This window comes from Papaver somniferum, unplaced genomic scaffold, assembly GCF_003573695.1.
Source record: "Papaver somniferum cultivar HN1 unplaced genomic scaffold, ASM357369v1 unplaced-scaffold_21, whole genome shotgun sequence".
Taxonomy (NCBI): domain Eukaryota; kingdom Viridiplantae; phylum Streptophyta; class Magnoliopsida; order Ranunculales; family Papaveraceae; genus Papaver; species Papaver somniferum.
Genome location: NW_020631041.1, coordinates 10,889,804 through 10,960,597, shown reverse-complemented (window position 1 = coordinate 10,960,597; position 70,794 = coordinate 10,889,804). Strand labels below are relative to the sequence as shown.

At 37.8% G+C, this 70,794-nt stretch overlaps 6 protein-coding genes and 1 long non-coding RNA gene across 8 annotated transcripts in view; 4 read left to right on the top strand and 3 right to left on the bottom strand.

The window, feature by feature from the left end:
• The first annotated feature begins 11,946 nt into the window (after positions 1-11,946).
• On the top strand, positions 11,947-14,795 carry LOC113340256. Its single transcript, XM_026585465.1, has 5 exons — positions 11,947-12,448; positions 12,778-13,070; positions 13,390-13,423; positions 13,531-14,240; positions 14,357-14,795. Exons 1-5 carry the CDS (start codon positions 12,049-12,051, stop codon positions 14,624-14,626), a joined length of 1,707 nt encoding a protein of 568 aa, XP_026441250.1. The 5' UTR covers positions 11,947-12,048; the 3' UTR covers positions 14,627-14,795.
• A 3,688-nt stretch (positions 14,796-18,483) lies between these two features.
• LOC113339307 (ATPase 10, plasma membrane-type-like) lies at positions 18,484-30,541 on the bottom strand. 2 transcript variants are annotated; one of them, XM_026584602.1, is made up of 17 exons: positions 30,318-30,541; positions 30,113-30,232; positions 29,932-30,030; positions 29,712-29,849; positions 29,517-29,651; positions 29,240-29,419; positions 28,944-29,150; positions 28,733-28,852; positions 28,524-28,643; positions 28,313-28,435; positions 28,132-28,236; positions 27,736-28,042; positions 27,414-27,652; positions 27,054-27,329; positions 26,614-26,970; positions 19,162-19,325; positions 18,484-19,066 (listed from the first exon to the last, which is right to left on the bottom strand). In XM_026584602.1, exons 1-17 carry the CDS (start codon positions 30,384-30,386, stop codon positions 19,009-19,011), a joined length of 2,817 nt encoding a protein of 938 aa, XP_026440387.1. In that variant the 5' UTR covers positions 30,387-30,541; the 3' UTR covers positions 18,484-19,008. The 2 variants fall into 2 exon arrangements, with proteins under 2 accessions (XP_026440387.1, XP_026440386.1); XM_026584601.1 differs by lacking the exons at positions 18,484-19,066; positions 19,162-19,325 and adding exons at positions 26,011-26,281; positions 26,366-26,529 and having other exon boundaries at positions 30,318-30,539.
• On the bottom strand, positions 19,332-25,724 carry LOC113339308. Its single transcript, XR_003355031.1, has 10 exons — positions 25,522-25,724; positions 24,934-25,201; positions 23,656-24,056; positions 22,029-22,615; positions 21,796-21,956; positions 21,243-21,709; positions 21,060-21,138; positions 20,063-20,524; positions 19,817-19,973; positions 19,332-19,729 (listed from the first exon to the last, which is right to left on the bottom strand). It is a non-coding gene; the product is annotated as an uncharacterized LOC113339308 (long non-coding RNA).
• Positions 30,542-30,850: 309 nt separating the features above from the next.
• Positions 30,851-32,604, bottom strand: LOC113339856 (glucan endo-1,3-beta-glucosidase 5-like). Its single transcript, XM_026585081.1, has 2 exons — positions 31,657-32,604; positions 30,851-31,560 (listed from the first exon to the last, which is right to left on the bottom strand). Exons 1-2 carry the CDS (start codon positions 32,576-32,578, stop codon positions 30,941-30,943), a joined length of 1,542 nt encoding a protein of 513 aa, XP_026440866.1. The 5' UTR covers positions 32,579-32,604; the 3' UTR covers positions 30,851-30,940.
• Positions 32,605-34,514: 1,910 nt separating this feature from the next.
• Positions 34,515-40,602, top strand: LOC113340075 (15-cis-phytoene desaturase, chloroplastic/chromoplastic-like). The gene is made up of 14 exons (XM_026585294.1): positions 34,515-35,023; positions 35,114-35,246; positions 35,468-35,556; positions 35,771-35,828; positions 36,019-36,174; positions 36,477-36,625; positions 37,145-37,264; positions 37,602-37,815; positions 37,907-38,009; positions 38,473-38,520; positions 38,687-38,732; positions 38,863-39,050; positions 39,618-39,780; positions 40,171-40,602. Exons 1-14 carry the CDS (start codon positions 34,550-34,552, stop codon positions 40,231-40,233), a joined length of 2,004 nt encoding a protein of 667 aa, XP_026441079.1. The 5' UTR covers positions 34,515-34,549; the 3' UTR covers positions 40,234-40,602.
• A 232-nt stretch (positions 40,603-40,834) lies between these two features.
• LOC113340076 (myb family transcription factor PHL6-like) lies at positions 40,835-46,113 on the top strand. Its single transcript, XM_026585295.1, has 10 exons — positions 40,835-42,128; positions 42,442-42,500; positions 43,183-43,411; positions 43,509-44,338; positions 44,420-44,618; positions 44,733-44,809; positions 44,898-44,937; positions 45,070-45,142; positions 45,513-45,582; positions 45,699-46,113. The coding sequence occupies exons 4-10, from the start codon at positions 43,712-43,714 to the stop codon at positions 46,017-46,019; spliced, it is 1,407 nt and encodes a 468-aa protein (XP_026441080.1). The 5' UTR covers positions 40,835-42,128; positions 42,442-42,500; positions 43,183-43,411; positions 43,509-43,711; the 3' UTR covers positions 46,020-46,113.
• Positions 46,114-66,415: 20,302 nt separating this feature from the next.
• Positions 66,416-70,794, top strand: part of LOC113339583 (subtilisin-like protease SBT1.4) — a 6,918-nt gene continuing 2,539 nt past the window's right edge. Inside the window, exons 1-2 of the mRNA XM_026584825.1 lie at positions 66,416-66,668; positions 69,868-70,750. Of these exons, the coding sequence (XP_026440610.1) occupies positions 66,416-66,668; positions 69,868-70,750 (1,136 nt within the window). The remainder of the gene's footprint in view (positions 66,669-69,867; positions 70,751-70,794) is intronic.

Genomic DNA, 70,794 nt, shown 5'->3' with positions numbered 1-70,794 from the left:
ATTCATTGCTTATCTTTTATCTCGAAATAGTGTGTTGGTAAATCGTTTCGCTTTGATCAAGTTTATCTTCACCTAGTGACGAAAGTCATGAAAAGTTTCAATCACTTTGAGAATTGCTCTCACGTGCGATCTGTGAATAACGGCTACATGGCATCCTCTGAGAATGTCTCAATGATTGAAATGAGAGTTTAGATTACATAACCATGTATTCCTTGAACCGAAGTTTTCGAACTTTGTTGATCAAGAGAAATCGAGAGGATTGTGGAATTGGCTTGCCAAGTCCGCGAACTGTCGGAAGTTCTCGACCGAGAATTTCTGCTGGGATTTTCCAAAACTCGTTTGTGTGCTAAGTCAGCGAACTGGCGGAAGTTCTCATCCCGAGAATTTCTGCTGAATTTGGAAAACTCAACCGATTAACTTAAGTCCGCGACTTGTTTGTGAACTTAAGAGGTTATGATCTAAAGATGTGCTCTGAACATGAAACATTAAATTACTAAGGAATGCTTGGTGGGCCCGAAAATGTGTAAAATTCAGCGCAATGAAAACGCGGGCCTACAGTAATACCGCAAGTGCACGGTCGTCAGTTGTAGCTCGTGCAAGTACGGGTCGATCCACAGAGACTGGGTGTGTTTGGAGTTTCTAGCTATTTTGGGTTCTAACTTGCTGTTGGGCTTTTGAGTGGTCAATGGGTTTTGAGTACCCTTCTGTTTTGGACTATGGGCTTAGTGAAGTGATCTGGGCCTTGAGCCTCTGAAGTTCACTGGGCTTGGATATGAACTTGGGTTCAATGGAGTGAACTGAACCTTGGGCTCAGTTGGATGAGCCTCAGGTTAAGCTAGGCTTTTCTTGTTCTGAACCTATTTCTTGGCCTTTGGTTGTGAACTAAACCTTGGGCTTTGTAGCTTATGACCTGGGCTTTGGTTAAGTTCAGTGGACTGATGGGCTTTTGTTCTTCGAACCTGGGCTTGGTTTGGACTGGTTTGAGCTTTGGGTTGAGCTTGGCTTTCACAGTGAACTTTCACAGTAAAAGTGAACTGGGCCTTAGCTTGAGCTGGGCTTCTGAATTGATTTGAATTGCACTGAGCCTTTGGTAACAGTGAGCAAGATAGTGAGAAGAAAGGAGCAAAACAGAAAAGAAACTAAAGACACAAAGAACAGGAACAAGAGTGATAAAGAAACAGTTGCATACCAAGGCCTAAGCCAAGGGCAGTGATGTGAAGAAAATAGCAAATGAAAGAAAGAAAACAGTAAACAATGGAATGAGTCTAAACATGAAAAAGAGCAAAATAAAAAAAAAAACAGTGAAGACAAGAGGATGAACTCAACTGATCATGCCAATTCTTCCTTAAAGCAGGTAAAGGTAAAGGTTCAAGCCTGCCTTTTACCTAAGGTGTTTCACCAATGGACAGTTGAATCACAACTAAAGTGTCAATCCTAAGCACTAAATGTCTGACTAAAGCACAATTAGTCAGAGAATTTGACAATGTCAATAAGGTATGAGTTGTGGTAATATCACATAGTTTTATCCTAACTACAAAGCATACATGATATGCACTGTGAGAGTAAAATGTGGTTTACCTTGATTCAATTCTATCCTAGAACATTTCACACATCTAAGAATGACATGAACAACATGAGAACATTACAAGACAGAACAGAACATACACATTAACAGAGAATATTGACAAATTCTATCCAGGGTATTAACATACACATTAACAGAGAACATACACAGAACAGAACATACACATCTAGGGTATTAACATAACACAGTTCTGGACGCTGGCTATTCCAGCATAACTTTTACATCACACCACAGTCCCTATTTATACCCACAGACCCAATTTCCGAAATTTACAAAATTAGGGTTCCTCCCCAAAAATCCCCAAAATCAAACAGTACATAATTAGGGTTTCTCACCTAATTCACTTAATTCAACCATACCCCTATCATCTCTGTTCTTCTCCATGCTTTTTCAATTGAAAATTGGGGACAATTTCCCAAATACCTAATTTGGCAGAGAAATTAGGGTTTCGGATTTTTACCTTCTTTGATGCGATTTCTCTTCAATCCACACTGACCCATCCTTCCTCTTGTTCTCCTACTTCATTCCCATGCGCTAACTGCTACTCTAGACTCACCTATTTGACTGATTTCTCACCTAGGGTTTCAGAGAAAAGAATGGTGAGAAATCAGTGAAATAGAGGGCTAGAGAGAGGGGTATTAGGTGGGATAAGTAATATAGGTGGTTGTGATGATGGTGGAGGTGGTGTTTAGGTGGCTATGGAGTAGGTGGTGGCGATGGCAGTGGAGAAGGTGGTTCTGCAGAGGTGAGGGAGAAGATGAGATCGATGGTTTTGGGAAGAAGGGGATGTTTGGTTAGGTCATAGGGTTCGATCGCTATGGTGTGTAGCGGGATCATCGAGTTCGATGTTTGGCGAATCTGACCGTGGGATATGGAGATGAAAGATCAATCTGACGGTGAGATGAAGTGGATCCTGCAGAGACCGTTGGATTATACAATACAACAAAATTAACGACGCCAGATGGAGTTAGGTGTTGTAGTGTTAGGCGGAAGTATCGAGATTTGATGCGCAGGCAAAGGAGCGACCGTAGGATCTAAATGTGATCTAATCTGAAGGCTTGGAATTTAGGCACTATGGTGTTTTGCAGGGACTTCAGATTTTGATGCACGATGAAGAAGCGACCATTGGATGATGAGATGGATCCAATCTAACGGCTGAGAATGGAGGCGGGTATGGATATATAAAATGGGTTTGGGTAAGGGTTTTGGGCCTTGGGTATGCCAAGCCCATATCTTCTTTAAGAACAATTCTTCCTTCTTGAGCCCATTCCTAGCTTTTTGGACTTGTGCGCACCATTCTTTGCGGCTTCCTTGCGTAATTTCTTCCGGCTTTTCACTACTCTTCAACTCTTTTCCGCTCCGCAAGTTATCCAAACTTTATTTATTACCTAAAAATGCAAAATTAAGTAAGAAAAATATTTATTCTTGAAAACAATGAAAATACAGAATATGGGATAAAATGTAGAATTAATGCACAAAAGATAAGTTAAAATGCAAACAAAAAGGGATAAATATATACAATATTTGGCACTCATCAATGCTTTATGAAAACCGTGGCTATAATGTTCATGAGCCGATTCAATCGAATCATCTTTGTTTCAATTCTGTCTTGTGTAGTTGCATAAGATCTCATAGCAATTGAACAACTCTTTAACTAGTTCATTTGAGTCAATTGAAATAGTTATGGTGAAGAAGAACAAGGTTAATATGAAATTCTCATATGGTTAACCTTTTGGGTTACTATGTTGAACCAAAATACACGTACACGTTTGGGCATAGTTTTCACGAACCCAATAAACGTCTACCAAGTGTGTGTGACAAGCTAAGTTTTCGATCTAACGGTTGAGAAATATTAGCTTGAATCTAAAGCAGGTTTTCATCTAAAGGTGAATATGGATTGCTTTGTAACTAAGGCAAAACCATAATTTGAAGGCTATTGTAGCTGCAGGAAATCCTACACTACACCCCTCACAAGATTTCATTAACATTCAAATCATTATAGATTAACAATCTTAATTTTATTGATCAATCTTTGTACAATCTTACAAGAAAAGATAAAGGAATCAAGAATAACCACTGCTCTAGATTTTCTCTCTCCTATTTACTTGTTTCTCACTCAAAAAAGATCTCTCTTCTTCCTTTACAACTGAGCGGCTATTCATAGGGAATTACATAGTGGATGACAGCTAATCTGTCCTTTATTTTCGGATATGGCTTGCGACATTCTCGCATCCTTACAAATGTTAATCTCGCAAACTCTCTAATTTTCGCAGGACCGTCACATTTTTCTCATGATTTAGCTGACGTCGTTTATTATGTCATTTCTGAAATTGTTCTGCGACGCTGTTGTGTTGTGTTGCTGATAATTTCGCTGAGGAATTATTGCTGCGAGATTCTGATCCTACAGCTATATAAAGGAGACATCTAGCATTGTGCAAAACTAATCCCCACACGTCTGTGTGCTACTAGTGCCCCCGCTAGAGTAGATCTCCATTAACCTTTGATTTTCTTCTCTAAAATCAGGTTAACGACTTAAAGACTGCATTGGGATTGTGAAGCCAGACCGATACTACTTTATCGTAGTTGTGTGATCTGATCTTGCATCTTCTATCATACGAGTACAATCGATTGATTTGCTTGAGATCGTGAGAGTTTTCCGATAGGCAAGATAAAGAAGCCACAACCATTTTCGTCTCACTGTTTGTGATTCCTCGACATTCCGCTTATGTAGTCAGGATGGCTTGTAGAGAGGTGATTGATTAATCTAGGCTGTTCTTCGGGAATATAAGACCGGATTATCAATTGGTTCATGTTACCTTGATTTTATATCTAAAGACAGAACAAAACCTAGGGTTTATCAGTGGGAGACAAATTTATCCTCTTATAGACTTTTCTGTGTGAGACAGATCTGTTTATTATCAAGTCTGTGATTTTGGGTTACAGCAACTCTTGGTTGTGGGTGAGATCAGCTCAGGGAATCAAGTGCGCAGTATCCTGCTGGGATCAGATGCGCAGGAGTACAACTGTATCTAGGATCGGTGGGAGACTGATTGGGTTTCAATTATAGTCCATTCCGAAGTTACTTTTCAGTAGGCTAGTGTCTGTAGCGGCTTAATACAGTGTGTATTCAATCTGGAATAGGTCCCGGGGTTTTTCTGCATTTGGGGTTTCCTCGTTAACAAATTTTTTGGTGTCAGTGTTATTTCTTTTCCACATTATATTTTATATAATTGAAATAATACAGGTTGTGCGTTCATGATCATCAACTTCTCTCATCCAACCTTTGGTAGTTGATTGATCCTTGGACATTGGTCTTTGGTACCGTCCAAGTTATCTCTTTTTGATAAAGACTCACAGATTTCTATTTTCTTGAGTAAAGATCAAATCGAGAGATTGAGATAATAACTCCTTGAGATACTTTCTATCTAGATTGAGTCTAACTGTCTAGTTGATTCTCTAGCAAAGTGTTTCGGAGTTAGTCATACAGATTGCTAATCGAAATATTGGGTGGTGTTGTTAGACCCCCGCTTTTTCAAGGATGATAGTTTCAATCGGTTGAAGCAGAAAGTCAATGTTCTTGTTGATATGGTAAATGAGCATGACTCTCTTCTAAAAGTCCTACGTGAGGAAAACGCCTCTGTCTGTCCTTCACAGACCTTGCATGAGGGAAAACTCAAAGTGGATTCTTTGGAAACTGAACTTCTTTTGAGTACACTCTCTATTCAAGAATATTCCACAGAGTCCACTATACCAACTGCTTCTGATTTAACTGGAAAAATTTCTGGTTCAGAAGCAAAATCGAAATCCCGTCATATTGACCAAGATGTGCTTGTGCCTTCCTCTAATCAAGGAATGTCCACATCACATGGAAGGAAGAATTCTCCCAACGATGGTGTTAATACTGTTCTGTCTAATCACTCAGGTGATCAGAAAGTGTGTCTCTTTTGTGATTCAAAAGGGATTGGTGAACAAAAGAGGAATTCTAGGTTGAGTGACAATTCTATTATTCGTCTTCAACACACCTTAGATTTAATTATCAAAGGTAGAACCCACATTCGTAAGTCTAAACCAATTGGTTTTAGTACTCACCATGTGTACCCCACCAGGAAAGTCAGTTCAATGTGTTCCTCAAATGTTCAATTGTGAAACAGTCTTCCTAAACCAATTCGTTCAAGAAGAACTCATGGTTTTTCTTCTATCAAAAAGGGAGATAACGTTGTTCAGGATGTGAAAAGGGTACCAGAAGAAGGAAGCAAAAATGGAAAGATGGAAGACAACCTGAAAATGATAATTGGAGGTTATAAAGAGATTAATAACAAGCTGTAAATTCCCTCTAGACAAAATTCTTCAGGTAAGAATACATACTATGCATCATATTTTGATGATAATAAATTTTATGATAACTTTTCGTATCATAACGGTTTTCCTCCAAAGATTAGGAGAAAGAGGTTTAACCGAAAACAATGTTCATTTGATGAGCTCAAGGCTCATACTTGTGCTAATTAATCACAAGGTTGAAAACTCACTCACAAAAATTCCTAGTTGAGTGAGATATAATCAGGTATACTTGATGGCAAAGTGTTTTTTGATTCTCTGGCTACTTACTTATCGTTCCTAGTCGAATTATCTTTCATAAACATGTTTGCATGAGTATTTGTGTTTTGGTTTGACAAATAGTTGTTGTTTTTTTTTTGTGTGTGTGTCAAAATTGCTACCCTTGCTCTAAAATTGTTCTCCTATAAGAATACAATTTTTATTGAGCTAAAATTTGTGAGTTTTCTCACATAGGAAAACATTATCACTGAATAGTCGTCTTAATTGAGTCTTTCTCTCTTTGAGTTGTTTATGAATAATGGGCCAAGTTTGTGTTCTTACGGGTATCCTTGTTACATGTCACGAACCAACTTTGGAAACCTTAACCTCTGGATATCTGTGAAACCATTTAAATACCAAATCCTACTTTTGAAAAGTACGCATACTCCAGGCTACGTTTTCTATCAAGAATGGCATCACCTTTGGGAACTTGTAATTTTCCAAGAGGTTTTCTTGAAAAGGGTTTTGGTCTCACACTCAAAGAGGAGGATAAAGGAACTCTCGTGTAAGTTAATGACACGTCTTCTCAATCTCCTGATAACTTCTCAGATATTGAGGATGATGAAGAGATTTCTAATGAAGTTGTTCAAAACTTTATCAATCAGTTTAATGATGCAAAGATGCTGCTTGTTAACACTCTAAAAGATCTAGATGTGTTAAGAACTGATTTGATAAATGTCAACTCCGATCTTACTCTAGTGAAGATACGACTTAAGGATCGTCTCAATGTTGTGTCTGAAGATACGGTTAATTCCGTCTGTCACAAGCTTGAAGGTCTTGGAACCAGTGAAGTTTCTGAACCGGAACTCTGATTATCGCATGTGGTATCTCTTTGTTTTTTTAGAGTTGTATTTGATTATGTCTAGGAAACTTCTGATGAGAATTTTATTCTTGTGTTTTTTAAGAAGGATAACTAGGATTTGGAATATCCATTATTGTGAATACACATAGCTATGTCCAATGTTTTCATCTTCAATATTTTTAGATTTATTTGTTTAAATTCTAACTTACTTGGAAGATGATTTTTGCAGTATTAATCTTAATGGTTTCATACATTGCAAATTATTATGGGATATGTTGTTTACGTCCGTGAACCTTGACTGTCCCATACTTTTTCAAAAGTTATCTCTATTATATGTCGGTATAAAAGTATTGATAAAAGATAGAATGAACTTTTGAATACAAAATTTAATCCTTTTACGTCATTATTTTGATGGAAGAAAGGATGAACTTTTGTTTACAAAGATTAAGTCTATTATATGTCATTGTGCAAATAGTGATGAAAAATAGAATGAATCTTTGTTTATTCTGCAGTATTGACCTTTCCCTGATCCACATCTTTGTGCATATATTGTGTTGCTCCGTAAGTTCTCTTATGTTGAGCATGGCCTATTGAATTGATCATTTTTGTGGCTAATTCAATTGTGATTTTTGGATAAAAATTCATGTTCTCATGTGATTTGATTATGTCCAAAGAAATCCTTCTTTTCTCGTCAAAGTAAGGTCGCTCTTCTTGTTCTTTCGGGAATGACATTTTATGGGGGAGAGTTCTTTTTGAACTTGTGCTTAATTGCCAAACCTTTGTGGGGAGTGCGGGTGTGGAATATTGTAGGGGTTATCTTGTATCTTTATAAACTCCTTGATGAATACATTTATCTTCAACTATATGATTGCATCTAAATAAGTTGGTATGTTATTCTCTTTTGGTCATGAAGTATCTCTATGCAAATTTCATGAGGATCCCACAGGTCTTCGTACCTTTGCTAATATATATGAACAAAAAGGGGGAGAATTAATGTGTAGTTTCATACTACAAATACATATAGTTACCGATCATTATGTAAGGGGGAGTGGTACATATCACCATATTATGTTTGTCAATGTTGATGAAGATTTCGAGTCGTGCTGAAGATGCCAAGGAGATCAAGCATTTGGATGAGAAGCTACAAAATTTTATCTATTTTGTAATCCATATGTATTGATAGTTTTGTCACTAAAATTGACAAAGGGGGAGATTGTTAGAGCACTGCTCGGTCGAACTCGCATGCGTTGCTATCTCAAGCATGTTTGTCAATGTTAATGATCAAAACTATAAGTCTTGATTTCTAGTCTACTAATAGATGTCTTGGAATAGGACATAGATTGTGTAGTTGAGCCTTAGACTTCACGGCGTTCATCATTTGAAGACGAAGAACTACTAAGGAAAGCTTGTGGAACTTCATCAACAAAAGGTATGTGGAGACTGAAACTCATCCATCACTTGGAAAGTCTATTTCTACTTTATCTCCTATATTGAGACATAAGTCGTATTAAGATATAGTTTTCTATTATACACATTTGAGATTTCGAGCTGAGTTTAAATCACTTACATATTTCTCGGAATATGTGTTGGCAAGCTTTCGCTTCGACCAAGTTCATCTTATATTCTTGACGCAAGTCAAAAGATGATCATGTGAAAATTGCCGAGTAACATCTTACATGGTTTGTGTGATACAATCATTTGGTGTAGACTAAGAATGTTTCGTTATGATTATTTCAATAACTTGAAAATTGCTTTGATGCTAATAGTGTGTAAAAACGGCTATTGTCATCCTTTAAGAAAGTTTCAATGATTGAAAATAAGAGTTCAGAACACTTAACCATTATTGGATATGACATGTTGTGTACTCTTGCACATATGTAATCCATGTCCGGGAACCATAGTATGCGTACCCATACGCGTACCTGTTGGCTTGAGAAATCCGGGAACTTAAGTATGTGCACTCGTTCGCGTACTGGCGTAAGGTTCATGTCCGAATATTTCTGCTGGGATTGGAAGTACGTGTACCCGTTTGCGTACTGACGAAACCCAATCTTGGTCCGGGTATTTCAAGTATGCGTACCCGTTTGTGAGGTGACGTGATTGATAGTACTAGGTTGTTCTTCGGGGATATAAGTCCGGTTTATTAATTGGTTCTTATTCACCTTGATTTTATCAAAATACGGAACAAAACTTGTAGGTTTATCTGTGGGAGACAGATTTATCTTTTATCGTAGACTTTCCTGTGTGATACAGATTTTTTTATTAAAGTCTTCTACTTTGGGTCGTAGCAACTCTTGGTTGTGGGTGAGATCAGCTAAGGGAATTAAGTGCATAGTATCCTGCTGGGATAGGAGACGTAAGGAACGCAACTATTCCTTGAATCAATGTGAGATTGATTAGGGTTCAACTACAGTCCAGTCTGAAGTTCATTGGTAGTGGGCTAGTGTCTGTAGCGGCTTAATACATTATGGTGTTCAAAGCTGGACTAGGTCCCGGGGTTTTTTTTGCATTTGCGGTTTTCCTCGTTAACAAAATTCTGGTGTTTGTGTTATTTATTTTCCGCATTATATTTTGTTATATAATTGAAATATCACAGGTTGTGCGTTGTATCAATCAATTAGGAAATCCAACCTTTGGTTGTTGATTGAAATTGATTGATCCTTGAACATTGGTCTTTGATACCGTTCAAGTTACTTCTCTTATATTCAATCGGGCTCGCAAATTTTTATTTGCTGATTGCAGATTGAATTAAGAGTTAGAAATATAAACTCTTGTGTATATTTTTCTCTAGATTGAGTCTGACTGTCTAGTTGATTCTCTAGAAAGTATATTGGAGTAAGTCTTCTTAGATTGCCAAACGAATTGTTGGGTGTGATTGTTATACCCCACATTTTCAATGAGAAAGCTTCAAAGTATCACCATTAATGGTGATTATTCAGCGGAAGAAAGGATTGAAGAGAAATAAGATAACATATTAGAAAGGTTTCATTTCATAAATTATATACACAGTGGAGTTGATCAATCAATTATCTCAATTATAATGAATAGAAACCACAATAATAATAACATGCAGACACAACCGACTTTAAACCGACTTTAACCTAAGTGAGTAACACAACAAACTAATAGAATAGTAACAGGGGCGGAGCCAAGAATTCTGAAATGGGGTATAAAATTTACATTGGGGTTGCAAATTTTTTTCAGGGGCGCAAATAAGCAAAATTAGTCATGTAAATAGCAGAAAAATTTCAATTGAACGTAAACTAGGCTTTGGAGCCAGGTGGACAGGGATGCAAGTGCACACCCTTGCAATGGGATGGCTTCACCCCGAATAATAGCACTGACACATTGTTGAAAGTAGGGATTAGATATATAGTGTGGTACAACTTATAATTACAGTGACACTAAACAATGTCACCGGAGTGTAAGAGCTATTAACTTGGACACACCAGCAATCAAGGATCAGTTCCAAATATGGCATACCAATAAATGCAAAAAACAAGCAAAGAAAATCTGGTATATTCTTCCTTTTACTATTTGTTGGGCATTGTGAGGAAAAAAACATAAAGAGTAATGGCAAAAAAAACGACACAGAGAGAGACGGTAATCATAGAAATCAAGAGATTAATATTTCAGTGGGCTCTATTCCTTCTTGGTTTAAGTTTATCCTCTTCAGAGATTTGATACACAACTGGAAGTTATATCTTGGTAACTGCTAGTCAAACTTAACCCTAGAAGGGCTTCTCTTCGGAGCCTGTAATAGATTGTATTGGGATGGGCTTTGTCTTAGAATATTTTCTTTTCTTTTGAAAGGGAATAAAAACAAACATATCTATTTTATTATCTTTTTCCTTTTTGAAAGGGAATAAATATATAACCTATGTTTAACCTGCGATTTATTATTTTTTTATATATTTTTTCATATCAAAACTTAAAAGAATAATAAAAACATCAAAATATAGGATAAACGAAATCCTAATACAAATAAAGATATCAATTATATATAAATGCGTGAAAAGCAAATAATACAAATAAATCCTAACACAAATAAACCAATTACAAGGAAATCCTAATACAAATAAAGACAAGATCCATAAACTTCAACGACATCCAACTTTTTATATATCTCATATGTTTAGAGTTTCATCATTTATTAATTATCACAGAGTCACAAAGCTAGGTATGATTCAACAAATTTCATTGAGTTTATATTAGCAACAAAAGTTCACGATTGCTAAACCAGCTTTGTTAGGACCGATACAAATCTAAAAATTTAATCTTTAGCAATCACGTAACAAAGTGAGCAAATAATGCGATCCACCTGTACAAATGAAGGAAATTTCATTTCACGCAAACAAAAGGAATTATGGGCTGAGTATGTTTGGAGTCCTTTTCAAAGTTGTAAAGCAGTCAAAAGCGGCTCTATTATTTATGGGCAGCATACTTGTTTTGTACTTGCTTGTAAGTTGCAATTATCTCAAAAAGGAAAAAGATGATATTCGCACTATTGATACAGTGTAAGGTACACTTACTAACTGATATGGAGAAATCCTTTTCTTTTTCTGGTTTTTGCGTATTTGAGGACCCTGCGGGGTAAACTTTGATAGCTAAAAGATCAATAAACCGCATATAATAAAGCCGGAGACTTGAATTTCTGATCTCAAACAATAAGAGGATCAGGCCATGGTCAATGTAATTATCTCTATCACCGGATATTTCACGTCATCGGAAACCCATGCAAAGACGAAAACAACAGGTTGATTGATAGCAAGTGGCGGACATAACGGCATGCAGTTTGCTGCTTTTGGTTGTTTCCTTTCCTTTCCTTATCTGGAGGATGGGATCATCTTCTTTTCCTCTTTGCACACGTGACGGCGGTTGGGGTGCCATCTGGACTGGATATTCTTGGACTATAAATGAGGCTTATGCCCCAAAACCACATTAATGACTCTTTCTGTCCTTCTCCTCCTCTTACACACTTCAATAATCCAATATATCTCTTGCTTCTACACTACTTTACTTGTATATCTTCTCTTAGGAGAATCCAATATTATTCTTTTGATCAATAATGGCAATAACCAATGATGTCGGAGAAGAAGAAATAGAGATGATGATGAAATACTTGATTGTTCGTCCGGAGAAAGGCGGCATATTCAATATGTCTAGATACTTGCTCAGATACGATGCTGCTAATCATGATTTCATTGAGACTAGTAACAATCATTATTCTAATGATGGATATGGTGATGAGTTGGTAACAGTGAGTCGAGGAATATCATCAGTATCTGATGGTGGCGGCGGACAAGATGATCATAGACTAGTGATAATAGTATCAATCATAGTGAGGAAAATCATAGGGGTTTTAGGTAAACCAATGGAATGGATGGGTTATCTGGTGGAGTTCTTACTCAATCTTCTGTCTCTCAATGGCGGATCTATCTTCTCTTTGCTCACCGCACTTCTCAACGGTATCATTCAATACTTAATCTGCATTTAATTTTGTTTAGATTCTCAATTAATGTCTAATTAATATCTGTATTTTTAAACTTTTAGCCAGCTAGTACAGTACTTGTTGTTCGTTTGTGTGTACACGTGCATTACTGCTTCATCTTGGTGTTTACACGTACATTCATTTATACTCCCAAGGAAAATTTGTTGCATCAAGGTTGACTGTGGCCTTATTGAATAATTTCAGCCCTCTTGTTTGTTGATGATTTGTTGATCAAATGGGTAGATTAGAATGTAGACGATTTTTTCGTTTGGATACCTTGTTAAGTATGGGTAACAATTGTTGCAGGGAAAGTAGTGAGGCCACAGAGGAATTCCGAAACATTTATAAGTGCCATTGGGCATTTGGATGGAAGAATTGATTTATACAACAAGCAGATGCCTTCATCTACTCATGATGATCCGTTATTATCTAGTACTGATGCTAATGGTAATGGAGAGATGATTGTGAATGATAAAAAAACCAGCAACATCTTTGACTTGGGAGATGACCGATGCCTTATGGATCTTTGCATGATGGCTTCCAAGTTAGCTTATGAAAATGCCAAAGTCGTTCGGAATATTGTTGTTCATCATTGGAAGGTATGCCCGTACTTGCTTAATTACATATTTGCTGCTTTGAGTTAAAGTTGTTTACATTGAACACACACCCCAACAGCTTATGATATTTTACCTTTTGTCTACTTGAATTTGCTGTTACACTGAGCTAAAGTTGTTTACATTGAACCCACACCCCTACAGCTTATGGTATTTTACCGTTTATGGCGGTGTAAATTTAAACGTACACTTGAATTTACTGTTGTTCCCCCATTTATCACCAAACTATGCTACATTTTCTTTTTTCAGTTAAATGTTTTTAACCAATTCGGTCTTGTAATTTGATTTCCGTCCAAACCTACAGATGCATTTTGTGGAATTCTTCAACGGTTGGAACGGTATGGAAATGAACATATTCAAGAATATAATGTTATGTTTGGAAATTGCTAGCTTGATTTATTTGTGAATCGTATGGAGTTGATTTGTTTTTCGTATCCATATATAGATTTCCAGAAAGAGAAATCTACCCAAGTTTTCATCCTTTGTGATAAGCCCGTAGATGCCAACTTAATATTGATAAGCTTCAGAGGTACCGAACCATTTGATGCGGATGACTGGAGCACTGATTTCGACTATTCCTGGTATGATATCCCAAAATTGGGTAAAGTCCACATGGGTTTCTTGGAGGCCTTGGGTTTGGGCAACAGAGATCAAGTTACCACCTTCCATAATCACCTTCAAGCCGTAGGAGGAAGAGATGGGTACAATTCAAAGACCAGTTTTCCTGATGAGGATGCGAAATCAGATGCCACGAGAAAGAAGAGATTGCTCCCGGAAATGGCTGAGTTGACTGCATATTACGCAGTAAGGACTAGGCTCAAGGAACTGCTAAATGAACACAAGAATGCAAAATTCTTAGTGACTGGTCATAGCTTAGGTGGTGCGCTTGCTATACTGTTCCCATCGGTGTTAGTGTTGCATGAAGAGATGGAGATGATGAATAGGCTATTGTGTGTCTACACATTCGGACAACCAAGGATTGGTGATAGACAGTTGGGAAGATACATGGAACCTCATCTCAACTATCCAACTCCGCGATACTTCAGGGTGGTCTACTGCAATGATCTTGTGCCGAGGTTGCCTTACGATAACAACACCTTCTTGTTCAAGCATTTTGGACCGTGCTTGTACTATAATAGCTTGTACATTGAAACGGTAATCAGTTTATTAATCAAATATGCATATTGATTTAACATAAGGTTTTGTTTAGCTCGTGCTTCTAAGTTCAGCTCTAGCTCTAGCTCTGATCTTAATTCTGTTTTATCTTGCAGGAATTGGAAGAAGAACCTAATCCGAACTTCTACGGGATCAAATTTCTGATTCCAGAGTATCTGAATGCAGCTTGGGAGTTCGCGAGGAGCTTAACAATGGGATACACTCATGGACCTGAGTACAAGGAAGGTTGGTTTTGCATCTTGCTAAGGCTTATGGGATTAGCACTTCCTGGCATTTCAGCTCACTGCCCCGCAGACTACGTTAACTCTGTCAGGCTCGGGAGAATGTCATCATCATCATCATCATCCTATTCTTCCTCCATCTAGATATCCCTCCAGAGGATCAAAATTTGTGCGTCTGTTATAACCCGAAATGATCAAAATAAATAGTGGACTTATTTCCAGTTGAAAAAATAGTATCTTTATGTGTATCACTTGGCTTGTGCACTACTTGAGTATCTTTGATAAATAATCTAGGACACTGAGCTTTCCAATGTCCTTTTTTCCCTGCAAAAAGTACAATCATCAGTTGGCACCCTATATTTCTGTTTTATTTTGAGAACCATGGTTTGTAGCTAAAACAGCTGCAGAAGGTAATGGAAGTTATCCGTTGTCCGTCTTTCATTGTTCTAAAAGACCAAATAAATTCAAACAGAATTGCTTTAAGAAAAAAATGTGACCACTTGGCACAGAACATATATCAAACACCTTCGCTGCAACTATAACCACACTACGTAAAGAAGAAACTCCAAACAATAAATACTGCTTACTGTATTATGTCAAGGAAGAAGTTGGACGAAAAACTAATTGACTCACACAAAAACAATGGTAAGTATCCCTGTTGTTCATACCAAAGAAGAGTTGGGTGTTGCCCAAGGACATGGTTGCAAAAAAGGAAAACTTAACTTTGTATAATGAATTCAACAACAATAAAAGCTTTGTATATTGACTCATGGTGCTCAGCATAGCTCTAGTAGGACGAGAATTGTGGAGTGTCAACCACGATGAAATAGTAGTCGGCTTCCATGAAACTAATAGGTAGCATAAAAATGGGGAGTCGTATAAATGATTTGCTTATTGTTAAGGAAGATTCTTAAGATGCATTTGTTAAATTATTAAACTACCTTAGAAACGCTAACCGCAGTCATACAGTACTGGTTGTATTGGTTTGTGGCCGCCGGTGCTTGGCATTGGTTATTTCCGGAACCAATCCCTCCAGTTGACGGTTCTTTGTGTTCATTTTGTTTTATCAGCAGCTCATTTTGTTTTCTGTTGGTACGAGGTTATTGAGGTTTTTATGTGCCTCGTCAATTGTTTGCTTATGCCTCGAATTCTTTCTTTTATGTTTTTCCATTTGTTTTGCTTATGTAATTTATTTCTCGTGGAGTTCGTCAGAAGATAGAAAATAAATAGAAAATTAAGGGAAGATATCGTTTGCTCCTTATTCAGGTGGGTCCATGTCAGTTTAGTCCTTTGGTCAAACGTCTTTACTGTTTGGTCCATAATTATTTAAAAATATTAAATGGACAAAACTACCCTTCCGTGTTAATTTTTACTTATTTTTTTGTAGCAGTTCATTCGTCAAAATGAACTCCTTTTAATTTCTACTTATTTTTTTTAGAAATCACATATATAAACCAGAGTTCATTCTAGAAATGAACTCCATATAAAAACCTAAAAAACCAGAGTTCATTCCAGAAATGAACTCCATATAAAAACAAAAAAAAACAGAGTTCATTCCAGAAATGAACTCCATAAAAAACTTCATCTTCAACAGCAGCAACAGATTTCTAGGGTTTGACGAGTTCATCTTCATCATAATCTCCAATCACATCAACAACAAGAAAACCAAAAAGCCTAATTAAATCTTCAACAACAACAGATCTATCTTGAATTCGTCTTCATCTTCATCATCATCACCAATCGCAGCAAACATCAAGAAAAACAAAAACCTAATTAAATCTTCAACAACAGCAGATTTATCTTTAACAACAATAACAGTAACAGAAGATGCGTTCGTCTTCATCTTCATCGTCTACATCACAAACCAGTTCATTCCAGAAATGAACTCCGTCATCTTCATCTTCTTCATCATCATCAGCACTCATCGTCTCCATCATCAGCAGCAACAAAAACAGACGAAAAAACATCAAAAATATTCATCACAAACCAGTTCATTCCAGAAATGAACTCCGTCATCTTCATCTTCTTCATCATCAGCACCACTCATCTTCATCATCTTCATCGTCTACATCATCAGCAGAGAAGAAAAAAATCCTAGAACTCATCTTCTTCAACAACAGCAGCAGATGAGTTCGTTGTAAATCGTTTTCATCATATACAACCGCATCAACAACAAATAAAACATGATTTTCACCTTCGAATCACCATTGTTACAGCAGCAGAAGGAAGAAAAAGAAAGAAAAGAAAGTGGAGACGCCATTGTTAGCATCTAGCAAGAAGAAAAAAACAAGAAAAGGAGAGAGAAATTCTAGATCTGAAAATATAGTGGAGAGAAAGTAAATCTGAAAATGATTTATTCTCTCTTACTTTTTGACTATATATATGGTCCTTATCCAAAAGGGTATTTCTGCCACTACATGATGACAATTACATCATTCATGACATCATCCTAGGACCAAACCATAATTTTTATGACCAAACTATAATTTATATTCCCAAAAAGGACCAAAGAGACAGTTGACTGAGTCAGCTGGACTAGACTCTCTCTAATATATTATTCCTACGACCTAATGGTATTTCCTACTTATATTAAACCGATCAGTTATTTTTATTCATTATTTATCAACCTGTGAATAGATCTAAGCTACTATTTTATGTAAGTTCTCAATCCTAAGAATATATATATACCGTACGTGTATTTCTGGCTATTTTGTGTTGCCAAGCAGTGAGGTCATTTAGATCCAATATCTAGGTGGGATGGATGGTTGTGAGTGCACAGTAAGAATATACACATTCGATAAAGTAGCCGTCTCGAGTGTGTATTCCGTTTGATTATTGTGCGGGAATTATTATTCTAGACTGGTCCGCAGTCACTTAAATTGTTTAAGTGATTTTTAGAATAAAAATACGGAAAGCACCTTTTAATCGTCAAGGACCAAAATATGAATTCGGTATAAGAGTTGATGTGTAATTGTTACACGCTAATGAGAGTTTATAAATATTGGTATTAGCGGAAGGACTTACGGTAAGAAAGTAGATGAAGAAGTTTACTTTTATTGAGACAGACAATTTTAGCGATTACAAGTTTTTGGTGGAATGACTTGTATACTTTGTTAATCGTATCTGAAGTTCCGTGAAACACATGGAATTCTATAGGATTAAGAAAAATTAAAATTATATGTAGCCAAAGAGACCTAATTGTATTTGGAAAGGTATTTGAAAACAAATAGATAGCTAAAAAAGAGCAAGTTATCAAAGCCAGTTACACCAAAAGCTAAGAGAAGCTAAGCTTCTTGTTTCCCATCCTTGAACAATTAAGTTGATCGTGTGAAAGTCCAAAACCAAACCGTGCTTTTCTTAGCCTTATTATTACATTAATATAATAATGTTTTTGTATTTTGTATTCTCCAAAATAAAGATGTATATTGGGCGGGCCAGCACATTTATGGTACAACACAACACTTTAAAATTCGACCACAGCACGGGCATAACACGTTAACTTAGTGTGTTGTGCTGTGCTGGACAAATAGGCACATCAGCACCGCACTGCACGTGGTACGTTGAAGCACGTGGCACAACACAACACGTGAAGAAAGCACGCCAAATCATGCATAAAATACAACGTACATCACATTTCTAAAAGTCTTTATTTTAACTAGTTTTTTACATTTTATTTTCGCCATGCTGATTAATTTCTACAATAATACATATACTAGCTAAAATATTAGAAAAATATTTACTTTGGAAAACATAAAATAAATGGACTAGCACAACACGGCACATCACGATTATTTTTCCGGCACAGCCCAGCACAGCATGTAGCACGTGACTTCGTGTGTTGGGCTGCGCCGAGCCGTCACGTGTTACACCTCTACTCCCAAAACAAAAGGCATACCAGCTTTTATTCTCCTTTAAGTTTGTTCCAAGTGGTGAAAGAACAAACGAGTTTGATTTGATCCAAGTTAGTGAATAGTTGCTGGTGTTGATAAAAAAAGTCTTTGATGTTTAAAAACAAAGCTACATGAGTTCTTCTTCCTTCCGGTCACGGTACAAATCGGTGGTGATTGAAGCTAAAGCTTCAAGAGAATAAAACTTGTGCGTCTGTTGTAATCCTAAATGAAGAATAAAACTTGTAATGCCCTTGCTGTGGATTGGCTTTCATATTATACACAATGTTGAGTTTTGTCTGTTGTCTTATTTCAGTCTTCCTCGAGCATCAATGGAATGTTGTACCTTATTATTATGATGGGTCGGAAATATTCTGTTTATCACAAATGATCAGATTGTCAACATTACAGATAAGCGCATACGTTAACAGGACAAGTAATGATGCTTGCAACAGTGGGAGTCTCCTCTTAAACAAAATTGCTTGACTAGTAATGGTGACGATGTAGAAATGGTGTACATGTAAAGAATCTAATGCTGCTTTTGCTATAAAACGAGGACGCCAGGGGAAATAAAGGGTAAATATTTTATGTGAATGTGTAACGTAACACCATGCTGCAAGTAGGGATGCTGATCTAGGCTTATCTAGGTTCTAGTGCTGATTCCGTGTGTGCACTTATAGTGTGCAACTCTCCCATCCTGGAAAATGCAATAAGCACCACCATTAGTAGGTCTCTTACCCATCATAAAGGATAAATATTAGCAGAGAATTAGTTGTTTGCAATTATTATTACCTGGCTATTTCCGCGCGCCTTCTAGCCTTTTCAACGAGCATTGAAGACCTCCATCCAGTTGTGTCTAAATCAGTGGAGATTATCCCTTCTAGTAATCTTTGAGAAAGAACCCACTTTGCTTCTCTATCTTCCTTCCCGTAATCTTTCTTAGAAGTGAAAGCCGTCCGCAGTTGAAAATAAACGGAGCGAAATTATTGTTAACAGTTAGGCTCGGCGTCATAGTTTTTGATAAATGTAAGAATTCCTGCACTGATGTACCTTTCTATCAAACAACAGATTCCAGGCTCCGCCGCTAAGAGCAAGCTGTAGAACCATATTGCGCCAGCCCAACCCCATCCAATGCCTTGGATTGATGCGAAGCTGACATTTGCATACACTGCTATCACGGTAGCAACCAGCTGAGCCACCACAAATGCACACATCAATAGAACACCTGGCCTTTCGACAAATGACCAGCTTTGACTGTGAGTAACAAATATCAGAGCTTGGCTGATGACGCTGACATGTAGATACACCGCAGAAGATACCTCCAGTTAGCTAAGCTTATAGACCTCAAATGGAAGTGCATCTACAGAGAAAACGTAAATTGAAATGTGATCAGTGAACACGCAAATTTTCAACTGGAGTGGAAAAGAGAAACAAGAAACATTGATACCTGAAAGAAGTCGCCGTGACTATCCAGTAAAATAAGACAGTGACTAATGCAAGATAAGTCCCTATGACAATGCCAGTCGCGAATATGTCATTCAGTTTCCAGTTGTCTGGTTTTGGAGAAGGCTTCACATGGTCTTTGGATATTGTCATAATGGTACCTTAAAGCAGGAACCAGATCCACACAAACGTCAAGGGGAGACTAGATAATTTCTTTCCTATTAAGAAATTACAGGGATGGAAGCCTTACCATTGTTCAGTATAGTCATTACAAAACCAAGCACAATCCTTATGGTTATCGAAACCGCATATATCTGCAATAGTCATTACATTGTTATAACTATGTAATGATAGCATGGATGAGGACGCTTAATCCAGGTTCTGTTAGAACTATGTCAGCAGCACTTCTGGCAGCATCTGTAGAATCTGATACTGCAATACCGACTTCATCAACTCTAGCTTCACTAAAGGCAAGAAAATTTCTCGATTCTGTTGCTTCTTCTGCGCCATAGTCCAACCGTGATGTGCATACACATTTTGGCATTGATGAAAAAACCTCATTGTGAGAGTTATATTCTTCTCATCTTACATTTTCCTCTTGTCAGCATCTCTCCTCCCATATTCAGATGTATGCAGTGCACAAACAATGTTGTTCTGGAGACTTGCCTTGATTATCCCAATGGAATGTACTATTACATTATGCCCTTGATCTCTGAAACACAAATCACAACATAGTTTCATGAGCGAATGTTTTCCAATAACATGCACAAAAAGGCCAAATATAAACAATGTAATCAGATAAATAGGAATTAGAGACATCAGCAAATGCCTCTGTAAAGTTCTCCATAGATTTTGGCCAACAATTTCATTTTCATTCCTAAATAAACAAACAGCATACTGAGCATATCCTCTGCATCTTGTGAGAGCTAAGGCGGGACAATGACCACAGCCACAGAAATTGTATCATCATATTATCCTAACTTTCACCCTACTATACTCACCAACATGCCTCTTCATCTCAAATCCAAGAAGGTCTCACTATAAATAAAAACTACAAGGCAAGCCACTGTGTACCATAGAACTTCTACTAGTGCACTCCTACCGTAACAATTTACTTACCAGTTTCCCACTACTGGATCTGGCCAGGTTCTATTCCTATTCACATGGGAAAACAAAATATACAACCAAAGTCTAGTCCAGAAACAAAATAAGAAAGCTCAATATGAGTTACTTTGGTCTGAACATACCCTGACAGTATGCTGATCAAATGCCAAGCACGCAAGCAATCTCAACCGGGACAGCAGCATTCCACATTAAAAATTCTCCCTGTATAAGCAAAAACAGAGGCCAAAACAGAAAAAGATACTCTGAAGCTTCACTCAGGAAGAAATTTATACAAAAACAAGTAAACGCAATGTTAGGACATATACTTTTGATTTAAGGAAGAGGAGGATCTCATTAGTACACAATTCATAGGACTGACCAGTCTCCATTTGTATCCTTTGAAGTCAGACAGAGGCAAACTGATCAAAAGCTAAACATTCCCCATGAGGCACCAGAACCCGTTTCAAGTCTGCTAATTGAATTGGGCATAGGAATACAAAAGCAAAACCTGCAAAAAACAAAAAAGATACTCCGACGCTCAAGTCAGAAACAACTTTATGCAAAACATAATAAACATAGAGAGTTAGAGTTAACAATGTTTACCTTTTTATTTGTAACAAAATGGAATGCGTCATGCATGCCTCTAAACTATATAACCTAATACATATTGATGTAAGAAAAGAATCTCATTGTTTTTCCTGCAATTGTTTATCCATGAGAAAATAACTACTATGTCTTTGTAAAGGCAAAAAATGTACTAACCTGACAGTCATCGTGAACAAGAACGATATACCTGTAACAAGCAAAAAAGAAACTCTGATATTTTAGAAATATAAGGGAAAATTAAGTATAGATTGAGGTAAAATTAAGAATGTGTACCTTTTGATTTGACATGTAACTTGTTTTCTTCTTTCTCAAACAAATTGAATACCAGAGTACGAATAGTCTAATTAACTTGTTGAAACTTTACCCAAGCATCAAGCTGACCAAATGCCAAGCATTCTACCTTGTGAAGTCTCCCTACTGAATATTTTCTGTCCCTGGAATAAGTAATCAAGTTGTGCAACAAAATAACAAACAAAATACATAGTCGGGGAGTTAAGAATTTGTACCTTTGGAGTCGGATAATTAGATTCTTTGACAGAATAAGCATTCGGAAGTCAACGGAACCACCAAACGTGTCAGCATTCAGATGTCACCAGAGTCACCAAATGCGTAAGCATTCGGATGTCAGCGGAGCCACCAAACGCGTCGGCATTCGGATGTCAGTGGAGCCACCAAACGCTGCATCATTCGGATGTCACCAGAGCCACCAAACGCCTCAGCATTCAGATGTCACCAGAGCCACCAAACGCGTAAGCATTCGGATGTCAACGGAGCCACCATACGCCTCAGCATTCGGATGTCAACGGAGCCACCAAACGCGTCGGCATTCGGATGTCAGTGGAGCCACCAAACGCCGCATCATTCGGATGTCTCCAGAGCCACCAAACGCGTAAGCATTCGGATGTCAACGGAGCCACCAAACGTCTCAGCATTCGGATGTCAGCGGAGCCACCAAACGCGTAAGCATTCGGATGTCAGCGGAGCCACCAAACGCCTCAGCATTCGGATGTCACCAGAGCCACCAAACGCGTCAGCATTCGGATGTCACCAGAACCAAGGGGCATGACTTTATCCTATTCACTTCAGCTTTGCCCTAAAACACAAAAAAATACATATGGAAATATTATATTTCTGAACAAAACAACAAAAAGCATAAATCATTTAACTTAAGTCTCTAGGGTTTCTTTCTTATAATAGCAGCTTTACGAATTGCTGATGCTTTCATTTCAAGTTGGTTGGTTTCTTATTCCAGGGACACAATATAGTTTTTGTTTCTTATAGATCATCTGGGCCAAGGGCTGATGCTTAGCAGCATATTTTAGGAGGTGAATTTTTATCGTTATGCCTGATTGCCTGGTAATTATCTTAAATTGAGAACAAACGGCAGTGTAAACTGACATTTTCGGCCGCGATTATGCCAATGCCAGTTTGTTCATTCACACAGATTAAAATGTAACAAATAACAAACAATTTCAGTAGATCTGATTACAGAAAACATCATTATAAACAAAAGGCAAATAGCAAGTTGAATTAATCTTCAATTATGATTCCTCAATAAAGTAATTTTTCATGAACAAACAGAAAGGAGGATCTGTAACAATAACATTGTAAAATGATAAATTGTAAAATGAAAAAAATCTAAGTAAAACTAGACAAAATCTATGCATTTTAGGTAAAATTATCAAAGAAACAAAAGATATTCGGGTACCGGATATTTCTGTGTACTCGTCCGTTAGGACACGAACGCTTATCTGTCCCTAACAGTTCTACCAGTCAGGTAATAATTTTGTTAATGAGCCCAATTTTAGGACCCAATACCAGACCCGACTATCTAGGTCCTATTCGGTTCCAGGTAATCGCTACTCATTGGCAACCCTAGGTTTCATTAATTATTTTTAAAAACCAGACCCAAAATCATTGGTGACCAGATCCTACTCAATTTCTTTTTTTTTTTCTTTTTTTATCTCCTGTGGAACGGGATCTAGTTTTGTATCTTTTATACTCCTTCGGGGCTGATTCGTTGCCTAAATAGGTTGTCTAGGTAAAATAATAAGATAGAAAAAACAACCAAAACAACAAGTAAAACAAATTCTGAAAATTTGAGAATGTAGCCTACAATCATGCCATAAGTACCTTTTTCATGTTTTCATGAGTGAGACTCTGCTGACTACATCTCTGCAGCAAGGATTAGACAATAAGATCCGATCTTCCTCCAGGTGTGGAAGTGAGTGGCTGGTGCATAGCATTATTGTCTGTACCAAAAGGTATGCTTCATACTGTTGTCTCTCTTCTTTGCTATCTAGAAGTAAGAATTTCTCCCACTGCAAGTGCACGCAGTATCCACTCCAAAGACAAAAGGGTTATATTTCAGAATAATTTCTGATTGATAAATCAACTGATCGGTTGAGGTAACTTACAGAGCACCATAACTGGTGGCGGATTGTCTCTTCCGTGGCTAACAAGTACTTCTAATGACATGGTCTAGAGTGCAGTTTAGAGCTTCCATCAGTACTAGTAAACGATGATCCTCCTTTCTGTTTGTAAGAAAATGAAAAGGTCCACATTAGTTAATCTAATCAATTATCAACACTTCATTGTGTGGTCATAAAAATAAATCTTATGCAGGAATACTTGGCGCATAATCAACAATTAAATTCTTATGATCCTTCTTCAAGCATACAGGCAACTACAATGAAATTCACAAACCAAAAGCAGTTCAATTTATCTTGGTTGCAAAAATGGTAACTGTAATTGATTAAATTTCAGATGCAGATGTTTCTGAATTGCTCCGCTGACATCCGCTGCAATGGTAAGAGGTGCTAGAATTCGTTCTTCAAAAGATGGTTGGTTGCTAATGTCAAAAGGATGTGTGATATTTTTCTATAATCCCTTTACAAAAGAGTCGATTCAACATCCTGATTTACCTGGTGTATTAGACTGCATAGTGTTCCCATCTCTGATAACTGGTTTTCTGATAAATCATTTTATACCACTAGACGGGGAAACAATAATTGGATGGCCGAGATGACTAACTGTCATGCTAAGAGTTGCAAAGTTGTAAAAAAATTAGAAGGAAAATTTTCAGGTTTGGTTATTCAAATTACTTGATTTCCTGTGATGGAAACGTCATCTTAGTGCATTTAGGCCACCTTCTGGGAAAGTCGATTGGTGTCTATAAAGCTGATCTATCGAAGGGCGGGTGGGTTAGAATTGAAAGTCTGGGGAAGTATATGTTGTTTGTCAGCAATACCTCTAGTTTCTCAGCAATCGTACCTCCAAATAGTCACATGGAAAATAAAATCTATTTGATAACAAATAGTCATGTGAAATACAAAATCCCTGAATTATGTAATCAAGTTGTGCAACAAAATAACAAACAAAATACATAGTCGGGGAGTTAAGAATTTGTACCTTTGGAGTCGGATAATTAGATTCTTTGACAGAATAAGCATTCGGAAGTCAACGGAACCACCAAACGTGTCAGCATTCAGATGTCACCAGAGCCACCAAATGCGTGAGCATTTGGATGTCAGCGGAGCCACCAAACGCCTCAGCATTCGGATGTCAGCGGAGCCACCAATCGTGTAAGCATTGGGATGTCAAGGGAGCCACAAAACGCCTCAGCATTCAGATGTCAACAGAGCCAGCATGACTTTATCCTATTCACTTCAGCTCTGCACTAAAACACACAAACACAATACATATGGAAATATTAAATTTCTGAACAAAAAAAAAAGCATAAAATCATTTGATTAAGAAAATACCGAGTAAACATATGGAAATATTAATTTTCTGAAGCAAAAAGAGAAGCATAAATCAATAGATTTGACTAGTTAAGATATTAAGTCTCTAGGGTTTCTTTCATAATAGCAGCTTTACGAATTGCTGATGCCTTTCATTTCAAACACAGGACAAAATCAAAACCAGACTAAGATCTGAAAATGTCTTGCAATCAAGAATAACAAAAATGAAGACACAAATCTAAGAAATACTACTCACTTGTTGTTGTTGAGTCATATCTTTACTTCCACTGATGAATTACACGACCAAATTCTAAGAAAAACAATCCCAAAATCTTCAAATAAAACAACAATTTTACTCACTTGTTAGTGATGATTTAGCTCCTATCCTTGAATTGGTGTAGGGTTTTGAATCAGGGAAGAAGAAGAGTGTGAAAGAAACGCCACCGATAGAAAGAGAGGAAGAAATGAAATGGATTAGGGTTAGGGCATTTGGGAATTGCTATTTATACATCCAGGTGTAAAGATGGTGTAAGAACTATTTTATTTTTATTTCTTTTTTTGGCCTTGAAGATTGTAGCCCGGCGGGCCCAAACCCACCCTTGTCTTTGAACAAGACACTGTGCGATGGAACAATTTTATTTTTATTATTTTCTTAACCAGTAAAAATGGTGTTTCTCAATGGAATTTTGTTTTGTTTTACTGCTCGGAAATATTCTGTTTATTTCAAATTAATTAATGATTTCCCTTTTAAACAAAATCTGTAGCTATGGATAGTTTGAAAATGTAAAAATCGCATACATGTAAAGAATCTAATGTTGCTTTTGCTGCAATACGACCAAGTAAATGTGTTTACATGAAATCTGTAATGTAACACCATGCTGCAACTAAGGATGCTGATATTGGCTTCATGTCACTGGTTTCAGAGTGTATGAGCAGATTGGAGTATACTCAAGTCGAGATTTTTGAGCCTTAGTGCTGATTCCGTGTGTGCACTTATGGTATGCAACTGTCCCATCCTGGAAAATGTAATAAGAAGCACCATTAGCATGTCTCTGACCCCATATTAGCAGAGAAGTTCTGTGAAATTGATCTATTATTACCTGGCTATTTCCGCACGCCTCCTAGCCTTTTCGGCTAGCATCGAAGATCTCCATCCAGCTGTGTCTAAATCAGTGGAGTTTATCCCTTCTAGTAATCTTTGAGAAAGTACCCACTTGGCTTCTCTATCTTCCTTCCCGTGATCTTTCTTAGAAGTGAAGGCCGTCTGCGGAAATAAATAAACGGAGGGACATTAGCATTCAGGCTTGGCGTCATAGCGATATAAAACTGAATTCCTGCACTCATGTACCTTTCTATCAAACACCAGATTCCAGGCTGCGCCGCTGAGAGCATAACGAACAGCAAATTTTATTATGTCGAGTGGCACGTAGAAGACCAAGCTGTAGAGCCATATTGCGCCAGCCCAACCCCATCCAATGCCATGGATTGATGCGAAGCTGACATTTGCATAGACTGCTATCACGGTAGCAACCAATTGTGCCACTACAAATGCACACATCAATAGAATTCCTGGCCTTTCGACAAACGACCAGCTTTGACTGCGAGTCACAAATATTAGAGCTTGGCTGATGACGCTGACATGTAGATATACCGCAGATGATACCTCCCCGTTAGTTAAGCTTAGAGTCCTCAAATGGAAGTGGGTCTGCATTAGAAAAAAGTATAATGTATGTGATCAGTAAACACGCACATTCGATCAATTGGAGCAGAAACAAGCAACGTTGATACCTGAATGAAAGTTGTCGCGGTCACTATCCAGTAAAATAAGACGGTAACTAATGCAAGATAAGTCCCTATGACAATGCCAGTTGCGAATATCTCATTCAGTTTCCAGTTGTCCGGTTTGGGAGATGGCTTCACACGGTCTTTGGATATCGTCATAATGGTACCATCGTTGAGTATAGCAATAACCAGAACCATGAATGGTGGGAAATCATATTTCCAGATCAATGTAAGAAGCACAAAACCAAGCACAATCCTGATGGTTATCGAAACCGCGTAAATCTGCAAAGTCATAATTACATTGTCATAAGACCACTGCTTGAAACAAGAAAATCAACAAGAGGACTGCAGGGAGCAATGGAATACCGTATAATTTTTCATTCTTTGGAAAATGGAACGGCTTGTCAGGACGGCATGGATAATGACGCTTAATCCAGGTTCTGTTAGAACTATGTCAGCAGCACTTCTGGCAGCATCTGTAGAATCTGACACTGCAATACCAATATCTGCCTTCTTCAGAGCAGGCGCATCGTTCACCCCGTCCCCGGTCATTCCACATATGTGCTTCTTCTCTTGTAGCATTTTCACAATTTCATACTTGTGTTCTGAAAAATCAAGTATTAGCAAAACAAGAAAAACAAAATCAAGAACAAATGATCGGTTATAGGTCAGAAAAACGGTGAATTACCGGGGAATACACCAGCGAAACCATCTGCTTGTTCAACGAGTTCATCCACAGGAAGAGCTTCATGGTCATCTCTGTTACGGTCGAGCAATGCAGAAGAAGGATACATATTTGTCCCCATTCCAAGACGCCGACCTGTCTCTTTTGCAATTGCCAACTGGTCACCTGTAATCATCTTGACACAAACCCCAAGGTGAAGTGCTCTCCGAATGGTCTCTGCACTGTCATGTCTAGGTGGATCAAATAATGGTAACAACCCACAAAATGTCCATGGACCTCCTGGACTAGCTTCAGATTTCTCTGGAACTTCCTGCAAATTATAGTTGTGAGTGAACTGGCATAAAAATTCGCGCGTCATAAAAATGAAAATGGCCTTACAGAAAAGTGTTTTAAATCTACCTGACAAGCAACCCCAAGAGACCGCAATCCCCTTTCAGCAAACTTGTCAATGATGGCATGTACTTTCCCAGCTATCTGTTCTTTTTCTTCGCACAAGTTGAGAATCTGGAGTTGAAATAAGAAAATTAGTATTCCGGTAGCTCCCATTATATGAAATTCACTGACAAAGATGTGTGCATACCTGTTCTGGAGCTCCTTTACTAGCCCTATGCCAGTTTCCCTCGGCATCGATGTATGTAATTGCAGTCCGCTTTTCTACAGGATTGAAGGGTAGAAAATGAACTGGTGTGATGTTTTCGCGTGCCTGCAGCGAGAAATGAAAACACACAATTAAATTAGCAGGATAATCCAGTTAGTCTTGAATTCGATATACCTCTCTGCACTCAATATACCTCCTTCGGATCAGCAAGCATGTTAACAATGGCCGTGTCGATGGCGTCCTGATTTTCAAGTCTTGAGGCTCTAGCTGCAAGCAACACAACAGTGTCTTTGTCCATGTTTTTGTTAAAAACCTACAAAGGACGCATATTCATTAAGACATCTCTAAAATCATGTTGCTGACAAGTGACAAGTACTTATTTATCTTAGCTCATGTATGTACCTCAATAAGGCTTCGATCGACCGTGAGGCGATTCAATGTCAGGGTTCCAGTTTTGTCACTGCAGAGGACATCCATTCCTGCCATTTCTTCTATCGCAGTCATCCGTTTTGTAATAGCACCCTTGACACATCAAATGGAGATGAACAACATTACACACAATGGACATTTTTCACAACAATTTACCATATGGTCCGCAGGAGAAGTTACGTACCTGTTGTGAGAGGCGATGAGAGCCAATTGCAAGCGTAACGGATAACACGGTGGGCATAGCTATGGGTATCCCTCCAATTAAGAGAACAAGAAGGTTGTTGATTCCGGTTCGGTACGGTCGATGCTGGATAGGAAACATAACGATGATCTCAATGATCAGTCCCACCGCTATCGAGCAAATGCAGAAATTCCCAATGGAAGTAAGAACCTGCAGGAAGAACATTTTTCAAATCAAACTCAATTTCACTTAAGACTTGAGAGATTGTTAAAAAACTGAAATTTTAATGGTTGTATTGCCTTCTGGAAATGGCCAACAACATCGGTGGAGTCGACCAAATAAGCCGCCTTTCCGAGAAATGAGTAACGTCCTGTAGCTATGACAACAGCTTCAATCTCTCCTTGTTTACATGTAGAACCAGAATAAACTTCATCTCCTGCCTTCTTTGTTACAGGGAGAGATTCCCCGGTAAGTGCAGACTGCAGCAGCATATCAAATAACAACGCCACGGCCATTTAGAATAAGCAAAAAGCTTTTAATTCTTGAAATGGAAGCTTAGCAGCACTTGTCTATTACCTGGTCAATTTTTAAGGGGTCTCCTTCAAGAAGACGAGCATCTGCAGGGATGATATCGCCGAGCTTGATACTAATTATATCTCCTGGTACTAAAACTGAAGCATCTAGCTCTTGCCACCGCCCATCTCTGAGTACCTGCATCACAAAGATTTTGAGCATTTTGCAATGAGGAATCAATTGGCATCTGAAACTCACCTTGGATTTTGGAGCCAATCGGGCCATAAGTGCTGCGGCAGCATTCCCTGCATTATTTTCCTCGATAAAGCTAATTGTGGAATTGATGATCAACAGGCTGATGATTCCCACGAAGTCTTGCCAGTCAGGACCTTCTCCCTGGAACAGAAAGCAACATATATATTACGTTTCCGATCCTGGGTTAAGAAATTGCCAAGTAAGTTTCTCAAGGACTACTCACCCCGCCATTAGCAAGGACAATTGCCATGACAGCTGCAGCTTCCATGACCCATGACAATGGATTCCACATAAAACTAAGAAATTTCAAAAACTTGTTCTCCTGCAACGTTTTTCTCAAAATTACTAAGACTCAATTTCAACAACCCTTTGAAGGTGCAATCAGTAGATCAAAATTTACATACCGGATTCTCTTCAAGCTTGTTAGCCCCAAAAATGATGACTCGAGCCTCGGCATCCTGCGATGAAAGTCCACCGCGCGACGTTCTCAATTCTCCAAAAACTTCTTCCAGCGGCAATCGCTCCTGTTACAAATAAAGAATTAAAGCATCAAAATCTGTGAACCTTAAATGTACAATATTTCCTAATAACAAGAAAAGAAAACAACACCAGATCAATTGCATCTCTGTTGAAACTCTCCGGTCCAAGCAACGGCTTCTCCAAATCATGAGTCGACATGATGACTCTAATAGTAGTTCTGATTCAACCCGATGATAATAGTAAAGTTTAAGAGTTGATTCCCATGTTTTTCTTCTTCGTCTCTCATTAATAAAGGCAGAAACATACTAGAATGGGAATTCCATGGAAGACTGTTTGGTGGTACTGCACATTTCACCTACTACTACTACTAATTAATAACATATGTTTTTCTTTCTACTCTCCCGCCGTTCTGAAACCAAACCACTGTGTCTTTTTTGGCTCCTAACGGTATTCTTTACCCACCTTTCAAACCAACCTTTCCTCCTCTTACTTAGAAAAACCAAACCAAATAAAAGTTACAATGTTTATTATTAGGATCCCTAAATCTATCTCTCTAATGCCTGTCAAACACAGACACGTACGTATACCTTTACACAAACTTTACTAGATCTTTCTAGAAGCTGTAAAAACGACGACTTGCATGGTATTGGCATTGTCAAGACTTTGCAGAAACTACCTCCAGTAATAAAATAAAATCTTTCTATTTACAATTAATCAATCATTTCGACCTACTAATAATAGTGCATTTGAATTTACACCAAACTACTACTAACAATCAAAACTAGGGTTACAAACACGGTACTAATCATCCAAGACGACAAGGAGCTTTGTTGCACAAGACCAGGTGAAGATGCAGACCGTGAACGGCTCTTTGGAGGAGACAATTTAGCTTGCTTGCTCACATCGATCATTATATCAAACTTGCATTTAGGATCTTGAGTATTAGGATTTGTGGTGGTGACAACAGCTAAGTTGTTGAAATTACAACTCCCTCTCTGTTGATTTGCAGTCTGGTAAAACCTGTTAAATGCATACGAAGCATTGCTGGCTGCGTCCAAATCACCACAAGACGACCCGTAACTAAGGCTGGTACAATCAGCGTGAGTGCAGGCGTATGTCACGCTCTCTACGAAGATGGGATCGGAAGTGCTTGCTTGTGGCGACATTACACACCATTGTTTTTCCAAATACTTGACCCTCTTTGCCGGGACTAGCTTTCTATTATTACCCAACTGTAACGAGTATTTCAAAGTCCCGTCATAGTTGAACATCCCCCAGTGTCTCTCAAAATTCCCTGGGTCTATGCTCTTTGCATCTTCGTCAATCAGTCCGAATACGTATGTCTCCGGCGCGCTCTTCCTTTTCGGCGTACCTGATTCATCGAAAACACACATTATTGAAATGCCGAAGAACATGTAAAAAAACCACTAGCTAGTCCTTTTGGATGTATAGTTTATTTATTTATTACCTTGGCCTTGAAAAATGCGGTTGAAAAGGCCTTGGTTAAACCGGCGAGCGTACTCGACATTTGCATTGGGATCACCATCGGTCGGCCAACCAACTTCCCCGATAATCACCGGAACCGACGGGAATCCATTCTTCTCGAGAGCCCAAATGAGAGTATCGTAATTCGCTTCAAAGACATTTGAGTAAGAAATAGGTCCGTCCACAACAGGTGTAGCAGTCCCAGAGAAGAAAGCGTAATCAACCGGGAAGTGCGAATCGGCGTATAGACTAAGGAAAGGATAGATGTTAATGGTAAGAGGGTAACTGCTCTCGCTTAAGAATTTGACGATGGAGATCATGAGGGAATGTATATCTGGCCGAAAATCACCACCGGAAGGCAAATCGGTATCCGTTTGGTAGACGTCGGCGTTGAGCGGGACGGTGACTTTGATTTGCTTGCCTAACCCGGCTTTGATGAGTGCAGCTTGAATGTTCTTTAGAGCTGGGAATGTCGTCTGTAGGTAAGCTTGTCCATATGTCTTCAAAAATGGTTCATTCCCCACAGCTACATACCGTATATCGACACCGTCTCTGATGTAAACGGACACATTCTGCTGCACCCAGTTTTCGGCGACTCGAACACTAGAAGCAAGCGCTGCTAGGAATTCATTAGGTATCCCCAACATAACTTGAATCCCAGAAGTTGCAAGAGCTGTTAAAGCGTGAGGATCGGGTTCGAAGAGCTTCACCTTGTCGAATCCATTGTCTTGCAATAGCTTAACGACAATGTCAGCTGGCAGTGGATGTGTTGCGCGCGTCCCCCAGTTACAGCCAAACCCCTCAACCGTGGAGCCTTGGGTGATAAGGAGGAGGAGAAACGTGCAGTAGAATGAAGATGAAATAACAAGGTGTTGATGTCTGGTGGTTGTTGTTCCTGCTGCCATGTCTGTCTTGTCTTGTCTTGTCTAGTCTAGACTAGAATGGCGGGCGAAGAATGATGATGGATGGGAGGAAGTTATAGAATGAAGAAAACATAACGTAGGAATCCTAATATTCATGAATGGGAAATTGAAGTTTTGGGAACGAATCGAATTGTATTCGTTGAGGTTACCTCGACTCTACGTTTTATTTGTTTGCCTTGATTCATGCCTAAGTTTCGTATGAAAGATTTCTTGGGACCATGGTTCTATTAGGCCACCTACACTATAGTTATAAGGGATGTCCTAAATCATTGAAATGACTAGCCTATCTTTAACCTAATTTAATTTAAAACCAACCCAATAACCACCTATATATATATATATATATAACCAACACCTCCTCCCACCACCACCTCCCACCATCGCCGATTACCACCACCATCACCTCCGATTATCACCACCACCAACCACCGATTACCACCACCGCCGATTACCATCACCACCACCTCCGATTATCACGACCATCAACCACCGATTACCACCACCACCAACCACCACCACCGTTATATATATATATATATATATAACATTAACAAAGATATTCTCACAAACCCACTACTTGTCATTCGTTTTTGGTTGAATAAATGAGAAGTAATCATTAAAATGAGTTGAGAATGGAAGTTGCATAGAGGTTTAATGGAGGTTTTTTTTCAGAGAAAAGTTCGGTTATCAAGAATTAATTTTTTCTTAACCTAACTCAGAGTTCGGTTGATTCGCAAAAAAAAATACTTTTAACCGAACTCCTTGTATTAGAACAACACAAGTCCATAAGTTCGGTTCCTTCGCAAAATAAGGATATCACCGAACTTTAGTTTACGAAAATAATGAGAAGTCCACAAGTTCGGTTCGTTCGCAAAAATGTTAAGTTTTCTTTGTAACCGAACTCTAACTTTGAAACTTCGTAACCGAACTCTACCTAATTCGCCAAGAAATAAATTTTGTAGTAACTGAATGTTTGCCTAATTGCATATATGCATATATAAGCCCAGTTCGGTTAATTCGCAAAATATATTGAAGTTTGCGAACCAACCGAACTTCTAACACTAGGTTACTATTAACCTGCAGTTCGGTTGGGAACTTGGTTGCGTTGAAGTTTGCGAACTAACCGAACACACAAGATGTACCCAAATAAATTGTTAAGTTCAAAGTTCGGTTACCTACCATTTTATCCTAGGTAACCGAACATTACACTGTACGACCAAAACCTCCATTAACGAGCGAGTTCGGTAACCTGCGTGTTTGGAAAACATAACCGAACTACACTTTCAGGTGTGTTCGGTTACATGTTCTTGACATATGGTAACCGAACTGGCCCAAATCTACATAAAGAATTTCATTTTTTTTGAAAGTTTGGAGCAATTCAACCAACATTATCTATGTTTGAAGCCTACCTGGGTACCCAAATACCCTTCCTCCTGTTGTGGTTGGTAAAATCCATCGTTTTCATGTTTTCCTTCTTCATCTTCTCTAACTTTACTCTCTCAATAATTCTACTTCTTTAAAAAAAAAAACCATCCGATTTTTTAATCTCAGTAATTATCTTTAACTTAATCATCTCACTAATCATTACACTAACTATTATTAACACTAACTAATCATCACCCAAAATTAATCAGGAGGATAATTTAGATATTAATATAAATATCTAGATAAGGGGTGACCTAGATTTACTTCTAATGTCTTTACCCACAATAAAATCATGGTCCCAAAAAAAACATGGTCCTAAAAAATCGTTCTTTCGTTTTATTTGGTTTGGGTCTAAACTTTAAAGGCCCAATAATGAAAAATGAGTTTGGCCCATTAAGAATCAAGTGGATCTTCATCGTATGGCTCGTAATGAAGCGACGTATCAGTGTTTTACTGGTCGTCGGTTCATTCATTTTGGATGGAAGGAATCTACGGACGGAGAGAGCGAGAAAGAGAAGAGCATCTCGGATGAGTGACCAAACCGTATCCGTTTCTTCGCTAGATGACAACACTCAACACCACTCTCTCTGTGATTTCAATTCAATCTCTTCTTCTTCTTCCTGCTTCTCCTCCTCCTCCTTCCCCTTTCAGTTAAATTTAGAGTTGAGGTCAATAATAATTTCTTACCTAATTTTGATTTTGATTTTGACTCCAATTCTCCCTCTGAACGACAACAACGAGAAGAAGATGACGAGCACTACTGCTAGTACAGTTTCTTCGGTTATCAACAGGATTTGGAATTCTAACTCTTCTAATTCAACATCAACAACAACAACAACCAGAGGCGGTACTAATCATCTATTATTTGGGGGATTTCGAGGGAGTATTGCTACTAGTAGTAGCTCTATGCTGCTGCCTCGGTCTTTAAAATCTCATCAAACACCTACTGCTAGGACGACCAACAAGAAGAAGAACAATTCTCCTCGAAGACCTAATTTACAGGTTTTATTTTCATTTTAATTGAAATTGAATTTTATTGTTAGTCAACTAAATTATGATTGTTGCTGCTGTTAATGATGATTATATGTGTAGGTTGTGTGTATGGATTATCCAAGACCTGAACTCGACAACACTGTTAATTACTTGGAAGCTGCTTATTTTTCATCTTCCTTCACTGTTTCTCCAAGACCTAATAAGCCTTTGACTGTTGTCATTGCTGGTGCAGGTAACTATTACTACTATTTCATTTACTCTTCTAGTTTGTACAATACGTTTATTACATCTCTACTACTTGGGAAATAATGCCGGGAGTGTATCAGCTCTCAACGTGTTTATACATACTACTGGGACATTCATTCTCTCAATTGAATCCTCAAATTACAGATAGATATACTACAGGATATCTCTCAATGTTGCTATTGTAATGCACTGCTCACTTACCTGTAGGCTTGGCTGGTTTGTCAACCGCAAAATACCTGGCAGATGCAGGGCACAAACCCATACTCCTGGAAGCAAGAGATGTTCTCGGTGGGAAGGTGGGTTTTGATATTTTCTGTACTTGGCCCCCTCACTGGGATATAGCTACATGTACTCTACGGGCTTCAAGCCTTTGTTACGTATTCATTGGATATCAGACCTTTACCATCACATGAATGACTGAAGCCTCTACGGGTCAACATATTATAGATGCATATCATTTTCTCAAGGACTTCTGTTGGTTTGACGATTGTGGTTTAATCAATTGTTTAGGTAGCTGCATGGAAGGATGATGATGGAGACTGGTATGAAACCGGACTACACATATTTTGTGAGTTCACTTTCTTAAGCTTAGCGTCCTGTGCAGACTTTAAATTGAGTAGCTTCCCATTCACCTTTTTAGCAAACATTTCTTGCCATATCTGTTACTATGAAATTTCCATGTTCCAAGTTCTATTATGTCTTTTTCCTTGAGTTTCATCTAAGCTTTACTGTTTGTTTCTGTTTTTGTTTGTTTGAAGTTGGAGCTTACCCAAACGTGCAGAATTTGTTTGGAGAACTTGGTATTAGTGATCGACTGCAGTGGAAGGAACATTCTATGATTTTTGCAATGCCTAGCAAGCCAGGGGAATTCAGCCGATTCGATTTCCCTGACGTTCTTCCTGCACCCTTAAATGGTATGCATCTTTTGCAAATCTGTGAGATATCCTGCTACTTACATTTGTTATTCAGAAATTTGGGGTCTCCAGGAGTAGTTTTCATGGCCAGAATTGGAAGACTCTGTTACAATGACATCAACAGCATGTCACTTGTTTGTTTGTTTTTGTTCGTTTTCACCGTTCAGGACTATTGGTGTGGACCACTCATTTTGATGCCTGCCTTTGATTGCTAGGATTTTTCTTTTATGTCATTCATCATTTTCTATTTAGATCTCGAGGTTTATATGAATTTATTTATTCATCAGGAATGTGATTGACAGGAATCTGGGCAATCTTAAGAAACAATGAAATGCTCACATGGCCTGAGAAGATACGGTTTGCTATTGGACTCTTACCAGCAATGGTTGGTGGACAGGCTTATGTGGAGGCTCAAGATGGCTTCACCGTTAAAGACTGGATGAGGAAACAGGTATAGAATCTAAATGCGTTCCATTGGTTACTATTCTGTGGGCTTTAGATTGCCAATAATTAATGGTTGCAATTATTTGCAAAATACCGGTGAACCAGTAGTATTCAGGAAACACACAGCATTTTCTGGGGTAGTACATCCTTGCTGTTTTTGAATCAATGCTATCCTCTTTTATAATAGTTAACTAGCTAAACAAAAGAAAGGATATGATTATCTTTGTATGAAGTGATCATATCATTCTTCCCAACAAACTTTGAACTTAGACAAGCAAACTGTGTTTTCTCTTAGGTACTCAATCCACAATTGAGTATTATGGCTATAAATTTGACCATTATATTTATTTTATACTTGGCTACGTAATTATATGTCTCTCTTGATTATGTATTTATGTGTGACTGAATTAAGTAGAAGCCTTCATAATTTAGATTAGCATGTTGTTTTCCTATTTTGCTATGATTCCATTGTCTTTCTTACTTACTTAGTATCCTCTTTTTTGGGTTGTGCTTGGGTATATTTCAGGGTGTACCTGATCGAGTGACTGATGAGGTGTTCATTGCCATGTCAAAGGCATTAAACTTCATAAACCCAGATGAGCTTTCGATGCAGTGCATTTTGATAGCTTTGAACCGTTTCCTTCAGGTTTGACTATATTGAATTTAATGGTATTATGATTATGATGTGTAGATAATAGAACCTATCCGAGATACATCAATATTATCTGTGTAATTATGTTACTGAACTGATTGCTGTGCATAAACAACTAATTTATCCAACTAGGAAGGCCCTGTACCCCCTAATTATGTAAAATTGTTTAGAAGTTTATACGCTGCACTGACGTTGTTGGGCTATTGAAGTAGACTAGAGATATAACTTTTTCCGATGATGAGTTCTCGTTATATATGGTTGTGTCGGGGTTTCTAAACTAAGACATGAAAGATGCCGTAAAACTGATACAGAAAATGATTTAAATACACAGGAAAAGCATGGTTCCAAGATGGCCTTTTTAGATGGTAATCCTCCCGAGAGACTTTGCAAGCCGGTCGTGGATCATATAGAGTCACTTGGCGGTGAAGTCCGTCTCAATTCCAGGATTAAAAAGATTGAGCTTAAAAAAGATGGTACTGTGAAACGTCTAATGCTCACCAACGGTGATGCAATAGAAGGAGATGCTTATGTCATTGCAACCCCAGGTACAACACATGATTTTCTTGTTCTACAATGAGAAAATGCTTGGCAGACGTGTGCTTAACTTTGCAACTATCACTTGTATTAAATTTTCAGTGGACATCCTAAAGCTGCTTATACCCGAGGAGTGGAAAGAAGTTGGGTACTTTAAAAGATTGGATAAATTAGTTGGAGTTCCTGTGATTAACGTCCATATATGGTTAGTTACAGAATAAATGATGTCTATGCTGCTTAATACTCTCTCTGTTCTTAAATAATAGGCTGGTTTCTATAAATAAAAGTTTCAAAAAAATAGGCTGGTTTCCTAATTGGGTAGTCAAATGTTACTTTAGTTTTGTGGGACCACTTTTCTCTTAACTTCTTTTAATGACAAGTGTCATGTGGACCACTTCACTTTGCTTCTTTTACTGACAAGTGTCATGGGGACCATTTCCCTTCACTTCTTTTATTGACAAGTGTCATGAGGACCACTTTTAATGATTAGTTCTCTTAATTTCCTTAATTTTCTCTAAAAACAAAACCAGCTTATTAAAAAAGAACGGAGGGAGTATAAAATTTCAAGTGCTGAGTAAGCTTTTAGTTCCTGGTTCTCAATGTGATGTTGTAACCTAGTGAATACTTGTTACAAATACTAACTTGCAGTGGTCAATTAAATTTCACAGGTTTGACAGGAAATTGAAAAATACATATGATCATCTTCTCTTCAGCAGGTCCGTCACTAATTTTAGAAGCTACTTCTGTACAAAATTATTTGTAAAAAGAAATTGCAATTATGTGATTCTATCGACATGGAACATATTTCTCTGTTTCTTTCTAATTTGCATCCAGTTCTTTGTTGCCTAATATCTAATTTCTAAGTTTTCAAAATCTTTGCAGAAGTCCCCTCTTAAGCGTATACGCTGACATGTCAGTGACATGCAAGGTAAACATTGAATATCTACTGGATATCTTTTCCAATTTGTCAGTTTGTAGTAGTAGATTGTTCCTTCTTTGTTATCTATTTCGGGTAACATACTTATTCTATTAAGATATGTATTTGATTCTTTATGCAGGAATATTATGACCCAAACAAATCCATGCTTGAGTTGGTATTTGCACCCGCTGAGGAATGGATCTCGCGCAGTGACTCTGAAATTATTGAAGCTACTATGCAGGAGCTTGCGAAACTCTTTCCTGACGAAATTGCCGCAGACCAGAGCAAAGCAAAAATATTGAAATACCACATTGTTAAAACACCAAGGTCAGACCTCATTCAATCGCAATCTTTCTTTCTAATGGATCGTGAATATTAGTTTTTTTCCTTAGTTAATTTGACTGTTCTGGTTATATAGATGAAACTTGGTTAGTATTTTGTTGGTGAACACAGGTGTTGAACCTCTGTCTTGTAAAAAAAAAAATATATATATATATATTGTTTGAGCATACATGTTTCAGTCTTAGATACTGATGTACCTCCAATTGGGCAATACCTGCTCTTAAATTTTAGTTATCCTGTGAAGAATGTTGCGAATCTTAATCCTCCCACTAAGAATGTCGACTCTTTGATACTGTTCAGAATCAGTGCAGTCGGGAGTGGCTCAAAACTCTAAATTTTGAGTCCCACTGGTGCTACGTATACATCCCAGTTTTATTTTTTCAGCATTCTTAGCATGTTATCTCTATTCTGAAACGAGTGACCTTAATCTGATATGGTAAATCTGGGTCAGTTTGTTCTACAGACTTAGAGCTGCACACCTATTCATCCAATTCAATTGTTACGCTTAGGAAACCTTTCTCTCTGAAACCATTTTCAATTCTTGTGTTTCAGGTCTGTTTATAAAACCATTCCTGATTGTGAGCCGGCACGTCCATTACAAAGATCTCCCATAGAGGGTTTCTATTTGGCTGGGGACTACACGAAGCAAAAGTATTTGGCATCAATGGAAGGTGCAGTTTTATCTGGAAAGCTCTGTGCGCAAGCTATTGTGAAGGTAAGCCGAAACAGAGAAACTTTAATTATGTCTTTTATCCACATGTCCATACATCGAAGGACACGGGAAGAATTTTCACTAACATTTTATGCAGACACAATCTTTGTAACAACTTATTCGTCCATGCTTAGTTTAACTTTTTATGACCTTTATCCATTCGCTATGCTGTTGGGTTGTGTATTGTAGTATTTCTAGGTGATTCAATAGAATAGCATAGAAGTGGACTGAACGTCTGAAGTGGTAGATATTAGTTAGTTTGTGAGGTAGTATGCATGAAGCTGCAAAAATTGGACATCACCCTTGACAAAAATATGTAGATGTAGCACTACTTTATGTACTACTCTAAAAAATGTTTCCACCCATGACCCCCTGCCAAAAACATATGTGCAGGATTGTGAGATGCTTGCTGCTCGGGTAGAAGAAAAAACTACAGCAGAAGCAACTGTTGCTTAAACAGTTTGTCAGAATTGAAGGCAGAAGTTTGATACAGGAATCTAAATGGAACCAATCAGGTGTTCCGTGAGGATTTGCTGATATGGAGGCAGATGCAGGTCATTGTTGTGCATAAAGATTTTTATCTTACAGATTCAGTTGTCCATAAATATGTAAAAACATTCATCTTGTAGTTCCATAGATTAATTATGAATCAAAAATTAGGTAAATTGGAGTGGAGGGGGGACCGTTCAGTATTGTGATTAATCCGCAACTAAGAAGTAGCACACAGCTTTCATAATCGAGCCGAGTCTACTTCCAGGTACGTACGATCTTTTGCAATCGTCCAGTAATGTGATGGTCTTCTGTGAGAAATAATGCAAGAGAAAAGTTCAGAGAAAATGGTGGTCCACTGCTTGGAAATATGAATTAATCAAAAAATATAGGACGTGGTGACAATTACTTGTGTTAAGTTTGTCTCCTGATTAACTTATTAACGTATCTTGTATTTATCTGTAAGGGAAAAAAAATCAAGTAATTTAAAAATATGTAGTAGACAGATTAAAATGTGGCGGTGGACTTTTGGTAGTCAGATGAGATGAGATGGTCCCGGAGGTCCCCAAAACTAGCAGTTGAATTAGGATTAAAAAAAACAACCACTGACAGGGGAAATATTCAGGGAGATTCATTCATCATTTAGTAATGTTTGGAATCCCTCGTCTTATCTACTAACTCTAGGACTCTGAATGTCCTGTCAAACTGTACTTAGATCAGGTCTTATAGTTATGGTGGAATCCAAACTATAAAAATCGTGAAACAATTGTGGAAGATCAAGTCTAACGGCTATCGAAGTTTGACTTAGCGTCATTTCTCTTATGACTGTTGATGTTGGGACTTAGAAGATCTCCACCATGAGACTGCTCTTAGGATTCCGTGACACTACATGTTGGGGGTGATTATGGGTGTATTAGAGTAAGACAGGAGAAGATAATTACAGAGGATGATGATGTTGTTGCTGCTTAGCTAGCTAGGCCTTGGAATATCAGACCCCTTTGACATTATTAATTACTAATAATTTGTTAATTAGGGAGGATGCTTCTATGTGGTTTCCATGATTCATCATCTCGCGTCACCAAGAAATGAAAAGATAAGAAAATAATAATACTATTCTACCACGTCACATCCATCACAAAAAATATTTATCACACAATAATAATAAGAGTAGTAGTTAATAAATTTTGGTCCCATGATTTGGATTTTGAATCTTTTTTTTTAAGTAATTCTACAAATAATGAAGGAAAAAAAAAGATTCCAAATTTTCTTTTCGTAATTTGGTTCTTGGAATATGTATTTCTATTTTGTACAGCCGGTAGGGAGTCTTATCTCAATACCTATTAATTGGTAACGAGGAGACAAGAAAATGCCAGGCTCCATTTCTCTGTGTTATGTAAGATAACAGCATAATACTTACTGGGTATCGTTAGTTTTAAGCAGAACGACGAAAACAAGAAGGCGTGAAGATCGAGCTAACAATTGATTAAGGAGGATATGAGTGAAGAGGATTCTTTTGTTAAGTCACAGGAATCGTCATCCTTAGGACAATATATTAAAATCTGCGGCAGATATCTATAATTACCTTTACCATCATATGTCACATAGCCTGAAAACATAACAATAACAGCATCCATTTTAGACAGTTGTTACCTAATTACCCAGACACAAAAAGATTCGCCGGCCTCCTACTTACTCTTATCCATAATAATATATTTTTAAGTAGTGCAAGTGCCTTTGTTATTCAGGGTTCAGGACTGTTTTTGGTTTTTCCTCTATATCTTTCTCTACCTAGCTAGCTAGCGGGTTTTATTTACTTATTAGCTGAGGAAGGGAGGATGGATATATTTACCCTACATATACAGGTATCCGAAACTCAATAGTTTAATTATATGTTCTTTGTTTCTTTCATTCCGTGCGTTGATCACCCATGAATTCAACCTAGTATATATGTATCCCAGCGGTAAGATCTTTGTCTTCTTTCTTTTCTTCTAATATGTTTATGTTCATTACTCGATCATATTTATGTACTGCATGAGCATGATATTTATGGTTTTGGCATCATTTGTTTACTGATAGAAGGCCTACTATAGGTATTAAGACTAGTTTTTCTTTACATTTGTTTCATTTTCTCTGCTGCTGGCCTATCTTTACCTGGCGACCGGTTAACATCTGCAGATAATGCCTGCCTACACATAGGAGGAGGAGAATTTATATAATGGAGGATAATAACTCAGGTGAGAGCTAATTAATGATAATGAATCAACATTTGCATTTATGTGCGCTAATAATTATTTGAATTTGTCAACCCTATTTCTTAATAGTTAACTCTCTGCACTACTTCCTCTTAATCTCTGATTACTGATTTCTTAATAGAGGAAAAAAAAAGTCAATTAGCAATTGTCTCTGCACTACTTCTTCTTAATCTCAGATTACTGATTTCTTAAGAGAGAAAAAAAAGTCAATTAGCAATTATCTCTGCACTACTTCTTCTTAATCTCTGATTACTCATTTCTTAAGAGAGAGAAAAATAAGTCAATTAGCAACTGGAACCATTTTTAATGAATATCATATTATGTGTTCAAATATGGAAAGATTTTCTGAATTAATGACTGTGTCATTGCTCATATCATATTCTAATATATCTTCATATCATATATTCTATGTACAAAATCCCAAGTCTTGTTACCCTCCCCATCATGTTTGGACTTTGGGGGGACCTTTGGGACGGATTAAATGGCTTATTGCTTATACATAACTAGCTGTACCTAATTATGATGTCGACATATCAGTTGAACTCTACATTTCAGCTGCTCATCTTGTTTTACTTTTTATTTTTGTATATATATGTCGGAGTAGAGCTATTAAAATACCTCTTTTTCCTTGGACATATCTTGATTACTCAGTTTTGAGTGCCAGGAGAATAAAGGCAGAGATACATCTCAAGACTTCTTGTTCTCCGGTATTCTGCTGTTTTGGGGTGAGTTCTATATGGCGCAGAAAACTTTCAGCTGAGACAAGTTTAGATTGAGTATCAGCTCCTTGTCGCCAGGGGGGAGATACTAATTTGAGCCATTGGCTCATTATCCCATTAAGGAGGTCATCAATATATGTGCAGTCTTCTATACATATTAACAATTTCTATCAGGTACTTGCTTGCAATCATTTTAGTTTTGGCAAATTAAGCTCAACTTTTATGTATGCCATAATTGAGTCGTAAATCCCAGGATTTTACATGTTTGCAGAAGAAAAGCTTCTTCGTATTGGCTGCCGCTGGTCCTTTTGATGTGCAATGATCAGTGGAACTTTCCGTATAAAATTTATAGTTCTGTGATCCCAGTTTCTTATTGGAGTAAACTAAGGCATCAAACCTTAGAGGAACCGATCTTCTTAACCTGCAGATACAAGTCTTAGAAGAAGCTGTATATAGAAGTTGAAGATAGATACAATGAATTTTGGAACTAACCAAGGTGTAAATGGCGGTTTCAGTATTACACGAGAAACATCAAAGTGTATTCCTGTGGCAAATGGACCTATTCATCACTGGAAACATTCAAATTGGTCTAATGTTGACAATTATGGGAATTTTATGGCTCCAAGCAGCAAGGATCTCAGCCTACTTCCCAATAGGGTAACTCCTACTTCATCTATTTCTATATCGCCAAATTTTGCAGAACCAATACAAAACATGTGCCCCCAATCCTCAACATTTTGTACCAGCTTACACGTATCACCATCGGCAACCTTAAACCCTCAGATGCAGTTTCTTCAACCTGGTAGCTTATCGTCAACCGAGTATATGATGCCTCAAACTGCTCAGACCATGTTACCTGTTCAACTGCAAGGTGAAAATTTAGTAGCTTATCAGCGGTACGAGGGCCAGCAGATTATGAATGGTGGACACACTGAATTGCTTGGAGATGTTATTGGAGCTGGCACCTTCGATTGGGCCACTGGCCGTACCTTTGATGTTGCCAGGACTGACAACATTATATCTCAACAAAAGGGGTTGCAATTACAATCGAAACGCGTTGACTTTATCATGAACCATGACAATCAGAATGCTCAGATGGATGTAAGTAAATCCATTACGGTATCCCTACAATTTGTATTAGATTTGTTTCATGCTTATTTTATTTTCTAAATTGATTTTCAGGAAATTTTTACAGCAACTGAACATTCCCAAATCCATGGTAATCACAGCCAGGCGAATAGAAGTTTTACATTTTCCCTTGAAGATGAGACAAATTCTTCCATCTCTAGCATTGATGCTCTCCACAAGCCTCGAATGCGCTGGACGCAGAAGCTACACGACTGCTTTGTTCAAGCAATTAATGATTTAGGTGGAGCTGATAGTAAGTATTATGATTGTATACCATGACTTGTTGTCTGTCTTGCTCATCTGGTTTTGCACAAAAGTTTTGACATCATGTCCTGATGAACGATTTCATGGTCTATCTGAATTGCAGAAGCAACTCCAAAAAGTGTACAGATGAAAATGGGTGTCGAAGGATTAACCATATACCATGTGAAAAGCCACTTGCAGGTTCAAATCTGGCTACTCTCTCTATTCAATTGATTATTACAATGCACTCATAAGTAACTATGACTGACAATTCACATCAAATTTGCAGAAATACCGGCTAGCGAGGTATCAACCTGAAACCAAAGAAGGTAAACAGATAACACCTGGAACTTCTCTTGTCTAAAACAGATTTTTATTGTTGCCATTGTAATCGTGAATGTCTAACATTTGTATGAAATTTCAACTTCCTAAATTTTATGTTTATGTTTATAATTTTGCAGATAAAAGGTCCTTCATTTCAGAGTTTATGAACAGGAGTGCAACACCTGAAAAAGAAACTGAGCCATCAAAGAAGTAGGTCACACATATCTCTTTTAACCTTGCATAATTATCGTTCGGTTCTGCTAGATCACTTTTGCGGACCTGCATTTTCTTTTTAGTTACTTTCTTGATTGGAGAAACCTGCAGTCTTCTCAGCACTAGCTAGTATACGTGTTGAGATTATTAGTCCCACGTTGTTTGGTCATCTAAGATCCTGCGGTTTATAATCTCTTAGGGCCTCTCCACTCATTGTCAATTGGTTTTGAGTTGGATGCCCGTATTCTAACAATACGTGCATACCATTTAATGAATTAAGCTTGGTCTCTAGGTGCCATCTTACTTTCCGTAATCTTTATATGCTCACAAGGGGTAAGTAACTAATATTAACCCTCTCTGTTTAAAGGTCCGCACCTGAATCAGAAACACTTCGAGTGCAGTGGGAGCTTCAAAAAAGCCTTCACGAGCAACTTGAGGTATGTCACTCCCTCCTCCATAGTTCATATGCCTGCTTTCATTATCTGCCGTGTCTTCATTTTTTTTAATGTATGTGTAATGACACTGGTCATCATTTTTGCATTTATTTGAGCAGTTTCAAAGGGAGCTGCAGCAACGAGCGGAAGAAAATGCACGGCAGCTACAAAAGTTGTTGGAGGAACAAAAGAAAGTGGGAGAAGCATTCATGCTTGCAAGCCAATCCTTTTCTTCAACAAATGCGGCCGGTCCCTCATCTACTCGTTTAGATTTGGCTCAGGTTCAGTTGAATGATAGAAGCAATGACGCGTCACTGAGAAATGTTCTGCATGAGGGCAATGAGGATATCTTGCAGCTTGGAGTCAGAGTGTCACCAGATTCACCACCTTCTCCAAAGAAATCAAGGGTCGAACTAGGAACATCAGTGTTTAGGTATTGATTATGTCAGATACAACATCCAGTAGCCACAATGTCAGACTTAAATCTCTTTTCATTTATTCATTTACTTTACGTTTCTGAAATTGATATTCTTACCGTTCATGTTCCTCCACATCCTTCAAAAGCAATGTCATCTTGGGAACATGGGGCCTATAGCCTCTTACATCTGCATCTCTAGCATATTCTCAGCAACTGTAGGCATTTTGCTTGAGGAAGTGCGGAGAAACCCAAAAAAAAAGAAAGAAACGAAGAAGAAAGAATAGCAGAGGTTCGTCTGCTACATAAATAAACATCCTCGGTTCCAATTCTTTGAGTAATGCTTGTTACTCGTAACTCTTAAGATTGCAATCTAGTTTTGGTGAATGATGTAAAGAACAATTTTACACCTTAATCTGCTGAAGTTTTGGATTGACACTAATGTTATGCACTTAGTAATGTATTAATTGGAGTTATAGAAGACAAATGTTGTACACAAAACTACATATTTCAAGTAACCCAGCTGAAAGCATGTTTAGAGGCCCGAGATGACGACGCTGGGTGTTAATGGTGGAATATGAGATTTGGTTCTACACGTCCTAGTCACAACAATAACACCACCTTCCTAGAATAGTACGAAGAGAGAGCTTGCTTTCCATTAAACTATGTCCTTTTTTTATAGGTTTTTCCCAAACAGTAGTGATACATCTACAGAAGGTGTGCATCGAGAGGGGATCTGACGGCCTCAATGTTACCCTCTCTGCATTGGGATAGGGGCCGGTGGGGCATGAGTGGGCGAAGCTGTGCAGCAAGCTATTAAGAAAGAAAATCGTCTTATTCGTTCTTCTAGGATTTATCCATCCAGACAAGGGCGTTATCAAAATACTTACAGGGGTACCAATTCATCTCAAAACTTTTCTCCAGATACTGTTTTGAATATTCCCAGGCCTCCTTATGATGATGTTAGCCATTCACATCGACAACCTAGCCATATTGTGCCTTATACTCCACCTCGGGCTACACCTATCTTAGCCAATCCAGTTGATCTTCAGCCAGGTCAGCAGTCTCACTCTCTGCAACCAACTCCTCCTACTACAGGGAATCGGTTTCATAACAGGCAACAACAATTTCCACCGCAACAGCGAGCTAATAATGCTTATACAAAATTTCGTGGAGATAAGTGCAATAAATGTCAACAATCGGGGCACACTTCTAGTGATTGTCGGAAATTCAATGCTTTGATTGGTGAACCTCAGTTCATTAATGAAGACACTGGTGCGCTTAATGAGTTCGAAGATGAAGACTCACCTGGTGATGACGACGAGTTTGTTGGGATGATTCGTCCATTATTTCTTACTCAACAATGCAAGTCTCAGAGACACAGTATTTTTAAATCAAGATGTTATATTGGGGGTAGAATCTGCAAGATGATAATTGATAGTGGCAGTGTGGATAATTATATTGCTGATCACGTAGTTAAGAAGCTTGAACTACCAGTAACTTCTCATCCAGAACCTTACATTGTAGGATGGGTTAATGCCTCTAGCACACAGAAGATTACTCTTCAGTGTTATGTGTCATTCTCTTTTGAGGGTTATGAAGACACAGTTCTATGTGATGTCATTAATATAACGGCAATCCATCTTCTTCTTGGCAGACCTTGGCAATACGATCTTCACGCGGTTCACAATGGATTCGAGAATACTTACACTTTTGTTCATAATGGGAAAACCAAGGTTCTTCGTCCATCCAATTCCACTTCAAACTCTTGTGCGCAGACTGATGCTGTCGTAGCCACTATTATTCGTTCTTTGCACCCACAACATTCTTTACATTCCCATGAAGATTCTAAGCCTATGATTGAGTTGCCTGCAAAGGTGAAGCCCTTATTATTTCAATATAATTTTTTATTTCCAGATGAACTACCAACTGCATTACCACCTTTACAGAATATTCAACACTGCATCGATTTTATTCCTGGAGCCTCTTTACCAAACCAAGCACACTATCGCTTGAGTCCTGCTGAGCATGAGATATTACAGGGACAGGTAAATGATTTGCTTACAAAGGGTTTGATACGACCTAGCAACAGTCCTTGTGCCAGTCCTTCCTTCTTGGTTAGTAAAAAAGACAATGGATGGAGGATGTGTATCGATTGCAGAGCATTAAATCGCATCACCATTCCTTATAGATTTCCGATCCCGCGTATTGATGATATGATTGATTTACTGTCGGGCTCTATTATTTTTACTAAGTTGGATTTACGCAGTGGTTACCACCAAATACGCATTCGAGGTGGAGATGAGTGGAAAACAGCATTCAAGACACGTGGAGGTTTATATGAATGGCTGGTCATGCCATTTGCGTTATCTAATGCACCTAGTAATTTTATGCGCCTAATGAATCAGGTTCTCCAACCCTTTCTGAGTAAATTTGTTATTGTCTATTTTGATGACATACTAATTTTTAGTCGCGGTGAGCCAGAACACCTCCAACATCTTTCACAAGTGTTTCAAGTTCTTGCTGACAACTCTTTATATGTTAATTTGAAGAAGTGTACCTTCATGGCTTCTTCAGTAACATTTTTGGGATATGTGATTTCTACTGATGGTATTCATGTTGATCCTTCTAAAGTTCAAGCAATTGAAGATTGGCCAGTTCCTACTTCTATTCGTGATGTTCGTAGTTTTCATGGTTTGGCTTCTTTATATCGAAGATTTTTGAAGAACTTTAGCTCTATTTCTGCACCTTTGACTGACTGTCTCAAGAAGGATAAGTTTGAGTGGACGGAAGCAATGGATAAAAGCTTTATTCTTCTTAAAGAAAAGCTTTGTACGACACCAATTCTTGCACTTCCGCATTTCAACAAGCCTTTTGAAATAGATTGTGATGCATCTGTTGTTGGTATTGGTGCAGTATTATCACAAGAGGGTCATCCAATTGCATATTACAGTGAGAAGAATTCAGATGCACAAAATAAATGGTCTACATATGAATTAGAGTTATTGGCTCTTGTTCAATCTCTTAAGCAGTGGCATACTTATCTTATACATAGGGAATTTGTTGTCAACACTAACAACCATGCTTTGAAGTTTTTGAATACTTCTGCTAAAGTTAACAGAATGCATGATCGATGGCTTTCCACACTCAACAAATACACTTTCTCCGTGAGACATAAAAGTGGAAGATTGAATCAAGTTGATGATGCCTTAAGTAGAAGAAGTCATTTATTAACTACAATTCGTAATGAGAGTTATGCATTTGACTATATCAAAGACATTTATCCAGAAGATGAAGATTTTGGCAAACTATGGGAACAATGCAGTTCTCAAACTCATGGGGTTGATGATTGTCTTATACAAGAAGGTTTTCTTTTTAAAGGGAATCGATTATGTATTCCTCAAGGGTCTTTACGTTTACATCTTATGCGAGAATTACATGGCAGTGGTCTTGGTGGTCATTTTGGGAGAGATAAAACCATTGCCCTGATTGAAGAAAGATATTTCTGGCCATCTTTGAAACGTGATGTACAAAAGTTCGTACAAAAATGCATGGTCTGTCAGAGAGCAAAGGGTACAATTCAAAATACCGGGTTGTATACTCCTTTAGTTCCTGATGCACCTTGGGTTGATATAAGTATGGATTTTATACTTGGTTTACCTCGTACTGCTAGAGGTAATGATTCTGTTATGGTCGTAGTTGATCGTTACTCTAAAATGGCTCACTTCGTGGCTTGTAAGAAATCAACTGAAGCTTCTAATGTTGCTTCTTTGTTCTTTAAATAAGTAGTAAGATTGCGTGGGGTTCCAAAGTCTATCACTTCTGACAGAGATACCAAATTTTTGAGTTATTTCTGGAAAAGTTTATGGATGCGCTTAGGCACAGTTCTACAATTCAGCACAACTTCACATCCGCAAACTGATGGACAGACTGAGGTTGTTAATAGATCACTTGGGAATTTGATTAGAGCTAAGTGCCTGGATAATAGTAAGCAGTGGGATGTGTTATTGCCACATATGGAATTCGCTTTCAACACTTCTGTGAATCGTTCTACTGGGAAAACTCCATTTGAGATTGTGTACTCTAAAGTACCTAATCATACTCTTGATTTGGTAGCCTTACCCACCACACAGAGTACAAACACTGCAGCCGACTCTTTTATAGACAAAGCAACTGAATTACATAATGAAGTAAAATCTAAACTGGAGAAGTCCAATTCTAAATATAAAGAGGATGCTGATAAACACAATAGGTTTAAAACCTTCAAGGAAGGGGAGCTCGTGATGATACATCTAAGAAAAGAGAGATTTCCAGTGGGTACTTATAACAAAACCAAGATGAAGAAATATGGTCCTTTCAAGGTTTTAAAGAAGATCAATGATAATGCTTATGTTATTGATCTACCAAATGATTGGAATATCTCCAACACATTTAATGTTCAAGAGATTTTTACGTTTCATGGTGACAATGAACTTCTGGTTTATTTGGAAAACTCGAGGACGAGCTTTACTCTAGAAGGGGGGACTGATGCAGGGCATACTACAATTCCAGAAGATTCCGCTTAGAGGTTTGGCTTCCATGGTTTCCTATTTTCAGTCTTTCTTATTTTTAGGATTCTTTTAGATTTCCTTTTAGTTTTCTGTTTCCTAGTTTAGTTATTCTTCAAGCCTATATAAAGGCTAGATTAAGTCTTGTAAGAGCTATCTATTACTCAATCAAATTATTAAACACAAAACTTATCTTTCTCTTCTTGCTTGAATTCTCTTCTCTTCTTGCTTATAGCAATCTAGTATTGCTTTCTTTTACCTTGTTCCACATTATAAGACACTCTTGGATGATCCCTTTCTCCGTCCCTTGTTGAAAAATATGCAGAGGTTTGTAACTTTGTATTATGTCATAATCAACTAGCATCCATCACCATCTTTCTTAAAAATAATTATGGATAATGGATTTATAAAACCATAATTTAGAAGAATCCATACAAAAGTTCATTGACATTTCAGTGTTTAGGACGATGAAGCCATCTTTGCTGACTAAGCTGATACTCACCTGAAGCCATCTGAATTAGGGTAAGTTTATAGAATTATTAATTTTTGAAATGACCGAAACCCATTTTTCGCATTTAGTTTTGCTGTGGTATTTGGATTTCTATTTCACCATATTTATTTCTCTTTAATACTGCCGCTCTTTTAAAGTAAACATAAGTTGCTTCCCATTTTTGTCTACTTATCAGATCCTTGCACCCGTATTGTGTAGATAGCATCAAGAAGCATACAAGGAGAGCTGCAATGAGAACTGCAAACGAGTTCTTATTACGTGACAGGTTAGTGAACTATCTTTATAAAGGAATTGGATCCCTGCAAAATGGTTTAGTTAAGCTTTCATTTCTTTTCTCCTTATAAGAACCTTGCACCTGAATTGTGCAATTAACATCAAGGAGGATACAAGGAGGTGGCAATACTGAAAATGCTTTAACTTTTGTTGCTCGCGTGGGTCTGTTCCGCAATAAAACCATAGTCTCTTAAACCACCTCCTTGTATTTTTGTTGCAGCCAGCCCAAAATGATCAAGATTGTTCCATGATAAATCTCTTGTAAATGAAGATACTTACGAACCTTTATTTAGTTAAGTGTTCAATCTTAGTCAGTACTATAATAGTGAATATCTTCTTTGTTACCTTTCCTTTTCAAGCGTTTTGAATTCATGTTGTCATAATGTTTGTTTCATTTCGTATGACTACGTCTCAACAAATTCAAAAAAGAATCTAGCTACCTTTTCAGTGCTTGAAAGCGTGAAACTATTATGCATAAGTAATTGTGAGTTGTACTTATTCTTCTAGGATGGTAGTTTGAGATTTACTTTGTTTCCGTTTGTCACTAACTTAAATTTTGGTTTGATTCCTTGTAGGGTGGCAGGGAGACGGAGATCCAGGCTATTCATCTCTGTCTCTTTATGTTAGCTTATCTGCCCTGTATCAGTAAGGTGCCAATACTTAACCCTAAGGTTTGGCATTACAAGGTTTGGTTCTGTTAGCTCACAAGGTTCAGCTTCATGGCTTTGCCAGAGGAGAAGATTTGCTTCTGCTGGTACTTCTCGATGCCAAGTTCACTTCCAACTTAGGGTATTCCTCTATACATCTGTGCAAGTTCTAAATTTCTGCTAATTGGAGAAGGTTCCACTTATTGACTTTCAGAAGTGGTACTGGTATCTGTCATAATTGTGCATTATGATTTGGGTTACTGATGTTTTTTAGAGATAGTGGTAAAAGTGGTTCGATTCTCAGACTTGCGAAGGATAAAATATAGACTTAAATTCTAAAAATAAAATAGGAAACTCACTAATAATTATAGCAAACACGGACAAAGTTGATATCAATATTAAAAGACAACTGAGGCTAAGATTCCACTATTTTCCAAGTTCAAAGTGATTTAATACAATCTTTATATTTATGAAATTTTCTCGTTCAATTTGATTCTAGAATATTGCAACAAGTAGATTTTCAAAAGCAATAATTGTAAATATCAAGTATGAAGCATCAAAAGTCTATAAACTAAGCATACTTCATCAAAATAGATCACAATCACTCAAGTAAAAATCATATTCAATTATAGCTCAAGGCAAATAATAATAATTGCAATAAATAGATGAAATAGAATATACCACTTCTTGTTGGAAAAATAGCTTCCTCTATCGCCTCGGCAATGGGGTTTAGCTCCTCATATTATTCACGTGCTCAAAAATAGGTGTTTATCGCTCAAAATGGTGAAAAACAAGAGGAAACTAATAAAGCAGACAGTTCGCAACGTTTTATAGGCGTTACAAACTGACTGTTACAGAGAACTGTTGCAATAGGTGTTGTATGTTGTTGAATAAACGACTGCTATGAAGGGTCTAATGTTCTTCGTGTTCTAGGTATTGCAGCAGCAGAAACAAAACTTCAACTTGTGATTTCAGCTTTCTGTTCTCTCCCAAACTTCCCCAAAGTGTACGTAACACCTCTCTGAATTGCAACCAACCTATATATAGGCAACCAACCCAAAAATAACTCGATTCAATCCCTCTCTTTCCTTCACAGCAAGTCTCGGATATTTCCTTTTCTGAATCTTCTCTACGCATCTTACAAATTAAATCTGACGTCCAAAAATCTCTCAATGATGGCATTAAATATACAGAAGATCTTCTACCCTTATCTGCACGTAATCCCCATGTATAGAACCAAGAAATTCCCGATAATAATGCTCCTCCTCTATTCCGTTCAATCCAAGAATTCATCCATATTTCTTCGTATTTGATAAACATACATCCCCTGTTATGCTCTAAGAAGTCCATCCCAACACGAATATGCAGTTGAATCACTCCAAATCAGATCCATAAAATCTCACAAATCCCGTGAAACTCCAAGCCTCTGTTTTGTATAAACTCGATCTCGGACCCTGTTTTTTCGATTCTACAGCTCATACCTTCCCTGTTTGACCAAAACAGGGTAATCCCAATCCACAACAAACACGAATTCCGCCTAAAACTCGATCAGAATCTCGCCAGAATGTTCCGCTGCAAAACTGAATTTGAATTCAGTTTTTCCCGCCAAAAATCTGGATAAGAGAAAGGTCGCCCCCTATCCAGAGTAGGGGTGCCGATAGCAGGTGCCTTTGCGGGTTACCTGAGGGTGCCCCTTAGTAATTCAGGTACCCCTTATCCATAGTGAGAGTCTGAATAGCAAGTGTCCCCCGGGTGCGCTTTTCGACAACTTTTCGAGACGATTTTTCCCAAAAAATTTATTGGACAAAAATACCTACACACACATAAAACGCCATAATAAGTACAAAAATGAGCACTATCAATATATAGAATCGAGACAAATTAGACACAAAAATGTGTCTATCAAATACCCCCAAACCTATTATTTGGTAGTCCTCGAGCAAAGATAAAATAGAAAAATAAAATCTAACTCACTGACGCAGGCATCGTCGATTGCATTTAGCGTATGCAATAAGCCTTTAAACCCCTAGGTGGCCCTAGTGGCCGAGTTGTAGTCTCGGGAGGGTTTACCAGAGATGTACCCACAAAACCTTCATACTCCATACCCTAGCTATCTACGCAGAACCTTGGAAAGCACTAAAGAATCTTCTTGGTTGGCATACTTATTGGCTACAAGAGGAAGTACCCTGATGCGAAATTCCAATTGTTGTACACGAGTTTGCACTCAAGCATACTAAAATTCATATAAAGTGACAGAGCTCTACTCAGATAGTTTCTGGACATCATAACCGGAGTCAACCAATCACATGGATAAATTAAGAAGATGGATGTAGAGAAAAACGTAGATGATGTTGACTAAGGTGAACTTATCCTAATGGACTGAGATACTGGTCTTGACTAATATCAACACGCTGGCATATACAAGGGAACCAGTGGTTGATAATCCTAACGATAGGTCAACTCAGCTGGCATATACAAGGGTACCAGTGGTCAACTTTATTGTATTTATTTCGGTTGGTCTGGTCTCATTCCTTTTTTTTTTGGCTCTCAGTCACTCTATTTCACCCTAGCAATGGTAAAAAGAACAAAAAGAAGTGATCAGGATTCTTTCGATGTTTCCATCACAAGATATGGCGAAACTACCATGTTTCTTTTTTCTAACACCTGAGCTCTGTGCTTTTATGAATAGACTCTTCTAGATGTTTCCATCTAATCAGATTGGTTCCTCAACTCCTACAACCAAAATGCTTCCATCCACTTAGGTTGGTAGTGCTATCCTTAATATGCATAAATTTCTAGGCCGTGGAGTTTATTTATTAAAACAAAAAGTTTCTACCCTACCCCCAAACTTAAATCTAACATTTTCCTCAATGTTTCGAATGAAAGAACAGTACCAAAAATATAAGTAACATGAGGAAATAGTAAAGAGAGAGTTCGGAAAGATAGTACCCGGGTGAAGTGAAACCAAAAACTGACAAAAATAGTATACAACATACAAATCGCCTCGATGGTCAATCAAGGGTAAACAGGGTCCTCCAGAGGGACCTCCTCAACATCACCTGTAGGAAAAGGCTCTAAAAAGGGCTTCAATCTCTGACCGTTAGCCTTTGAAGAACTACTACCATCTGATGTCTCAATCTCAACCGCGCCATGAAGAAAAACAGTACGGACCACAAAAGGACCGGTCCACCGAGAGCGAAGTTTCCCGGGGAATAGATGAAAACGAGTGTCATACAGAATAACTTTTTGACCTGGAGAAAATGACTTCCGTAAAATATTATTATCATGCACAAGTTTCATTTTGTTCTTATACTCCTTAGCACTATCGTATGCATCTCTACGAATCTCGTCCAACTTATTGAGCTGGAGCTTTCTTTGAGCTCCTTCCTTGTCAAGTGAAAAGTTTAACTGCTTAATAGCCCAATAGGCTCTATGCTCTAACTCAACAGGAAAGTGAAATGCCTTTCCAAATACTAAACGGTAGGGTGACATTCCAATGGGTGTGCTAAACGCAGTACGGTAAGCCCATAAGGCATCAGTGAGCCTCGACGACCAGTCTTTCCTATTGGGATTAATTGTTTTCTCTAAAATACACTTTATTTCCCTATTGGAAACCTCTACCTGACCACTAGTCTGTGGGTGATACGGGGTAGTTACTTTGTGGGTAATACCATATTGTTTCATTAACAGAGCAAACGGTCTATTACAAAAGTGTGAACCCCCATCACTAATTATAGCTCGCGGTGTACCAAAACGTGTAAGTATATTCTCTTTCAAAAACTTAATTACGAGCCTACGGTCATTTGTTTTACATGGAACCTCCTCAACCCACTTAGACACATAGTCTACAGCGAAAAGTATGTAAAGATAACCCAAAGAATTAGGAAATGGACCCATAAAATCAATATCCCACACATCAAAGACCTCAATCACTAAAATAGGGTTCAAAGGCATCATATTTCTACGGGAAATGGTCCCTAATCTTTGGCAACGATCACAAGACATACAGTGACTATGGGAGTCCTTAAACAATGAAGGCCAGTAAAAGCCACACTGCAATATCTTAGCAGAAGTCTTCTTAGCACCAAAATGGCCCCCACAAGCATGTTCATGACAAAAGGAAAGAATACTGGACTGGACACTCTCAGGTACACATCTCCTAATAATCTGGTCTGGACAATACTTAAACAAATAAGGATCGTCCCAAAAGAAATTCTTAACCTCGGCTAAAAACCTAGAACGATCTTGTTTACCCCAATGTTGAGGGGTTCGACCAATAACAAGATAATTCACTATATTTTCATACCAAGGTGATTGGGAAACAGAGAAAAATTGTTCATCAAGAAAGCTATCCCTTATAGGAAGGGAATCACTAGGGGAACTAACAACTAGCCTAGATAAGTGGTCTGCTACTACATTTTCAGCACCCTTTTTGTCTCTAATGTCTGGAGAAAATTCTTGTAACAATATGATCCACCTAATCAATCTAGGTTTGGTATCCTTCTTAGACAAAAGGTTTCAAAGCAGCATGATCAGTATAGATTACGATCTTAGAACCTAATAGGTAGGATCTAAACTTATCCAAGACAAACACGATGGCTAATAGTTCCTTCTCGGTAGTTGTATAGTTCAACTGGCATCATTCAGAGTTTTTCTAGCATAGTAAATCACATGAAGTAATTTGTCAACACGCTGACCTAACACGACGCCTATAGCATAATCTGAAGCATCACACATAATCTCAAAGGGTAGGTTCCAATTAGGTGCCTGGACTATGGGAGCGGTAGTGAGTAAAGTCTTAAGCTTCTCGAAAGCTTCTAAACAAGCATCATCAAAGACAAACTTAACGTCTTTTGCAAGTAAATTGCAAAGAGGTCTAGACATCAATCCAAAATCCTTAATGAATCGACGATAAAAACCTGCATGTCCTAAGAATGACCTAATGTTTTTTACGGTTTTTGGGACCTGTAAAGTCTTAATAAGGTCAACTTTGGCTTTATCTACCTCTATACCCTTTGAGGAAACAATGTGCCTTAACACAATCCTGATTTAACCATGAAATGACATTTTTCCCAATTAAGCACTAAATTCTTTTCTTTACACCTAGTCAACACTAATGTCAAATGATGCAAGCACTCATCAAAAGATGAACCAAACACTGAAAAATCATCCATAAAGACCTCTAAAAACCGTTCTACCATATCAGAAAATATGCTCATCATACAACGCTGAAAGGTCGTATGGGCATTACAAAGCCCAAAAGGCATGCGTCTATACGCAAAGGTACCAAAGGGACAGGTAAAAGTGGTTTTATCTTGGTCTTCTGGGGCAATAACAATATCCATATAATAATAACTATATCCAGCTAATCTCTCTAGCATTTGGTCGATAAAAGGAAGGGAAAAGTGATCCTTCCTTGTGACCTTGTTCAATTTTCTATAGTCAATACAGACACGCCATCCCGTGGTCACTCGGGTTGGGATTAACTTATTGTTATCATTCTGGACTACAGTGATACCTGATTTCTTGGGAACAACCTGAACGGGGCTAACCCACTTACTGTATGAAATTGGGTAGATAATACCCGCATCTAACAACTTAAGCACCTCTTTTCGAACTACCTCTTTCATGTTAGGGTTCAGCCGACGTTTCATCTCCCTAGAAGGTTTGGAGTCTTCTTATAAATGAATCTGATGCATACAAACGGTAAGACTTATACCCTTAATATCTGAAATAGTCCACCCTAAAGCTTCCTTATTGTCTTGAAGAACTTTTACTAGCCTACTTTCCTGATCACTATCCAAATCGGAAGCTACTATCACAGGTAAAGTCTCAGATGGTCCTAAAAACACATACTTCAGGGTATTTGGTAGTGGTTTAAGGTCCAACTTAGGAGGCTCTTCTAAAGATGGAATTAAGGTATTCTCATAAACTGGTAATGGTTCGAACCTAGCTTTCCATCTATCAGTGTCTAACACAGGGGTAGAATCTAATAGAGCATTCACTTGTCCAATAGTGCTATCGTCATCAAAGTCTAAACCGAAATGGGATAGACAATTTTATAATGGGTCTTCAGACAAGATGTTTGGTAATGAATCCTGAACTAAGGCTTCTATCATGTTCACCTCTTCGACACACGTGTCATCTAGCTCATAAGGTAGCTTACTGATATTAAAAATGTTCATCTCCATAGTCATATTACCAAAATATAAATTCATCACACCATTTCGACAGTTAATGATCGCATTAGACGTAGCTAAAAATGGGCGACCTAAAATCACAGGTATCTGGTTCTCTGGGTCAGGGACAGGTTGGGTATCTGAGACCACAAAATCTACTGGATAAATAAACTTGTCGACCTCAATGAGAACATCCTCAATAACACCTCGAGGAATTTTAACAGACCTATCAGCTAACTGCAGTGTCATCTGAGTAGGTTTCATTTCACCAAGTCCTAGTTGTAAGTACACATGGTACGGCAGTAAGTTCACACTGGCTCCTAAGTCAAGTAAAGCTTTTTCTACCCGGTGTTTACCTATTGTACAAGCAATGGTAGGGAACCTGGGTCTTTGTACTTTGGAGTTGTGGTGTTCTGAATGATTGAACTTACGTGACTAGCTAAGAAAGCTTTCTTATGGACGCTAATTTTTCGCTTTCGCGTACACATATCCTTGAGGAACTTGGCATAAGAAGGAATTTGCCTAATTGCATCTAATAAAGGAAGGTTTATGGTAACTTGCTTAAAAACCTCAAATATGTCATTAAAGTTTGATTCCTTCTTTGTTGGTAATAATAGCTGGGGAAATGGGGATCTAGGCACAGAATCAGGATTGGGATTAGTCTGACTAGGGAACCTTCCGTTATCTCTCTCACTTAAGGTCTTAGCTATTTGGCCGACTTGAAGTTCTAACTTAGAAAGAGTCTGAGCATTAGTATGAAAGTTCTGCTTGGTTTCCTGTTGAAAACTAACTTGGCTCTTTACTAACATGTCCTGGCTCTTTGCTAACATATCCTGGCTCTTTCTTAATATACTAAGAGATTCCTCTAAACTCGTCATTCTATTCTCTGAAGAGTTCTGAAACTGACCTGAAGAGTTCTTATCTGAACCAAAACCTGGGGGAGCATTAGAATTACTAAACTGACCTTGACTCTGGCCCTTAGACCACGAAAGGTTCGGATTGTTTCTCCAACCAGGATTATAGGTTTCTGAATATGGGTCAAACTTCTGACGGTTATCGAATCTAGTGTTATTATAGAGAGCATTGGTTTGCTCTTCATTATTCTGGCCTTCCCAAAAAGGCTCTAATCTACCACTAGTGTGACCCACTTCTAAAGCTTCTAACCTTTCGCCATAGCAGCAATTTTGGCATCTGATTCAAAGTTCCTTCTACCCTATTAATGTTTCCTCTGCCTAGAAGAATTGTTTTCTGGGGTCCCCTATTACTTTCCCATTGTTGGGTCTTTTCGGCGATTTCATGTAAATATGTCATCGCATCATCAACTGTTTGGTTTTCAAACCCACCTGTACACATAGATTCTACTGTGGTTGTACTGGGATAATCTAAACCCTCATAAAGGATCTGAACTAACCTAACCTTTTTTAAACCATGATGAGGACATTGGGCTAATAGATCATTGAACCTTTCTAAATACCTATACAAGGATTCTCTCTCATGTTGAGAAAATGTACAGATTTGCGTCCTAATAGACGATGTTTTATGCCTAGGGAAAAACTTGTTCAAAAAGGCAGATGTAAGTTGTTCATATGTTTCAATTGATCCGGAAGCCAAACTATATAGCCACGATTTGGCTTTATCTTTCAAGGAAAAGGGGAATAACCTGAGTTTCAAAGCATCATCATCAAGGTTTCTAATTTTTAGGGTACTACAAATTTCCTCAAAGTCCCTAACATGGAAATAGGGGTTTTCATTTTCTTTCCCTAAAAATATTGGGAGCAAATGTAAGGTTCCAGGCTTAAGTTCATAATTTGCTTCAGTTTCAGATAACCTGATACACGAGGGACGAGTAGTCCTAGTATGGTTCAACAAAGCTTTCAAAGTTTCCATTTCTGGCACTATTGGAATATCGGGGATTTTCTCCTCAAATGGACGTTCAAAAATGGAATCTTCAAGAATCAGGCTTTCTAAATTTAGGTAATCGAGACGCTTAGAACTACTAGGTTTCTCTTTAACAAATATACCTAGGGCGTCTCTTTTATGTTCAGGCATGCAAAAGAATAAGGTAGGGAATTCTATGCAATCACAAAACAAGGCTGACTCAACCAAATCAAACCTATTAATTTATAGCAAATAAAAAGCATGATGGCTCCACTTAGATTGTTTCTAGACCAGCTTCTATTCTTTCGAAAAGGAACTCGTTACAATCTGAGCAAACCCCTCTGGAATCAATACGAGTCAAAGTAAGTTGAATAGAGGCAAGGGAAGCTTGGTGGATCTTTGATACCCAAAGGCCTCACCGGTATTATAAGGCGGCGCAGTCACGCATTCAACTCACAGAAACCATCATGAACTTCGAATTATGCTCAAAAGAGTAACCAATATTTTTCGAACGACTTTTCTATTAAGCTTGTTACCCTATAGGTTTCGTTCTAGTCAAAATTCTAGGCTTAGGTTCGCGTTTGCTTTCGTTTTCCTAAGGAGGGCAAGAAGAGAACGGTGATGAAATCCGAACCCTTATCTTGTATGGACAGTCCTTTCCCTTTACTAGGAAATTAAAGAAGCCGTTTTTAAGTCCTCAGCACATATGCAAACGAAGGAATACAGTAAACCCGCTGACAGGGGATTCGCGGGTGTTTCGAAAAACTTACTTCCCGTACCAGACGGGCGAAGAACCGATGAAGTCGACTCGGGCCACAACTCCTATGTCATGTACGAACCCGAGGGGCCGAGGCGATATCGTAATCACCGTCCTTCTCTGCACACAGTTTATATTTAAACTACCCTTCCGTAGGGTTTAAAAATAATGTCCCAAAGTTTAAAGTCCAAAGTGTCCAAAAAGATAAGAAAAATTACAAAAATAATAAAACCTAATACAGTTTTTTTTTTTAATAATAAGGAAAAATAAACAAAACCCTAAGGAATAAAATAACTAAAAGAAACTGTCTTCTTTTCCGTTCTTTTCGCTTTAATCTTTCTCTCCAAGTCTTTATGCTTTAAGATCCAGCCTTTACGAAATCACCAAACTCCTTGGCTCAATTTTCTTTATGATCCAAAACCTGTAGACAAAAGATAAATACCCAAAAACGTAAAAAAGAACAAAAATCTAACAAAATAAAAGAAAAATAATTCTAAAACCCTAAAAGCAAATCCGCGTCGGCGGCGCCAAAAATTAATGTTTTTTATAGATAGTGGTAAAAGTGGTTCGATTCTCAGACTTGCGAAGGATAAAATATAAACTTAAATTCTAAAAATAAAATAGAAAACTCACTAATAATTATAGCAAACACGGACAAAGTTGATATCAATATTAAAAGACAATTGAGGCTAAGATTCCACTATCTTCCAAGTTCAAAGTGATTTAATCCAATCTTTATATTTATGCAATTTTCTCGTTCAATTTGATTCTAGAATATTGCAACAAGTAGATTTTCAAAAGCAATAATTGTAAATATCAAGTATGAAGCATCAAAAGTCTATAAACTAAGCATACTTCATCAAAATAGATCACAATCACTCAAGTAAAAATCATATTCAATTATAGCTCAAGGAAAATAATCATAATAATAATTGCAATAAATAGATGAAATAGAATATACCACTTCTTGTTGGAAAAATAGCTTCCTCTATCGCCTCAGCAATGGGGTTTAGCTCCTCATATTATTCACGTGCTCAAAAATAGGTGTTTATCGCTCAAAAGGGTGAAAAACAAGAGGAAACTAATAAAGCAGACAGTTCGCAACGTTTTATAGGCGTTACAAACTGACTGTTACAGAGAACTGTTGCAATAGGTGTTGTATGCTGTTGAATAAACGACTACTATGAAGGGTCTAATGTTCTTCGTGTTCTAGGTATCATGCAGCAGCAGGAACAAAACTTCAACTTGTGATTTCAGCTTTCTGTTCTCTCCCAAACTTCCCCAAAGTGTACGTAATACCTCTCTGAATTGCAACCAACCTATATATAGGCAACAGACCCAAAAATAACTCGATTCAATCCCTTTCTTTCCTTCACAGCAAGTCTCGGATATTTCCTTTTCTGAATCTTCTCTACGCATCTTACAAATTAAATCTGACGTCCAAGAATCTCCCAATGATGGCATTAAATATACAGAAGATCTTCTACCCTTATCTGCACGTAATCCCCATGTATAGAACCAAGAAATTCCCGATAATAATGCTCCTCCTCTATTCCGTTCAATCCAAGAATTCATCCATATTTCTTCGTATTTGATAAACATACATCCCCTGTTATGCTCTAAGAAGTCCATCCCAACACGAATATGCAGTTGAATCACTCCAAATCAGATCCATAAAATCTCACAAATCCCGTGAAACTCCAAGCCTCTGTTTTGTATAAACTCGATCTCTGACCCTGTTTTTTCGATTCTACAGCTCATACCTTCCCTGTTTGACCAAAACAGGGTAATCCCAATCCACAACAAACACGAATTCCGCCTAAAACTCGATCAGAATCTCGCCAGAATGTTCCGCTGCAAAACTGAATTTGAATTCAGTTTTTCCCGCCAAAAATCTGGATAAGAGAAAGGTCGCCCCCTATCCAGAGTAGGGGTGCCGATAGCAGGTGCCTTTGCGGGTGTCTTGAGGGTGTCCCTTAGTAATTCGGGTACCCCTTATCCATAGTGAGAGTCCGAATAGCAAGTGTCCTCCGTGTGCGCTTTTCGACAACTTTTCGAGCCGATATTTCCAAAAATGTTTATTGGAAAAAAATACCTACGCACACATAAAACACCATAATAAGTACAAAAATGAGCACTATCAATATATAGAATCGAGACAAATTAGACACAAAAATGTGTCTATCAGTTACAGCCTCAACTATGACTTGCACTTCTCAAGTAGTTGATGTACTGAGGAAAGCTAATGTTCTTATTGCTCCAACAAAGGCTGCTGGCACTGAAGGGATATGATTAACTATCCCATGATATCTTGTCATCTTCGGTTAGTTCTAAGAAAAATAGCAGCGTAATTTCAGTTACTCTCTATTTTGTTTATTACATAGATGCATTCTCTTCATATGTAAAGTTTGCTTTGTATCATGTTTTGATGTTTTACATTGGTTTATTTGAAAGTAGGTAATTGAGTAGGTTACTGTAACCAACAAAACCCCTTGTTCATTTTTGGGTTACAGTTTAATTTTAGTTGTTTACTTCATTCAGAGATAACTACCAACCTTAAGATTAGCTAAACTTTCTAATTCTAATTCTGTGCATTTGTTATGCAACAACTTCTCAATGGATCTCCCCCACTTTTGTTTGATTCGATGTTAGCTTGTTGTCAAAATATTCATTAATTGGTAGCAAGCGGCACTAGACGTTTAGTATCGATGATAATGATAAAATAGGTTTGCTGAAAATGAGACTTTATTGTTGTTTTACTTATGTAGAGTATAACTTAATTGCTTAAGTTTTTGTATGTGCTGCAACTAAATGAATAAGCATTGCCAGTTGTCGTGACTGTGTGTTCTATGTAGGAGTAAATTAGGGGCCACTAATTTTTGGGGATAATCATAAGTTGCAGATGAAGTCTCTTGCTCTGAACCTTCTTATACTTTCGTAATCTCCTTGTAGTGTATAAAAATGTTATTTATGGACATTATGGATCCATTTTCATCCTACTCATTCTAGAAAATGATCAGAAATGTTATTGGTCTTTCTTGCACAGATGCCCTTATACATTACTTTCTATTTGCAGCTTGTTTCGTGTGTGGTGGATCCAAACGATTTATCATCTCATCCGGCAGGGGTCTTTGATGTTCAAGGTGAGTCTGCTACGCGCTTAGATCCTGATCATTTTTACAAATTTGGTATGTTGCCATCTCATTTTCATCTTAATGGTGTGAAGGGAGGATTCAATTATGTTTCTTTCTTGTGTGGTAGTTCTTTATACTTTATCAAATTACATGTGTTTGTAGCTGAACCTCCTCTGTTCTCAGACCTTGTGGGGTATTTTTAATCTTTGGTGCTTGTTGTTCCATGTTGGATTTGTAGCTGAACCTCCTCTGTTCAGGTACTGTTTGTGTATCTGTTGTGCTTATCAAAATTAAACTGAGATGGTGGGTAAACTAAAAATGGTCGTGCTTCTTTTACTGTTTTTGCATAGTATTTCACCTGAAAAGAGAAAATATTGATCTAATTATATTTTATGTTGACTAAGTGCGATTTGGTTCCACAGACACTTATTAATTGCCTTCGGTGATCTTGCTGGTTTAGAAGAGTGCATTGAAGAATACGTTAACTTAAAGGTACTTAACCTTGCCATAAGACAATTGTTTTCTTATCCTTGTAACTATTTCACCGTATAAGACCATTTAAGTTTTCCTACCATATGTATGACGATGTGTATGACGATGAAACTGGTTGGTCCATGCTAGAAGTGGGTTTACAGAATCAATTATCTTATGACACTTACCTCTTACCCTGAAGGATGTTAAACTAATTGAAAATCCCAAATGCTCAACATATAGACATGTTAAGTGGCTCTTGTGCCATCAGTTGAATAGATTATCATCTCGTTAATGTACTAAATACTGATAAATGGTAATCTACTATTTTTAAAGGGGAAAGATGCCCGAGCGATTTTCGATAAGTACTTGAATATATGTCCTCATCAAGGTAGCAGAACAATTCGAACAGAGGTACCAGTCTGACTACTTCATACTTCTGTGTAGTTTCTACATCTCTGCTTTCTCAACTGTATCTTATCCTTGCAATATGCTCCGTTAAACCATATTTCTATCGTGAAACTGATATTCTTCTTCAGTTCTCCATTGGGGTTTCCCATTTCCTGATTACTCGAACCATAGGGGACGTAAAATTCAGTTTTAGCTTAGGGATGATAGTGAAAGATGATTTATGTCCCTTCTTAAATATTTCTATATTTAAGTGTTGTACGCATGGTAACAAACTAATCTTCCTAGATTTAGGATTTATCCGGTGGATGGTTCAGCAACATGCGGATCCAAACCAGTGGCATGCTGCCGTATGTACAGATACAATGGAGGTTATGAAGCCTAAGGTGTTGTATCTTTATAATACCTATCTATAAGTAGAGCTTGATGATATTGATACATCGCTTTTCTTGTGTTTCTGGTTTTTTTATATGCATTTTCTTGAGTATTGTGACCTCCCCACATTAATCAGCTGATGGATTTTTCTGCGCAGGTACACCATGATGAAGTAGGAATAAGTTCTTCATCATCATCGGAGTTTATAATTTTGCTGTTTAATCAATAGTTTTTCAGTTCATCGTTTTGTAATCGAATCCTAGAACTACATATTACACTGGTCAGAACTACAGATTTTAATCCTTTGTGTAATTTGAAACCAATGAATCAATGAAAGTTAAATTGAATGATTATTTGTGTCCAAGTTTAATTTGATTCTCATTTTTATTTGATTTGAATTTGGTTTTCATTTGATTCTCATTTTAATGCTAATTTGAGTTTCATTTGATTCTCATTTGAATTTGGTTCTCATTTGATTCTCATTTGGGTTTCATTTCTGTTTGATTTCAGATTTAGTCAGATTCAGTCAGGCCAGACAGCCAATCTGAATCTATTTTTTTTATATTAAGATTTATATCTATGACTGATTGAAGACAATCATAAAGTTTTGACCGTTAAAATTGGTCGTTGATATAAGATTTTCAATGACCCCCAGAGACACGTCATAGTTGAAAAAGACACTCAAACAACGACCCTTTCTTCGACCGACAAAGCAAGTCATAGATACGAGATAAATGACTTGCTTTGTCAGTCGCGAAACTGTTGATTTCCACTAGTGAAGGGCCAATCTCATAATTTGAAGACTTGCGGAGCACATTACTTGAAACTTATATTAGCAACAACTTGTTAAGACCAGGAATTGAAACTTTGTTCAATTTGAAGCGAAGACCAGGTGAAAGTCTACGAAACTTAGTCACACGATGGAGAACTATTTGCAGTGAACTCGCAGGAAGAGATTCCGGGAGAGACTTAATTCGCGCATTCATTAATGCATTATTCGCAATAGATATGTTGTACATGCAAATATTCAGATTGAAAGATACTTTGAAAATGAAAGAACTGAGAGAGTATTAAGAAGAATACATCGTGCTAGAAGAAAAGCAAAAAGAGATGACACCGTATCCAATCGCAGCGAATTAGGGAACTTCACGATTTCTCCGCAAACAACCAATGCAGTAGCAAACATTTCTCAGGAAGAATATGGAGAACCTTCACCAGATAAATGACGAAAGTAATTAGCAATGTCAAGCATAGATGAGGAGTGGCCTAACAAGGAGTATAAAGGAGACAATCAAGGAAGACGGAACAATGACCAATGTGTGAGGTATAATGATCAGATGGGAAGGTATAACAACCAACGATTTGGAGAGAGAATACCAAACGGTCCCATGTTTGAAGGTGTGAAACTCCCAAAGCTTAATACATCAATAGATAAAATCTGGGAATCAGACATATTATCTGAAGAAATCCTTGATCTAGCGCCGAAATGTAGCTGTAGGAAATCCTACAATACACCGAAGTAAAGATTTATACTCACTATTCAAGAGATGATGAATAAGAACTCACACTTTATTATGTAGATGAGGATATTATTGAATAAACTTAATACAATCCCTAACTTAGAACTCTCACAACTTTCTCTCACCAAGATAACACTTAGACTAGAAAATAACTCGACCCCTTTTATGTTTCTCTCTTTCCTCTTATACAGCCATTTACATAATGGATGATAGCTAATTTACATATTGGTTTGCGGCTAATAAAGCCTTCTTTCTCGGCTAACCTTACGCGACGTTGTCTCCCACCATCGCACGGGTACTAATAAGTCAGACTTCTTCTCGCAAGCAATGTCATGCTTTCCATATGAACCTTATACTCTTCTTCGCACGATGTGAGTACTTTGTTAATATTATCTTTCCTAGCAATGCTTCCTCGCAGTTCAACTCGCCTTTTCGATCTACTTTCATCGCAAGGGAACCTGTCGCTTTCATCATCTTATTAACGTCATCGCTTACCTCAATAGTGACCCAATAACAAAGACGTGCGGATTGATGAAATCTACCTATCTCACCTTTAGGGGGAGTATTAAATTTGTTATTATAATGTCAACAGCGGCATTTAAGGATTGAATGAATGCAGGTTACTGTGCAGTTGAATTAGGGAATCAAGCGTATGTGTAATGAATTCTTATAATTTGTTTATCCATATGATTGTAAGAGTTCTGTCACTAAAATTGACAAAGGGGGAGATTGTTAGAGAATAGCTCGGTTGAACCCACCAAGCGTTGGTGTGTCAAGTTTGGTTGTCATATTTTAGTGAATCAAAACTCATTTTAAGAGTCGCTTGATTATGTACTAGAGTCAACTTTGTATAGGTTAGCTTGAAAGTATTAGGATATGAGACATTACAAGTATTACGAAGACTTGAAGAAGTGAAGAAGTAAGAAGCTACAACGACAACATCATCCTTCCACTTGAGATTAGTCTTTGAGACTGCCACACTATCTATTACCATCCTAGTTGTGGCATTTATGCTACAGGTTTGCTCCAGAACTTTGCAGTTGGATGCTTGTTTGAATATGTGCCATATTCCAAATATTGTGCATGTGTTATAGACTATTGATTCGTTCCTGGTGTCCATGTTTCCAAAAATGTACTATCATTAATTTAATACTTTTGTGGATACAAAATATCGCTTCTCTACGTGGAATAATATAAGGGCACCAAATAACTCTAAGAGGAATCCGTAGCAAGCATGAGAACATTACCCTTGCAATTCATAATGATTGGTATAGATGCAGAAAATATCTTTGCCATGTGTAGGGATAGAAAGCACCAGTACCAGTGAAAAGTACTCGCAGGGGACATCATTGCTATAATACGAGATAAGACATTTAATAGGCTGGCAAAAAGGTCAAATCACTAGTCAGAAGACCAACGGTACAATCAACGAGAATAAAGTTGACGAAGTTAATAAGTAACGAGTTACTAACCTACAACGAAGAATAGGTATGAACCGAACAGAATGATAAGTAGCGAGAGTAAGCGAGAAAAGATAGATACTTGGCGAAGATAAATTACTGTGCAAGAAAAGGGGGACAGTCGACCTAACATATCGCCGGGGTAATCGGCGAAGTAAATGACATTATTAGTTGTCATACACTACGTAGCGAAGCAATCCAATGTCACGTGAAAAGTGTGAGTGCGTGCGAAGTAAATGATGAGTTATAGTCCATTATATAAATGCCTATATTAGGGGCAAGAAAGCAACGTAAAGAGGGTTGAGTAATTTTATGTTAAGTGAGAAAGATATTTTGAGAGAGTCTTGTTTATTGTGAGTTAGGGTTTTGTATGTGAATCAGTTCCTTAATCATAATGTTGGAGTTGTATTCACCATCTTATTAACGAAATAGAGTCTTTAAAGTTCATCTTAATCTTGTGATCTTAATTGTTGCAAGTAGAAGTTACTATTTGGGTATGTTGTAGGATTTCCTGCAGTTACAGTTGGATAGTTAAGTAGCTTGATGCAAGCAATTCTTTTTTACATGGTGATCTCCACGAAGATGTATACATGGCTCAGCCTCCGGGTTTTCAAGATAAATCTAAACTAAATCATGTTTGTAAGTTAAACAAATCCATTTATGGACTTAAACTATCTCTTAGAGGCTAGTATGAGAAACTAACAGACTCTCTTCTTGCTTGGTTTCCAGACATCTTCTGATACTTCATTGTTTATTCATAAGTCTAGTACTCAATTGACAGTTATTCTCATTTTTGTTGATAATATTCTCATCATTGGCACGTCTTCTGAATTTTGCAACGAGGTAATTGCTAATCTAAGTCAATCATTTCCTATTAAAGACTTGGGGTGATATACACTACTTTTTTGGCATTGAAGTCAAAAGGAATGCACATGATATGCATCTTTCTCATGCTAAAATATTTGTTATGCAATTCTTTAACACTGCTCGAAGGTCATTGGCTTACTTAGTCTCTATATATGGACCATCATTGTGCACAGTTTCGGTACCCTGGAACATAATGCATATTTTTCTATGTAATTTCAAGGCAGACGTTCCACATGCTTACATAAGTTTCTTAATAATAATTTCATATGGAAAATGTTTGCTTGAATTCCAAACAACATTAGCTTGAATTCAAAGCTAGCTAGAGTCTTGAAAATCTATGAAAATAAAGAAACTCTTGCGACTAGACTTCTTAATCCCTGGCATGCATGTGTCCTGATTGCATCACTAGAGTAATGGCTATAAAATGCTAATGAATTCTCTCTGGATTATAAACCTAAAAATGGATGTCTTTTTTTCTTTTCGTTTTTGTAATGGCAACACCATTTTATAGTAAATCGAAGAATTTTCCTCTTCTTCTCTCGGAATTTCTTTTGTGCAATGGTTGATAAACGTGATTTAATTATAATACATGAAACACGCAGTTTCTAGAATCGCGTGCGCAACAGACAGTAGACTGTAGACGCATGCATATTTATTTATGGAAGATTGGCAGTAATCGATCTTTGTTCAGAGTGTCGGTGTCCTTTACTCATAACCATATCCAAGAAAAAATTGGGGAATAGCAAACGTAATATATCTGGATTGGTATACTGCAACCGGTGGAAAGGTATTTGCCAGACGGGGCCTGACTTCCCGACTTGTAACCGGAAGCTAGTCGGTGCTCAGGTTTCTACAAAGGGCTTGAAGCACATCTCGGTCATAGAGTTGATACGGACGGTAAAGAATCAAGATCACCGAGGGACACTGCCGGACATGGTACACATTGTGCAGCTACTGCAGCTGGAACTCCCGTCAAAAACGCCGGGTTTCATAATTATTCCGTCGGAGAAGCCAAAGGAATCGCAACTAGAGCTAGACTTGCTTCTTACAAGGTGTTGTGGAACATCGGAGCTGTGGATTCTGACATGCTAGCTGCTATTGATCAAGGTGTTAATGATGGAGTTGATGTCATGTCTTTCTCACTCGGTAAATCCTATGGTACCCCTCCATACGACAAAGATCCGGTAGCAATTGCAACTTTTGGTGCAGTGGAGAAGGGAATTCTGGTTTCTTGTTCCTCTGGAAACTATGGCGCTCAAACTCCTAAAGTGATTTCTAATGTCGCACCATGGATGTTGACAGTTGGATCGTCGACTATGGATAGGGAATTTCGTGCTGATGTGATATTAGGAGACGGACAAGTATTCCCAGGTCTTTCATTGTATAATAACGGGGTACACGATACTTACTTAGAGATTGTCTACATTCAAAGCAGTGACGGTTCTTCTGAAACGTGCCTAGACGGATCGTTAAGCGCAGCTCAAGTTGCCGGAAAAATTGTAGTTTGTCTGAGTGATGGGAGTGAGGTTGTCAAGGCGGCTGGTGGTTTTGGAATGATTCAGATGGAGATGGTTGACCAGTTTGAAGCATTGCCGTCGAATTTCTATCGGATACCGGCGACTCAAGTTACTAAAACTTCAGGCTTTAAGATTATAGAATATATCACCACTAGTAAAAACCCAACGGCTAAAATAAATTTCCGAGGGACTGTAACTGGGTCTTCTTCATCGTCTGCTCCTAAAGTTTATTACAGTGAAAACCACAGTCACACCC

What these genes read in the sequence shown, in the direction of transcription:
- LOC113340076 (XM_026585295.1), top strand. Translation starts at nt 43,712, where the DNA reads ATGAATTTTGGAACTAACCAAGGTGTAAATGGCGGTTTCAGTATTACA. An exon ending in ATCAGAATGCTCAGATGGAT is followed by an intron (nt 44,339 to 44,419) that starts GTAAGTAAATCC and finishes ATTGATTTTCAG; the next exon opens with GAAATTTTTACAGCAACTGA. An exon ending in TGATTTAGGTGGAGCTGATA is followed by an intron (nt 44,619 to 44,732) that starts GTAAGTATTATG and finishes TCTGAATTGCAG; the next exon opens with AAGCAACTCCAAAAAGTGTA.
- LOC113339856 (XM_026585081.1), bottom strand. Translation starts at nt 32,578, where the DNA reads ATGGCAGCAGGAACAACAACCACCAGACATCAACACCTTGTTATTTCA. An exon ending in CCGCATTTTTCAAGGCCAAG is followed by an intron (nt 31,561 to 31,656) that starts GTAATAAATAAA and finishes TCGATGAATCAG; the next exon opens with GTACGCCGAAAAGGAAGAGC.
- LOC113340256 (XM_026585465.1), top strand. Translation starts at nt 12,049, where the DNA reads ATGGCAATAACCAATGATGTCGGAGAAGAAGAAATAGAGATGATGATG. An exon ending in TTGTTGTTCATCATTGGAAG is followed by an intron (nt 13,071 to 13,389) that starts GTATGCCCGTAC and finishes CCAAACCTACAG; the next exon opens with ATGCATTTTGTGGAATTCTT. An exon ending in ATAGCTTGTACATTGAAACG is followed by an intron (nt 14,241 to 14,356) that starts GTAATCAGTTTA and finishes TTTATCTTGCAG; the next exon opens with GAATTGGAAGAAGAACCTAA.
- LOC113339307 (XM_026584601.1), bottom strand. Translation starts at nt 30,386, where the DNA reads ATGTCGACTCATGATTTGGAGAAGCCGTTGCTTGGACCGGAGAGTTTC. An exon ending in TCGATCGAAGCCTTATTGAG is followed by an intron (nt 28,644 to 28,732) that starts GTACATACATGA and finishes CGTCCTTTGTAG; the next exon opens with GTTTTTAACAAAAACATGGA. An exon ending in TGCTTGCTGATCCGAAGGAG is followed by an intron (nt 28,436 to 28,523) that starts GTATATTGAGTG and finishes TTCTCGCTGCAG; the next exon opens with GCACGCGAAAACATCACACC.
- LOC113340075 (XM_026585294.1), top strand. Translation starts at nt 34,550, where the DNA reads ATGAGTGACCAAACCGTATCCGTTTCTTCGCTAGATGACAACACTCAA. An exon ending in CTCGAAGACCTAATTTACAG is followed by an intron (nt 35,024 to 35,113) that starts GTTTTATTTTCA and finishes TTATATGTGTAG; the next exon opens with GTTGTGTGTATGGATTATCC. An exon ending in ACATGTCAGTGACATGCAAG is followed by an intron (nt 38,733 to 38,862) that starts GTAAACATTGAA and finishes TTCTTTATGCAG; the next exon opens with GAATATTATGACCCAAACAA.